Here is a 72,089-nt window from a genome sequence, read left to right as displayed (position 1 = left end):
CCGAGTTTAACACCCTGAGTTGCAGGGGCTTGTAGGGGGATCCCTGGGAACTCTCGGGTGTGTCCGCTGCTCGGAATGTTACACTTGCAGAGGTTTCGTGACTACAACGTCTGCACAGAGTTAGGGCTGGGTGGGCTCAGTGCCAACCCACAGCACAGTGCCACTTCTCACAGCACTGTAGGTGGGCACATGCTGTCAGAGAGAGGGAGAAGAGCCAGATAACCTGATCACTTGGGCAGTGGAATGGAAACCATCATCTGTTTCCAGCTGCTGCAGGGCTGTAGACCTGCAGGCACTCTTGGACTTTGTCTCCATGCACCCTTCGAGTCACTGTCTTGGCAGCAACCACAACATTGTTGCCTTATGAACTTTTAGGAGGAAAAGATGAGTCAAAATCCAACTTTGCCTCGATTTTACCGAGATCTGAATTTACTGCTTTGTGAATAGCTACATCAGATTAAATACAGAAATACAATCAGTTCCATCTATTTTAATTCAACTCAAATATAATAATACAGGTATAAATGGAAATGATTGCTTCACTTACCAAGATTCATTACACAGTCAGTGTTTCATCATTTGCTGATTTTTTTTGAGCTCTTAATCAAATATTTAGCTCTGAAAAATTCTATTGTAAATCATTAATATTTGTATTTAGCTGCCCTTTGTTACTGTTTTTTGAAAGCCTCCCACCTTAAGGTTAATTAATTTATTATCTAAAATTCTTTCTACTTTCAAAATAAGATATATATATATAAAAATTCAACTCATGATACTATAGTTGGCAATCTAAATCTGTTCCCAAGATGGAGGAGCTTTTTCTCCTTATAAATTCAGAAAGACAAGTAATTCAAAACCTTTTGTAACAAAAATCCCATCAGTTTTGAACTGATAGCACAGGTACAAACCTTCAGCCTGATTTGATTTGAAACTGCCTGATAGTAAATGTACAAAATTGGAGGCAAAATTGTTAACAGCTCACAGAGCATGGTTTGAGCTCTTGTCTAAGTAATGATGAAAAATAAAGATGTTTTTTCACCCTGTATTTTTGCATTTATCTGTAAAATATTGCTCTTGGAGTAACTGCAAAGTGAAGAAAATTATTCTGTAATGCCATGTATTTTCAAGATGAGCACAGGACTAGAATTCATAGCTGGTTCACTCAATTACTGCTTTCTACAATGTTCTTACCAGGATATTGCTTTTTGGGCACTTAAGAAAACTGAGTAAAATTGGATTTTATGCAAGACGAACCATAAAGGAAAAAAACACACCACCAGCACATGGTTATTGGCCTTCAAAAACATAAATTGTCAGCTTAACACTTGATGTCTCATGAATGTTCTGATATTTACAAATTTTTTTTTAGTATCAGGAAAAGAAGATGTCTGAAAAAGTAGCACAATCAGCATGAAATCTATTAAACACTGTTGTAATTACCTTTTACATGTTTCAAATACAGTTCTGGCTCTAATTTTAGGAAAAAATTAATAATATTTGTTCCAAGCACTACAGAATCCCTCTTGATGTACCACTGGCTAAAAAAATAAATTCTGGAACTACTGCTAGTAACATTAATTTCTGCTGGGGAGATTATGCATTCACTCAAATATTTCTTACTCTGTCTCTTTTTGCATATACCCAACTGGGAAGGGAAATGAAAATACAGCTATATCACCACTGCATCTTCTTATGGGACAAGATCCTGAGCCTGCAAAAGCTGATGGAATTTTTTGCTGCTGTCTTTAGTGAACTAGGCACCTTTTTCATGCCTAATAATTTTTCTTTTTTTATTAACTCATACACTTCAAAATACGTAAGAGTTGGCCACGTATTTAGTATATTCAACTAACAGAAAAATAGATTAGGGTTGAGAGTTGGAGCAGCTTCTCTATTTAGTGGGAATATTTTACATAGCTTAAATCTCCCTTTGCAGTTTAAGGTTGTTACTAATCCTGCTCACCCCTATTGGTGTGTGACTCAGTATTTTCCCCCATGTGGTAAAGAAACCTACCTCTTCTGAAAAGGTCAGGTTTTCTAGATTCTAGTATGTTGTGATGATCTCCCCTGGACTTCATCCAGTTGTTTCTCATCTTCCTTGAGTGGGATGCTGTAAATCAGCTGCAGCATTACAGCCCCTGTGAGTAAGTTCCAGAGCTACAAGATTTGGTTCATGCGTTTTTGTTAATTTGGCATGGACTGCTTTTCTGTTATCTTTCAAATGTGAATTGGATGAATATTGAGCTTTGTATGCTTAGATAATTACTTTTTTTGGGAAACTAGGATATTAATTTCAGTCTATGCCTTAATAAGCATATGTATGCACATTGAAAATGTACATTTGAGATGTTGTGAATTTGAAATGGAAGTCCATGAGATGTGACAGGTAAATTGACAGTAAGAATGAAGTTTATTCTCCTTTCTCAATAGGGGAATCAGAACATCAGATGTTCAGTTATTTATTTTATTAGAAAACTAACAGTGCAGTTTTCTTGCCACAGTCCACTCAGGGGAAGTATTTTCGTTGACTTGTGAGATATAACTTTAATAATTTCCATCTGCTCCAAAAAAACTTCTGTAAGAGATACTGAATTACAATAAACTGTAACTATTTCCACAGATGTGCTTCTATAGACAAAAGACAATGTGTGTAGTATATCCCAAAAGTTAGGAAGTGTACACATGGTCTACCCCCACAGCTATAAAATGTAACTATAATTTAAATTCCTGTAAAACAGGTAGACATTTTTTAATTTTGCCATGTGTTTATTTTTAATCTATGCTTAATAACGTGCTGTGTTTCACAGAGACTACTGACATCTTCACACTGCTTGATGAGGCATAGCTAAATCTTTCACCATCTATAAAAAATGCTTTTATCTTGCAGAACCAGAGATGTGCACAGAGACTGACAGACCTACTCTAGTGATTGTAAACCGTTGTTTAGCTGCAGGGAAGTAGGGAACAGAGTGTTTTAGTGGCTTTATTGATCTACTGAAATGTGTGTGAAGAGAGAATGACACAAAGCTGTGTGTTGTCTGCTGTCTTCATGGGACTGGAGGAGCGAGGGACGGTCTCTGGGAGGAGGTGTGGCACTGCACGTGGATGTGGATGTCTGTTCTTCATTAATTTATCTGATCTCTTTGGCCTTTTGTAGCTCTCAGCTTCTGTGTATGAATGGGAATTGAAGTGAAGGCAGTAGTTATTTTCTCCTTTTTCATCCTCTTGTCCCTTTCTTCTCTGCAATGACATGGGAATTCCAGGTTTAACTGTCCAGCATACACATGTAATACTTCTCGCAGTGTGTAAGGAAACCTGTCCTGGAGAGGCTCACCATGGCTTAGGGAAACACAACAGGACTTGAAGTAGACTGGAGGTCATGAAGAAAGAAAGAACAGAGGGTGACTTGCCTGATGTCTTCTTCTGTTTGTTCTATGAGGACATGATCACAAAGCACTCCTTGTTCCATAGCCAAGGGAGATACTGGTTCTCCTCTTTGTTATTCTTCAGAAGGGAGTTTTAAACTGCCTAAGTCTCTGTTGCACACTCTGTGTCAAAGCATGGAAATGCAGGAAAGACACTGTGCAGGTGCAGAAAACCACATTGGTTTTCTGGCAGTCTGGAGTGTAGGGAAATCTCATCAATTGGAAATGAATTTTGTTACAGGAAACATTGATTGAGTCTGGATTTATTCTGTTGGGCTTTTTTGTTTGTTTGTTTTTCATACAGAACACTAATTACTGGATAAATAAAAAGGAGTTAAAGTAAACACTGCTAAATATTTCCCCTTGCAAATTTCCACTTGGGCTTATTGTCTATTGCCAGATATTATGTAGCTAAATAACATTTATTTTTCAATCTTATTTAGTATTTCATGGACGGAAAAGTAAAGAATACAGCTTGTATCTCTATCTACTCATATAGATACTGTAAGTTTCCCTTTCGTTTTTCCAAAGATGAAAAAAAAATTGTGACACTTTGACTTTTCAAAACATTTTTCATGTCATCTTCTAAAGAAAGGCAGGTATTTTAACTGCATACAGCTACAAACTCTTCTAGTTCAAAGAGGGGAAATGAATGGGCACAGTACTTCGCAGTTTTTGCTGACTACTCTTAGTACATTGTTTTTTCTTCATGCTGTGACAGTTTAAATTTATGTATGGTTGTACTGTCAATGAAGTGTTTATCCATCATATATGCCCTATAAAGGTCAGACTAGAAAAATGTCCCAGCTTTAGGAGGGGAGGATTAAAAATATTTGTCTGAGCTTAAGTACTGGTGGAAAAAAACAAATCTAGATTTGCTGTACTCACAGTCAAAAATATTGTCAACTACAGTTTAACTATATATTCAAGTAATTTCAGTTAACCAGACCCCTTGTAGAGTAAATAAGTTATGTTAATGAAATGCATAAATTAATCACAGCCAATGATTTTACAATGCACTGAAGTGAATGAATGGACTTCAGTGTTAGTTAACCTTCTCTGTACTTCTCATTTTATGAATATAATTAACTTTACAGTGCACATTTAATTTATTTGTCTTATTTATCCTCATGGTCTGTGATGGTCAAGGTATGGGACTTCAGGTTCTCATGTTTTCATCTATACTGTGATGCTTTCACAACTATTAGACATATTTCTCTGCATCTCCAATATTTGAAAAAGGCTTCAATAAGTGCTATGACGTGTTTATCCTGCATACCCAATATTTATTTGATAGTTGTAAGATTCTGCATTACTTCCTGGCAGAAACTACAGTAGGTAGAAGGATAGGTACAATTGTTTTAATTCAGAAAAAGATGCTAGGCACTAAATATAGGTGGTTTTAAACTATAATACATCTCTGTGGGTGTTCTGTTCAGGTAGTGATTTCCCACCTCATTGAATCCCATGTTGTGTTACATCTTGCTGTTGGGTATGGCATGAAAATTACTTATCCACAGTCAACATGGGGAACAAATTCTATTCTTTGCTGCATCCTAGTCTTCATTGATTTGCTTTGAAACAGTCTGTAAACTATACAGTTTACTCTATTTTATCACCTAATCATCTTGTCAGCTGCTACACTTTTGTTTTTTAGTAGTATGAATTTGGAAACTGCTGAAGGAAATGGTCTTAAAGCCAGGTACTTCTAGAACATTATAAAGCAAACACAGGAAGGAAATGCTCTTGAAATCCCACCCATGCAGCAGAGGAAGACTTGTGCAGCCACCACCACTGTATTATTCAAAACAAAATGCCGTTGTAGTGTTGGTACTGAATTGAATATTTTCCAAGGATACTGGATACAAGGATACTTTTCTCCTTAGAGAAAAGAAAGAATAGCACCAACCCCCATTTTTTCTTTCCAGAACCCCTGAAGTCATTAGTGTGTGTAGCACACAGTTAGCAACACAAGTTCTGAAGCTCATATCAGACTGTAAAATTACTAAATTAGAAAAAAATTTCTCTAGGTAAGTTTTTTTAATGCATCTTTCTATATGTTTAATGACATCTTTAATTTTCAGAGTGCTCACAGTATTTTGGGGTAAATCTAATATAATCTCTCATTCTGTATTTGTGACTATTATGCAGGTTACAGTAAGAAAAGTGCACATCTCCAGGAGTTTTTCTCATGGTTTGATCTTTCTAAAGTTCTTAAAGGTACTTATGTGATTTAAAATAGTATTGTCAGTAACTTCTTGATTTAGGGAGATTAAAACTAATTTTTTTAGGAATCATCATTATTTTGTTGCTTAAGAACAAGCCAAGGATGATATCTGATTAGTTCTTTAACAAACATAATCCCTTATAGCATTCTTTCTCTCTACTTATGCACAGAGCTGCTGATGACTGAATGAAAATAGGATTTAGTGGGATTTAATAATATTCTCAGTAGAAAAGCTTAACTGACTATGCAAGTTCTAGTGGGAATTTTCCTTCCCAAAGATATTTTATAAGCATTTAGATACTTTAAAGTGTACAAAATAGAGATCCAGCTCTCAAGCACAGAAAGGAAGTCCCATCCAAGTATTATTGTATTTAAATGTAGACCTTTACAGAAGCTGCATACTAAACCCATGAAGAGAAAATATGGGCTTATTTCTTTTAAGGCTTTGAATTGTCTATTCTCTTTCTTGTTATAGACTACATTTGATACAGTCTTTAAATTTATGCTTGATGTAGTCCCAGTAAAATAGAATGAAATCATCCACAGCTGGTCAATGATAAAGAGTGATGAAGTAACCATCAGCCAGTGGGCCCTGATGGGGGGGGGTACAGTCTGAGCTCCTCCACAGGGTGTGCATTTGTTACCAGCACTGATCCTGGGAATGCCTTCCCCTTTCCATGGGTGACAGATTTGACCAGCTGCTGCTGCACCTTGGTGTGACAACACAGGTAGAAACTGAGCTGAAAAACTGGCTACTTATATAGGTTTTTCCTTCCGCAAGGTGACTGTGAAGCTGGTGCACCATTTGCACCCCAAAAGGCCTCAAGGGTTGTGAACAACGCAACTGATATGGTCTAGCAACTTCAGTAATGAATTATTAACCTCAGAAAAACTATTTAGTACCTCTGGAAATTATAGCTGAATGCTAGGATAGCATCTCACACAGTATTGTTGTGATACTGATGAATGGGTTCTGTAAAATTGAAATAATAGAAGAATTTTTAAAATATTAATGCAGTAAAAGCTGTCTGCCAGATGAGTTAGTGAAATAGCAAAAATTGTTTACTTAGTACAAGTTTGGAGATTCTTGAAGATGGTTTACTGAGCCAGAAAATTGTCTCATAAAGTGAATTTTTGTATAGGTGTTTTCTGTAAATTCATGGTTATCTGCTAAATTACATTCCATGTAATTTTATAAGATAGTTTGAAAGGTATTTATTTTGGCCTTTTCTGCTGAAGTTAGATGGATAGGCATTGATCATTTAATCAAGAAAATACTTCCTGAGGGAAGGGTAGCTATTTTAGAAAGAAGAGAAATCAGATACCTAGAAATAATCAGAAAGGTGTCTTCATATATTCTCTTAGAAATATTTCTGTCCATGGCGTTCTAATATAGTGACTTGGAAGCTGAGTAAACAAAGAAAATATTCTCATAGGACTACTATTGCATTTTCAAGGATGAAAAACGAAGAAAAAAAACCCCAATGAAAACAAGTGTTATCTAGGCACACACCCCAGTGACTAAACAGCCGGTCATAAATACGTAGGAGTAAAGGTCAGGTTATCTGGTGGCTAATACCTGTCAGGATTATCTGGCTTGTATTTTTCCAGACTGTTTGGGTTTCTTTAAGCCATACCAAGAGAAGGTGAATCTACTCATTATGCCAGAGATCTGTTTTTCTGTCAGATAAGCATTTGAGCAGGGCAGACCCACTTGGGAGAATCCCCAGCATGGGGGACAGGTGGAGTTGAGACAATCCCTCTAATGATTCTCTCCTCACCCGAAGAGGTTTACTCAGCCAAATCCATCAGTAGCTCACCATGATCTCACCTATGTAGCTATTTTAACATGCCTTTTTTTTTAATCAATGCAGTTTTTAAACTAAATAAAGGGAAAGTCAGTTTGCTGCCTCGTGCTGTCTGTGGTTCTTGCTTTAACATTTATATTCTATGTGCCGTGTTAACTTTCCTATAGTCAAGACAGAGGTCTGGAAGAGTCTGTATTTTGTTGAAATTCAATATTGTAATCCAATTTTCTAATTACATCCCAAAAGTACATGGATACTAAATCTTTCTTTTCTGTTCAACTTAATTTCTAATCCAAATCAATGAGTACTGCATGTTTCTACCTCATGAGACACTTATGGCTGTTTTTATCAGTTAATGTGGCAATATCTATCTTGTTGTCTATATTCCCTCCCTCCAGTTTTTTTTTCCCCTACTTAAGTTATTTCATTTATCAATCACACAGCATAACCCACAAACAGCTGTATCAGCTCAAACAGGCTGTGAATTGCAGCAGAAAGGTGGAAACAGACAGGAAGAGAAACATGGGAAGCTGTTTAACTGGATTTATTAATACCAAAAAGAAATGTAAAATTATACTCTTTGTAAGAACCTGATTGCAGTCTTGATTCCTGCCAGGTCTCTAACAGTCATTGAAAAAACCAGAAATCACTCCATGATTTTTCTGAGTAAATTACTTATCCAGTAAACTCACAAAGTTTGATTTTTTTATGTTAAGGACAAATTGTTAAAAATTGATTAAATGTTGGTATCTTATATATATTGCCAAAAGACAGCCCAAAGTAACCATTGCTTAATATTCTCTGCTTTTGTGAAGCACAAAGTCATGAAGGGTTACTCATAACAACTTTGATAAATATCTTTCTAGATCAGTAATTCTGTAAGTGCAGGAAAGTCCAAATCAATGGGACAACATTTAAATGTTGACCTTTTTATGTTTCTTGAACCATTGCTGTGTGTTTATTCAGTCTTTATAAGTCCGAATGGAAGAATGAACCCAAAATGCTGACAAATGGTTTAGATCTAAATATGTCAGAGATTCATACAATCAGAGTTTGAGGCTGTACTGAATAATGTGTTACCTGATCTGACCTCTCCTATTTCACAGACCACTGCGTTACTCCAAAATTGACTCCAGTATTGGCTCTTTGGTGAGTCCAATAGCTTGGGACTGACTGAATCACAACTGAGGTGAAACTTCTGACTGTTCACAACGGTAACTCAACATTGCTGGGTACAGAAATCTCCTCAGTCAGTTCCTTTACAGCTCCTATTGATATCAAAATGTTTTCTCTTCAGAAATTGTTCCTTCATGCCCCTTTTGAGATTAATGGACAGTATTGTTTATGTAAGAATGGAGACAGAGTATTTATTGAACTGATATCTAATTGTACCTAATTACTTGAAATGCTAAAGGCCCTTGTCTGTAACTTTGTGAAACACCTTGTAAAAGGGCTCAGAAATTTTACATGAGTGGGCTCAGTAATGTCAGTGAAAGATAATTCAGCTGAAAATATTGATAAGAGGACAGACAAGACCATATGACAGCGGGGCCAATTTCTATTTCAGTATATGTAAAGGTATGCTTATTAAGTGGGTTATTTGGCAGGCCAGAGGAATCCCTATTTAGTAGCAGATGAGTAAGGTATTCCAAAAGAATACAAATTAGAAAAAAAGTCGTAAAGAACCCTGATTAGCTTTTCTAGGCCTGCTGTAGCTATCTGCTCATTTGTCAAAACTTCTGTAATAAATCTCTATCTCTCTCCCCTAATTCCTGAGAGGCCAGGTGGCAAACGTGGGGAAAAATGCCCTGTTCATGAGTCTGTGCCACCAAGTGGACTAGCTAGACAGGGGCATAAAACTTTGGCAAACAACTTATTCTGTTGGACAGGAGCTGTTTACACTGGGATTGTTTTCTCACAAAGCTTGTCACATTGTGCAGTTTGCTTGACTTTATTACAAAGGTTCCTTTGATTATTCAGGTGAACATTATGAGATGCATTATGATTTCTCATGACCATCTGCTGAGAGCTTTCCAGTTTCCATAGGATGAAAGTACTGCTGTGTGCACTGCATGGTGGTAGCTGCCTGGACCCTGGGGGCCATGGCTGTCCCACGATCTCTGGCAGGCTGCAGCCTCTGCAAGGCATCACAGATTTTGTTTCAGGTAGAAGTAACTCCATTCTGGGGAGTCTGTCTAACAAGGAGGTAGTTGTCTTATGTTGCAGATTGGATTGTTTTCTGGATGTTATTGCTTCAGTCCATGTGTGAGCTCTTGCCCAGAGATGCTACATTCTCTCCAGATATGGTTGTAATTATCACATAGAACTCATGTACAGTCATGTATCTGTATTGACATCTGCATCTATGTCTAGATTATCTGTAAAATTGGTTCTGTGCTTTTTCTAAGTGCAATTTGGAAAGGAAAACACAAAACTGAAATTTATGTAGCTCTTTCATCCATCTGTATTTGATGCACTGTATATACTGATTTCTAAATTTTATCTTTAAGAGAAGTATCATCCTACACTGTGGCATAAAATATTTCTATTTCCATATGTTTTCCTACTCTTGCTTAATATGGCAAATAAGTAGTGTTCCATGCTCATTATAGGATTTTAAATTTTTTTTTGAGAATCAGCTGAGTGACATAAGTATCCATTTTCATATGGTACATAAACATCCAGCTCCATAACTACCTAGGCATGTACTGCATATTATTATTCAGTAAATAATAATAAAATCAACTGAGCTGGTATTTATTTAGTATATTCTATTGAAAAACTATAACTGAGTGCTATTAAGCTGGAGCATGCATTGCAAAACACTCAGTTGGGATAATTTTATTTTTTAAAATATATTATCTTTTACAATGTTATTGTCTTTCTGATTAGGAGTTCTGCTGTATATGGTGTCATTTTTCTGCTCTGTATCATGATATTGCATTACTATTAGAACAACAGCATATTAACATTTGCCATAAGAGTGTAGTTTAGTCTTTCAGAGTGTAATTCATTCCTGGGCATAGGGCCAGGATGAGGCCTGTGAATCTTCCAAGTCCTACTTCAGCTCTCAAATCAGTGTCAAAGCATATAAAAATTGTCATGTTTTCCTCCCTCATTTGGCCTGGTGAACACAACTGTTGTTGCATATACTTTGATGAGATTGTGCTCTGAAGTGAAGAGAGCTAGTCCAGAGATGTAAGAACCTAAAATATGTTTAGGCAGATACCCACTGTTCTCCCTGAACGCAGCTGATCTATGCTGCAGGTCTTGGCAGAGCTCTGCTAAGGGCTGTGTGGAGGTTATGCCCAATCCCTTACACTGCCCTGCCTTGGGAGCAGCTTGGCTTGGATAAAATGCTCTGCACTGTGGCTCATCCTCCTCGGGACCAAAGGAAGCTAGTGAAGTGCAGCACTATTGGAGTTACTCTAAGTCAGTCTGTAGACCTTTGCAAGTATGCAAAATAAGAGCAGCATAAAAGTAGTTCCATACAGCACCCTTTGGATTCCTTTTTCATGAAGGGAACAAAGAAACTCCTTATAAAGTGACATTTTTTCCACAGAAACCATTAGAGGCCGTTATCCATAACGGGCATTCCATAATTGTGGATTAATCAGCCATCTCTGCAGTATGTGCCCCCTAACCTGAAACTCTTGAGGTAGCACCTTGCCAATGGACACAGGCCTCCTTACTTAGACCGAAAAGAAAATAGGAAAAGCCATTAAAAAGCAGTGTAAGAGCGTGGGAACTGAACTTTTGGAACAGATACTTCTTTCTGCAGGAGAGTTAATGAGTGATACACTGACTTGAGAATTGAAAATCAAACGTCAACAGCTGGTGAGCCAAAGAAACTGTTAGGCTTCAGCTGAGCAGTTCTCTGTCCAAGATGCTCAGCCTCAACAAAGAGATTTGTAAAAATGTCCTTTCTTTCCTGACAGACTGGGAAATGGTCTAAATTAGTGTCTGTAAATTACCTTGCAGTCCTGAGGAGGTGGCTGCTACAGAAATGTCAGGTGGTGTGTGCTCTTCCTCTGGAATGAGCTACTGTTAGAGCTGCAGTAATGAGTTAAAGTGGGTCTCCTGCGTACTTTGCCTCCAAAAGGCACTTGTGCCTCCAAGTGCTGCACTGACAGAGATGGTCCTGAGTAACCATTAATTTGTGATGTCCTTCAAGGTGACAGCAAGCCCAGTTTTCCCAGATGAGGGAGGCCTAAATAAATGACCTGTCTGCATGGTGTGACACAGACTTGGAGCTTCACTGAAAAGGCATAAGCACCTTTGACAGCATGCACACTCAATTACGGTGAGGCCTGATTTCCTGGTGATGGAAGTGTTGCTGACCACCTTGAGGGTGTGATCCAGAAGGAAGAAATGGATGTCTAAACCTGCTGTGGACAAAGATCAATTTAATTTAACGTCTCACCATGGCAGATATGAAACAAAATATTTCCTTTAAAATAAATAAATAACAGGGACGAAATTTTATCTTGGATCTGTTTTAAATTATTTCTGTAGAGCAACCCATGATATACAATCAGTATTGCTTGTAGGCAGTTTTATGGGCACGCTAGAACTAAATTTTACATAACTGGAAAAATAAATTTACGCCTTCTCCAGATGAAGCTTAGTGTGCTATAAATTTTCTGTGCAGTTTGAGTTCTGTCTGAACAGTCCTTATTAAACACACTGCAAGATGAAAAGGGTTGGGGCAGGTTTAGGTGAAGATCAATAAGGTTAGAACCAAGAAAAGAAGAGAAAATGCAAACCAAAATAAGCTGGAGTAGTTTGTGCAAGAGGCTGATACTGTGTGAAGGAAAATGAGTATTTCTGACCCAGTGGATTCTTCCTGTTCAGGTTCACCACAAGAACTGTGTAAATAAGAACTCAAGCTTCCACATAAAGAGCACAGTAAAACAGATTGTGTTTTGAGATGCCAAATCTGACCTGTTAGCTGTCATTTTCATTTGTCTTCATATACTTTTCTGTGCTGCTATGGTATATCCCTGCACAATTTTTAGGCAAAATGGTACAGTGGACTCAAAGCTGGGTCAGAATGCAGCTGATCTAAATATTATATGCATTTATAGTGAACTGTGTTTAAACTCTGCCATTTTTGAAACAAAATCCTGAGGAAGCTTTGTTTCACGTGGACTGCTGAAATGTTTCTGCGACGTAATTATTTTAACTGAATGTTCTGAAGCAGTAGATACAGGAAAATTCCACAGTTCTTCTGCTGATGCTCAGCTGACAAGGGGCATGTGAGTCTAACAGAAATTTCTGATTCGAAAGAAAATGTGAATTTTTTCCCCTGTCTGGATTTCAAAGACAGAGACAAATATACTTGGTCTTTAAGAGGCTGAATACTTTCATGAAAAGCTGGTGCAACTCCTCTTGATATAAAATCAATAAACATGATTTGTATTTTAAGAGTGAGGATTTCCTCCAGTGGTAGTTTCGGAGAAAACGGAGTTTTCATACCTGGGGCCAATCTCTACATTTATGAATAATCCCTGCTGACTTGAATAAGAGCTGCAGAAAGGATGTGTCCCTTATGTTCATCACCCTTGTGGCCTGTCTGACACAATATGTGCTACACGTGTGAGGGGCTTCTGAAGAAAAAGAGAGATCTGGGAGCATAGAAGTTATCTTAAAATGCTTACTAAATGCACTGAATGACCGCAACTGAAAGTCTGAAGGAGTTCACAGATTATAAGATTGGTAATCAATCATAATACCAAAATAATCAGGTGGATGTTCTATTTGCAGTTTGGGGGAAACTCCTGCACATATGTTTTATGAATCTGTGGTCACAACTATTGCATCAGTGTAGTACATCTGTTTTCTAGAGCCCAGCAAAAGTCATACTATACAAAATAATCATTTTTGTATAGCTTCCACAACTTGGTGTTGAGTAATTGTCTTTCCTCTGTTTCCCATTAAGTGAATTAAGTAGACAACCCGGTAATAATGATCTTTGCATAACCTAAATGATCTCTTTTCTGTGGGAGAAATAACCTTATTATTCTATAAGTCTAGGATTAGTTTATTTGCTTGCATATTGATGTGCATGTATATGGTCACATGTGTAAGAATTATTGAGGAAACCTCAGCTTAGAAGATGGGCTTTTGCTTTTAGTTTTGGCAATAATATGGTCTCTATTCTTGGTGGGGAAGTGAGCTTCAGGACTTGGCTTTATGATCTGTGGAAGTTAGTTTGCGTGCTTGAGTCTGTTTGAGTGTGAGTTTCTGGTGGGATGCAGTGGCTACAGGATGTCGTGGAGCAGGAGTAGGTCTCCTTGGAATTAGTGCAGTGGGGGAGCTTGTCAGCACAGTGGGGCTGGATGCAGCTCTGTCCTAAAGCTCTGCAGCTGCAGCCCTCGTTTGTCTTTTGTGGAAAAGATGCCCAAGTGCTCAGCAAATGTCAAGGATGTAAGATTTACAGCAGGGAATGCTTGGATGGTTTGTAGGAAGAGATGCTCATCCAAATGATTTCCAAAAAAATATTTTGACTAGCATAAACATCAGTATGTATCAAGACTGTTTCTTGGCAATTCTTGAACTGAGAAAGGATACAATTTACTGTATGAGTAATTTGCTGTGAATGGTTTGTTCACTTCTACTCTAGCATTTTCTAAGCAATTGTTTATTATGACAAATTACTAGGTAACAGGTTTATTCAGGCTGTGGTTTGAAACAAACAGCTTTTGCTGCAGATCCAGCCTGCTGAGCTGAGTGACAGCTAGTGCCCCTGAGCTTGTCTGAAAAGGAATATTCTTATATAAACAATCTGTGATTAAAACCTTGCATCAACCTGTCTCACTCAACTAGGTTCTTTTAATTTTTCAAATTTAATGCCATCTTTTGCTAGCAGTGACTACAGTGCTGAGGAGGCTCCACAGAGTCACCCTGCCAGTGGTCTGCTTGGCACACTGTGACAGACAGGGCAGGCTGAACAGCCTGTGTGTGTAATAATAGACTTGAGAGTTACTCACGGGCAAGAATTGCCAGATGGGACTATAAAAGATTATTACTGTTCAGGAAGCTTTCTCTGGGGAGGTTTGTTCTGCCTGTTTTGTCCAGGGGAACAGTAAGTCCATTGCAGGGAGAATGCTATGGGCTTTGTGGTGTGCATCATCCACGTTCCCTAGGCTCCCTCAGGACAGGCGTGCCTGGTGGCTTGGCAGACTTGTGTTCCTGTGCTAGATTTGTGACTGTGTGCATCTCCCTCTGCTGCCAGCACAGCTTGGGGAAATTTAAGAATTCTGGTCTGGGTGCAAGAGTGATACAGTCCTTTTACATGTTTATCCCTTGAAGCAGGAGGTCACTAAGATATTCAAACAGGCTCTAAAATTAATTTCCTCATGTTTAAGGATAGTTTTTTTTCCCCCCTAGAGTACTGATACCTCCTCATAACAAACAGCCTATGCTTCAACTATAAGAATAAAAGTTCTGGGTTGCTGCTACATTAGGAAGATTTTCTGCTTGTGCTGCTCAATTATGAAGGCAAAGATTGTAACACAAATTTGCTTACAGTGAGGCATGGTGTTTTCAGCCTTTTGGAAATATGACTATGGAATTTCCAATTTGGAAAAGATAGGTGATCAACACTGAGTCACAGAAAAATGAATGCTCCTTAGCAGGAAGTTGTGTTAATTGATAATGCCTCGCTGTGTTTTGTTGTACGGGTGGTATGTAAGCTGTTATATCATGTTTAAAGTTACCGGAATCCAGCTCATTGTTACTAATTTAGAAGGGCGAGATTTATCCAGGTATGACAAAACACCTTTTGAAGGAGCCTTTCCCACCTCTCTTATCCATCCATCTCTAGCACCCTGTAATAGTGTCCGTTTCTTCCTTTCCTTTGACTAATAGGAGTGTGTTACCCTTTAAAAGGCTCACTAAATGACACTGAAATCAGGTGAGATTAATCTTCCTGTAAGAACTGTTATCAACCTGTACTAGTGTGTGCATGCTAGTTACACAGAATGACAGTCTTATAAAGAAATATGGTAGTAATAATTTTTTTCAGATTAAGTTATTCTCGCATCATGAGTATTAGTCTAGTTTATGATGATACAGTAGAAAGAAGTTCAATTTCTCAATCTAATTACTAATGTTTTTAAGAATGCTATCTCAGTGAAAAAGTTCTATTTTGTTGAAGTTACTCTGTAGAGAGAAAAGGTTAGGGTTTGCTTTATGGCTTTTGATAAAAATCTGAACATACTTCATTTTCATAAAACATCCCTGTATGACATAAAATATCTTTTTTAATGAGTAGTCATATACACTTTCACACATCACATAGAAGATTTCATTGTCAGTACAGGAAAGTTGGTTACAGGAGGGAAGTGATTTAATTTGTCTATTTAGCTGAACTGAGTCTTGAAATTCTGTGTAACTGATTGTAAGGGATAACAGCTATCATTTCAGCTAGGCAGGAGGGGGGAGATGGAAGCAGGAAAGTAACTTTTCTCTGGTCATGTTGTAATGTAATTTGCTGGTTTTTTTCCCCTTTATCAGTTCTTGAAACCTAATTAGCTTCCTTTTTTTTTTTTGCAGCCAGTATGAAAAATAAGGCAGTTTGTTCAGCTTCATATGGGGGTTATGTTATAAAGCAGATTTGTAAACATAAACAGACATATATATTTATAATAATGAAAACATTAATGAGGCTTAAGGTGGTCTCAGCTGACACGCTGGTAGAACCAGCAAATAAAATGTCTTCAAAATAGATCTGGCTTTTCAATTTCAAAGGATATAAAGAGGAGAATCCCAGATTTTGTGAGCTTCACAAAGCTTCAGCTTTCACTGAATTTTTTGTCTTTTTGCATTTTGTGAGAGCCCAGCTAATAAAAAATCTTATTACTAGTGCTTAATAATGTTACTTTCTTTCCATTTATGCCAAAAGATATGAATAGCACCTCATTCCTTTTTTCTCAATATAATGTGCACTCTCCCCATCCCCTAGTTTCTAATGAGATAGTATTGCAAGCCACACAGCTTTCATAAATATTTGTTTTTAAAGGCATCAGTTTTGACCATAAGTAACAATTCTACTGCTAGCAAAACCCAAACCTCTTTGCAAGAGGTTGGCCTCAGTGTTGTTGCCATTTCCAAGCAAGGGCTACCCAGTGCCACAGTGATCATCCAGCCTTTGTACCTTTTCCTTTGTATTTTCTCTTTAATTATGGTCATCCCAGAGAAGAGTTTTGTCAAAAGATAAATGTTCTTCTATTATGAGTAAGAAGATAGGCAGATTAAGGAAAGCAACTTGACTTCTAACACTGCTCCTCACTGCCCCAGAACAGCACTCACATGCTGTGGACTCACACGCTTGCTGCAGACATGGGCACCAGCCCGCTTTCTGCTTCTCTCTTGGAAAGCCCAGATCAGGGAGTGAGCATAAACAAGGGCAATAAAATGCTGGAAGGGAAGAAAGTGGGAGAAAGAGACTGAGGGAGAGAGAAGCCAGCAGTATGAGCTAAAAATTGGGCAGGGCAAACAGTTGTAAAGCTGAGACGGGTATGAGGCTTCGATAAGTGCCAGTGGTGAAGAAGAGATCTACCAAGCAAAGCTGAGAATGGGAATCATGCATCTGAGAAACTACTGGTCTTTCTCAGAAATAACAACCTTTTAGCAGATTTTTACCACTTTCAATTGACCCATAACCAGAACTGCATTATTTCAATATATTTTATAAAAAATAGTACTTAGTTTACTTTCACATAAGTGAAGAGATACAATTGCACAATGGTGGTTACAATGGTAGAAATACATACTGTCGATAAAATGTTCGCAAGAGATTTAAAAACATACTGTACAGCACCACATCTGAAATTGGGTGATGGCAAAATGAATCATACTCCATGTCTAAGTAAATTAAGTTCCTAAATCTTTCTGAATAAATAAAAAAATACAATGTGCAATATGTGTCTGACACTACCAAAATGCTTCCTGAAGTTAAGCAATAGATTAAAACAAAAAAATGAGGTAAAAAAAGACATTCATGCATTTAAGCTAACATTAGTCTCTGACTCTAAAATAAGGCAGATCATAATCTTTTAAAAACTGTCTTTAGCCACTTAAATTCTCTTTAGTGCTTTTCAAGACAAGGTCTTGACAGACCTTGTAGAATCATGAGTTAAGATGCTTTTATTTCCGACAGGTCATTTTAGACAGGCTCAGCCATATTTGAAATGCATTACATAGTAGAAAATGTTGCTTTTCCTTAATGAAGAAAGAAATGTAAATTAAAAGGAACTGAAAGAGATGGATGCTTTTAGAGTTAATCACAAATGAGACTGCTTTGACGGAGGGAGGTAAGGGAAAGAAAATTATGTGTCATCTTCAGTTTTAATGACGTGGAAGAGGGTGACGTTAAACAGGACTTGGTGTCCATTATTCCAGGCATAGAGAGCTCTATCTCTTGCATTGTAGTCAAGCATGGATATATGGAAATACTGATTATGGAAAGGAATGTCTGTATACTCGTAAGTGGAAGTTTTTGTGGAATAAGAATAGTAGACCTTGGCTCCTGTTAAGTGAGAGTTAGTAACATACAAGGTGCCACAGATCATGAAGGATTCTCCAGCGCTTCTCTTTGGGTAGCCTGTGCTCCAGCTCTTCAGCACCTCCAGAGTATCCTGGTTTAGCTGGCTGATGACAATGTTGCCTGCATTCTGGTTGGTGGCATACACAGCCCACAGCCCAATTTCATCTGCCATCAGATCAATATCAGAGAAGCCCCCCCAGGTGTAAGGGTAGACATTGTGAAAACCAGCGTACTCCAGGCTGCGCTGCGCGAGCACCCGCCCCGTGTCAAAGCTGTATTTGATGATGATGTTGCTCTGGTACTTGTTGAAATAGAGGGAACCATTGTAGACAACGTGGTTGGTGCCTGCCCATTTGAATGGAAGGTTGTATGTCCTTGATTCAGCTCCACTGACAAAGTCTGCAATTGATTTATATTCACGGACAATTTTATTGTTAGTGTAACTATCCATGTACCAGACCTGGAAAGAAAACAAAGATTGGGAGTAAACATCTGGAACACAGTCTGTGGTACATGAGCGTGATATGGCATGATGGATAAATTGCAGGAAAAGAGGGAAAACGGGTTTTAGATATGCAGCAGGCTATCATAGTACAATATTGCCGATATTGCTGTTACAAAAGCATGAGGAACTCTTGAATTTCTGAATCAAAACTTACCTATACAGGTGAACTTTAAATATAACTCTTACTAACTACAGTGTCTGCATTTTCAGAGAAATTTAATTTTGGATTATTCAGTGTTTGGATCTCTGCTATATGGAGCTTGCTTAAAGATATTCCCAGAGACTAATAATCTAAGAGAGAGATGGAAAATGGTATGCGAGCTAAACTTGAATTTATACTTAGGAATAAACGTGGTTGAATTTTTTTCAGCTGAATTTCTAATCAATGAAAAATAGTCTATTCTTAGTAAGGAAAACAGAAACAATAGCAATGAAACCAGTAAAGTTTAGAAACCATTTTTTCTCCTTAAAACAGAATCAATAATTCTTTTTAATGTGCTATGTGCAACTTCCATTCCCCCATTTTTTCCTTCATGCATTTTACCTTTTCTCCTTTTAGTTTGTCAGAGGACAAATAAAATCCCAGCTAAAAAAAAAGAAGAATGATTTCTGGAGGGTTTTTTATGCCAATTTCAACACTGACATGAACAAAATATTTGTATAATCACCAGTTCAGCTTCTGGCTGCCCATTACTTGGTGCAAGGAGGGTTTTGCATGGTTTGCGTGCACAAGTAATTTGTGTGTTACTTGAAGGTGGTGGCTGTCAGGGGAGGGGGTGGCAGGGTGTGCTGGGAGGGGACTGAACAGGGAGCAGGTGCTGATGGAGACAAGGGCTCATGGGCATGGTTCTGGAGCAGCCACTGGCACTCTGAGGTATCAGAAGAAACATTTTCAGGATAAGATGGGGCTGAGTAGAGTTTGCTGCTCTCCTAAAGTTAATTGAGATTTCTGGGGTCAGTAGTAAACCTGCACAGACACAGCAGGCAGGGGAGAGCTGCACACAAATCTTTAGTTATTGCTATTTGTATGTAGCCTTTGGTGTTTTTTTTTTTCTGTAGTCAAAAAGCTAATGTTGTGGGTTTCATACAAATGAAACCGTGTTTTGACTTCCAAACCCCTTTGGACAGAGCACCTCCTTAAAGCTGTGTCCTGTTTTAGATCCAAACAATAACGTAACTTGGATATGATGCAGAAAATGGCCTGAATACAGATTATATGGGGCCTAATCCTGTAAATTTTAACTGTGCTGAATTACAAGTGCTCTCGAGTAAAAGTGTGGATGTTTGTTTTATAGTACTTGAGTTCTTAAAGACTCAAGCTCCATTAAACATGTTAGGAAATAAAAAGGAAGTGTAGTCAGTTCAGAGAGATGTTTGTCATCCCTGAAAAAGCTGAAGGCATAAAGGTGCTTAGCTAACTTCTGTCTTTGGATATTTTTGCACAAACACTGTTGCTTTTTCTCTGACGATGTTAAGTGTAAAAATGACTGAAATAGAAGAAACATGCTTGGGAGTGTAACTTCCTAGGGGGAAAATACATTTTTAAGGATTAAAATAAAGCAAGTAAAAAAAAAGGGGGCACAAAGATAGTCAGTGCCTTTACATACTCGGTTATTTTTCTCCGATGCCAATGGATCCGTCATCCAGGCTCCAAATCGGGTTCCGGATATCTTCACTGTAATGGGGCCTGTAATTTTCATCAATTTGCCGCATGCTGAAATTAGAAAAACAAATGCATTAATGCAAATAATTGCACAACTCTCCTTGACATCTGTCAGAGCACAGGACCAATTGCTCTAAACTAAATTGTGGCTCCAGGGGATTCAGACTTATGTTGAAGATGAATTGTCATCTTCACTGAAGGAACTTTTCTGTATCTTCTGAGCTGAAGTGAAGAACACTTAATGATAAATGAAATGAAGACATAATCCTCTGTCACTTTTGCCTTCAGGAAGTTCAGTGCACAGCTAGGACTGATGGATGTTTCAGTTTTCCATTGACCAGGGTAGCAGGGTGGTTAAGGGCACACAGGAAAAAATGAGCTTGTACACAAAGCAAGCTCTACACAAAGCTTGTGCCTGATTGCCCTGTGGTTGCACACATGTAGCTGTTCCAGGACTGGAGGCTGTGTGAAGAAAGTATGAGAATTACTCAGCAAGCTTGGCTGTATCACTTGGCTTCTATTTCATTAGACTGCCTCATATTAGACTGTCTGGGAGGAAATAATGAAAGTCGATATGATCTTGGATGCTGACCTTCCTAGCAATCCAAAAATCTATATTTTAGGGGACATTAATAACATTCTTATTAGCAACAAGCTCCTGGTGGAATTCATTGTATTTACCAAGGATTAATATCACATAGTGGTGTGCAGGTGATTAGGTGAAATAGTATGATTTTACAAAAAAGATGTTCCATAAGAATGTGAAAAGAAGTGAAATCTTTCACTAATTTTTTTAATCTAAATGTAAGTACTTCTCTGTGCTACATGGTTGTGCTGTACTGTATAACCCTACCTATCTAGGAAATGTGGAAAATAAAGTATATGGTGTTGTGAATGAATTTATTCAGTTCAAAAGAGGGTCACATTAAGCCTAAATTTTCTACTCTCTGTAACTGGCAAGGAGTGTAATGTGCCAGACTGTCTCCCTCACTCAGAATGGGGTTAATGCTGTGGTGGCAACTCAGAGGCTGCTCGTGGAGTTTTTGTTCAGAGCCAGGGAAGTGGGGTGTATTGGCAATGAAGATAACTGAATACGGGCTGAGACCTCAATGAGCAGGGTAGGCTGTGTCTATTTTCCAGGTCAATTAAAAGGCACTATTATTTACAGATCTCAATCTATGGACATTGTAATATTTTAAAGATATTTTTGGAATTACCTATTTTAAAGAATCTTACAGGTTTTTACAGTTGATTATCATTGTACAGATATTTTTTATTCTGGATTTCTCTGTAGATAGGCTACTATTATTGTGCACTGAGTGCTCTTATTCTACAGCTATGAACTGCTATTAGCTTGAAGGGTAGAGGATTATATCCCATGAGGGTGAAGGCTTTTATTTTTAGATGGTATGTTAGTAAATAGTCTCAGAAAAGGGCATGAGATAAACTCAAACCTTCAGAAAGGTTAACTTTGGAATTTGGAATATTTAATTTGGAATAAAATTATCAGAAAACTAGTAATAAGTAGAAAGAAATTGGAAAAAATAATTACTGCTGAATTTGTAGTTTTTAAAATAATTAAAATACAGTGAATGTATGAGTTATAAGGTATACTAATTCCTGCCTTTAAAACACAGTACTTAAATTAGTAGGAAAACATAGTCAAAGAATTTGGAATCTGAAACAACATTTCTTCTATCAAAAAAAAGAAATCCAGGAACTTAAATGTGGAATCATATATGAGTTGTGAAATTTTGCTTCTGAATGGAGAAAACTTGTGGAAGGGGCCCATGGCAGAGATGTGAGGGTGCTCTCAGAGCCCAGGTTTGTGTCTGGGCTGGGTAATGCCGTGTTGGGGTAGGCAGGGCAGCGTGACAGTGTGCCTTGAATTTGCAAACTGTGGCTGGGTAAGCAGTGCCAGGGCCAGGCAGAGCCAGCGCTCAGTGAGGGCAGGCAGAGCATGGGGGGCAGTGGGTCAGGTCCCTCAGCCGGGGCAGGTGTGTGAGAGCTCACAGGTTTGCTCCCCAGCGTGGGTGTGTTTGTGGATTGTGGGGAGCAGCACAGGCACACACTGAGCTTGAGGCCCCACATCTCCAGCAGAGGTGTAAAAGCAGGTGATGTGTTTGTAGAACATGCTAGCTGCTGGGGGGGGGGGCTGTGCACACAACTCCGTGGGTGTTTGTGCACGTGGTGATCCATATGTGAGTGGAGTCTTTGAGTCTAGCCAGAGAAGGGTGTTCCGAAATTTGTATGTTTAAGTGTCTAGTACTGTGGTTCCTCTGCTGCATTACTCCTATTTATCCTGGATGTACAGTTCACTGGTTGCCAGTTGAAATGAACCAAGCTGCCTTCCCCTGTGACAAGAGTCAGATGCTTTCAGGGAATAGTCTTTCAAAATGTATTGAGATGCTGTTCAGTGTGGAAAAAAAAATGACATTGCACTTCAGCCACTAAATGATCATCAGTTTGAATCAGGGTATATTTATGTGATCAATTTTTTATTCTCAGATAACATGTAGTGATCAAGAAAGGAAGACTGTTAGGACAGCTACTTATAGCTGAGGGGTGGCTGCTGACTGAAAAAGTGACAGTTTTCAGCACAACAAAACAGAGCATATTGTAAGAAGCATGAGGATTTTTTTTCCTCCTGCCCTATAGTATGACCCATCTTTTCTTTTCCTTGTTCAGTTAACAGAAACCCATGGATCTGCCTATTTGTGTTATAATTTGATGGAACTGGTACTTAAGACTAAGGAGTAATACTACAAGTATATTTTCTGTATATGGTAAGTGATTCCTATTGTAGTGATAATTCATATCCCATTAGCAGGTTTCTTCTGTAAACCTCAGCAGTATACTTGAGGTCTGCTGACCTACTTGCTCACAGCATGTACAGTAAAAAGGAAGCAGCAGAGCTGTCAGTGCCCACCTCTGTCTTGTCACCCCAGTCTCCTTACAGTTGAAAGATCCTTCAGCACAGGAGCTTAACATATAAAGTCTCTGCCAAAAGTCTAGTCATTTAAGTCTAGTTGCAGACAGCCTTTAATAAAATTATTGACATGATTTTTAAAAACGGGAAAATATTATTTACAGTTGTTTACCCTCACCCTTACTCCAGCTGCAGATTGTTTCAAAATCTCAGTCTTCTGTTAATTTGCAAAATGTTCAGGGCCAAGTACATGCATGTCACCTCTTTTGAGTAGTGAGAACTCAAACCAAGCAGTAAGTCCTTTCAGTTCAGAAAGTACTGCTTGAAAGAACAGGACAAGGCCCCAAAGCAAGTCTTGGTTGAATGGTCAACCTTGATAAATCAGCTCACGCTGTTTTAAACTGTTTAAGGCTGCAAAGGTAAATTCTGTAGAAGTAAATTGTCCCAAGTATTCCACAAATCAACATACTTGCTTAAATACTGGTCTTGTGAATACAGCGAACCTATTGCTGACAGATGATGCAGAGAAACGTGACACGTTTCTCTCAAAAAAGTGACTGAGGCCAAATTTTCCTCCTCTTCTCAATGAAATTCCTCTGCCCTTCAGTTCACGTTTTACTCTGTCAAACTGTCAGACAGTCCCCTAATGCAGTGTTGCTTCCAGTATTGGATCAGAAGTTAAGAGAATCGAGTGAACACAATTATGAAAACCGTAAATCTAATTTCTCATTCTTCAAGAGAAAGGCGGTGTTGTTTTCTTCAGTTCTGTCTTTTGGAGCCCTGCCTTCAAATGTGTTCACCCATTTGTTACAGCAGACCTATAAAAATTGGCAGAATTGGAACAATTTATGTTTTGTTCATTATAAAGTAGCAGGTGTGCTGTCTGTGCTGAAGTGTTATTGACTTACTAACATAGTGAAGTAATTTATTCCAGGTGAGTATCACAGCATTTTGATGATACGTTACTACAGTATGCAGTTTATGAATCTGTTTAACATTGAAATAATTGGTTATAGTGACTTTATAAGGATAATTCTCTTCCAGCTTGCCCAAGCCTGATCTTGCATTTGATACAGGAATTAAATGAATGACAACTCTCTCAAGAGTAAAGCTCAATATAATGTCTAACAGTTCACTGACAAAACAAGGCAAGTTTCCTCTGTGGTTTTAAGCACTTCCAACTTTGTGTTCAGTCTAAGAAATTTCCCTTACTCCTCCACTGAAGTTGGTAACAGCTTCTTCTTCTCTACTTAAGTGTAAAACATGTTGATCTAAACCCAGTCTGTATTCTCAGATGCAGAATGAACCTGTTAATTGTTTGTGTGGCTATACTAAAACTGATCCTGCATGCTGAGGTTTTTTGCTAGGGAATGGTAATACTAATATACTCAAGGGAGGTTAATTTATTTAACATTTTTCTGGCATGGCAAGTCTTGGAGTCTGAAATGAATGAAAATTCCAATTAGTTTTCAGTTGTGGCATTTCTTTAGCTCATTTTGTATGTAGAGAACTGGAACATAGACAAATGTAACTGAAATGGGAATCACTTCTGGACTATGAATTTTCCATAACTATGGGGTGGTGGAGAGTTAAAACTAGCCGATGCTTTTTTTTTTTTTTTTTTCCCCCCAACGTGGCTAAAGCCTCCTTGCCAACCCTTTTCTTCTGTTTTGGTTTATAGCAATATAGCAATTTAATTCCCTGACAGGAGAAGGACCAGATGCTAGTAAGAAGGTAGGTCAAATGTATCTTCATACTAGCAAATGTTAAGAAGTTCAGGTACACTAAGAAAAATGATAGCCTCACTTTTTTTTTTCCTCATTTCATAAACACATTATGACAAGAATAGGAGGGTTCCAAGCACACTGTGCAACCTGCACTCCCTTCTAAATGTACATGTCTTACAGGACTGCCAGCAAAGGACCCATATGCACATAAGTGTATGTGAATTTGGGATGTGTGCAATCACATGCACTTTATTCCTACGTGTTTAGTTGCATGCACCCTTTTAAAGCTTTGTGAACAAATTTCTTATCAACTTCTTCCTGGATTTTCTCTTTCTTTCAAAGAAGCAAATTCCAGTCATCACAACTGTTGTGGTAATCACTAAACCTCACTGAAAGTAAGACAACTGCTTACTATATGTTAATGATGTTGACAGTGTTGCCAGTGCAGATGGAAGATCCCTTATAAGTGGCCAGGACAACATAAATAATGCATTATATGGCTGAAAAACACCTGCTAGGGAGAAGAATGGAAAATAGCTATTGCGCATGCTGATTAGATAATTATATTGTGAAATGCAACAAAATCTGTGAAAATTCCAGCCAGATCCTGTGGCAGCCTGCTGCTGCCGTAGGCTTCTGGCCATCAGACTGGCAGGGACACTCACAGCTGGAGCATCTCCAGCGTGGTGAATGTGGCTGGGAAGAAGGTGTAGGTTCGAAAGCTGTTTTCCCCTTATGCTTCCTGATCTGAACTTTCAGGAGTTACAGCAGGCCTAACTGAAGCTGTTTTTACTTTAAAAGGTGCACAGGGATAGGCGAAAAAACCAGCCACTCCATTAGCTTGTGAGCATAAAAGTCATTTAAGCATCTAAGACTAGGGAGTAATGCCAATAAGGATGAATGAATCTGTGTTAGAGCTTGAAAAAGTCCACTCCTTTTTGATAATGGATACGCTTAATAATTTATTTTATACAAAAATTTTCTCTCTACTGTTAATATACGTAATTTTAATAGGAGTTTTTTCCATTAGGTACATCAAGAGAAATACAATATGTTGCAGGAATTCAGGATAGATAGGATGAGAACATACCTAGTAATTCTGGTATATATCTCACACTGTAGTCACTTCACTAATCAATATTACAAGATGGCGTAAAAGCAAAGAAAAATAAGATATTCATTAAAGATAAACTGATGATTTTTGGTGTTTAATAACCTACTCTAACCCTCACTATCAGAAAATACTGTCTATTCATAGGAATTGCTTTGCTTGCTGTGGTATTGCAACACAGATATTTTCTCCTGACTGTCTCCTGTCAATGCAGTAATGTGCTATTATGTGTGTGTACTGAGGGGAAAATAGGATCATAAGAAATTTGTGTTTGAAGAGGTCTTTCATGTATTTTAGTGTATCATCACTGTGCTATTTCCAGTGTAAAATAAAGAAACTGAAAATAAATAATTTAAGATGCTAACTTAACCTAGTTTTTTCTCATTCCATTGCATCACAAAAATAAGGAGGCTCTGCTTATCTGTCAACAAGATATTTAAGGTAATGTGTAGCACTTAAAAGTAAACATCCCACACTTGATAACTGAGACACCGATCACAGGACTGAAGCTTGGAATTTCTAGTTTATTGATGTTCAGTGTTAACATACAAAGTGTTTGTTTTTCATAGCGGGGCTGGATTGTTGCAATAGTGATCCATTCAGGAGTCTCAGAATGGATGGATAGACTAGGGAAAGGAGAGACTGCATTGTGTTTGTAAGGCAGGTAGGTTCTACTGATTCCTCCAGGGGTAATGGAAGTTAAGGCTGACACTTGAAAATGATACTTCAGGCTCTTAGTTTTGGTGGCTGATATTGAGCTAGCACTGGTTTTCAGAGATGCTCAATGTTTGACTTTTTCTAACTAAAGCCAGCATGTGAGCAGCTGAGATGGAGGCTGCCTGATGCAAACCTAGTGCAGTGCTCACTGGGTTTGTTGCTGTGCTTCCTACAGAAATCATCCTTTGTTCCCTTAAATTAGGCGTAATGCTTAATTACATTGATATGCAAATTGGGGAATGGCACATCTCTCAGTGCTAATATTACAGGTCTAAACACAGTACAGCCAGAGTGGCCTCCCAAGTTTCATAGCAAAATGACAGAGTTATGATGTGGACATCTCAAAACTGATTCTACTCTACTTCCCACTAAATTTTTTTTACACTGACATCCCAAGGGTGACTGTAGTAGCAATGCCTGTCTGAGCTTTTTTGATAGAATATTTGTAGCTCTCCAACTGGTTTGCAAAACTCTTAGATTTTGAAATTGCTGTCTGTTATAATTCTCCATCTTAATTCCTTCTGTATACAGTAGGGCAGGTCATTATCTAAGATACACTGGCACAAAGTAACTGACCTTAGCTTCAGTTACTCTTGACTTTTATTAGGGTAGCACAGAGCAGAATATAATGTGTAGTCTTTCATCAAACAAAAATAATCTCAAAACTTAATCTTTCTTAAGAGAGACAACTAAAAATACACAGCCAAGGAACCAAATTTGCCATGAACTTGTTAACTTACTGAGCTTTTTCATGCAGTCTCGAAGCCTGGTTTCTAAGCTGAGGACACGCTGGTGTAGTTCGTCATAGTCATAAGCACCAATTTCTTCCTGAATCCCAGTGAGCACAGTAGACAGATTCCTAATTTCCTCCTTGAACTGGGTGATTAATTTGGCATCAGTTTTGTATTGTTCCAGAACTGGGATCAGTGGCAGGAGCTCATCCATCTTTTCTTTCAATTCCTGTTAGAAGCAATCATATGTCCATTAGAGCAGTTTAAAGGAGTTCAATCCCATAATTTCCTTTAATGTAATATTTATACTTGATTACTGAAATGACTTGAAAATGATTATTTATTTTAGTTACAGATCTACAATTAGTCTCTTTTGAAAGTGTTAGAAACCTCAGACTTAATCACAGTAAGCAGCAGATAAAATGCATGAGAGAACTGTTTTTCTACTTTAAGGAAAGGATCACCTTTAAGTGGATCTCAACCAAACCTGTTGAAGGTCTGACTTTCCATCTATAGGATATAAACCCCCACTAAGTGTGTCTTTCTTCAGAAGATGGTTAGGCCTAAATGCACAGTAGTGTTCAAGGAGGTCATACCTGGTTTACAGTGCTGTCATACATAGGATGAGCTGTTAATTTCTATTTAATTCTTTAGAAATACTAAATTAATCTTTTTCTCAATGCGTGTTGAGCACTGTTCAGTTCTGTTCCTGCCACAGTGATATATGCCTCTTCCTTTTTAAGTAAAAAATCCATGGTTCTTAACTGTGATTTGTATTAGTCATCCTGCTACATCACTAGGTGGCTTCAAACTTCCTCAGTCCTCTCTTTTCTGAACTACCATAAATATTTTTTTTGCCATATGCAGTTGTTGTTGCATTGACAATCTTATTCTTAAACATTGATTAAATAAAATAAGGCTCCACTTTGGAGTCTCAGATTGCCACTTCCTCAGATTTTTTGCCGTGTCTCATACTTTGAGAATTTGTCTTAGTTTGTAACCTATACTGGCTGCCCATTTTTCATTTCTTAATTATTCTCTTAAATGCGCTAATAATACAGGCTTTATTAAATTTAACCTAATTGTTTGAGGTGGCTTTTTGTTATGTTATTATTCCATAGAAAACCTCAAAGAACCTGCAGTCAAAAGGTCTTCCTTTATTGAAAAGTAGACAGGTTTGTCCCTGATATATCATCTGTATGAAGAAATTTGGAAATCTTTTTATAATATGTGGGAACAGCAGGACTTGCATAAGCAAATGCCAGAGAGACATGAGGAGATGCCAAGGTGGACAAAACAAGGCAAAGATGGAAATAAAGCTTTGTTAGATATTAGCATTAGGTGGTAATAGAGATTGGGAACAGTTTAGGACACAGATTGAAAGGGTTAAAAAATCAGTAGCTGGAGTATTCAGCAGGTTAAAGGGGAAAGCAGAAGAGAACTAAATGGAAGGCCAGGCACCAGAAAGAGGCTGAGTAGCAAGTGTGTCAGAGGTTGCTGTGGTCACTGAGGTGTGCAGAAACACACATATTTGTTACACCATTTGTCTCAGAAGATGCAATAAACAGGGTAGGACATTTCCAAAATAAATTACATGATGATACCGAATGCATTTTCACTAAGGAGATATGAAAGAAGCTGGTAGGCAGGGTCAGCATTTGGGCTGCTTGAAGATCTATCTCTGAATTTTTGCCTCTCAAACGTGTTCAAAGACAGCTTGAGAGTTCTGCAGTATCTCATCACCCAGCTAATATGTGCATATTGTCTTAACAATTTTTTTATATTGGAATTACTATTACCTCAAAATAAAAACTTTCATGTGTGCATCTTGCACACAGGTCATCTCAATAGCTGAAAAATTGCATTTTAAATTATCAGTAGGTATGTCATTATACAGGGATTTGAGAGTATTAGTTCTATTGGTTCTGTTCTCAAGGTTATGGTAGCAGAATTACTGAAATGGAAAGGAAGAAGTGAGAAGTCTTTTTGTTTACAGTTCAATTTTTTTTTATTTGTCTGTTTTTATTAAAAGCTTTATGCCTGTTAAAATGAATAGCTTTTTTTCCTCAATGACAAGAGGAGTAAGCTTTGTGAGAGAGAAAACAGAGCTCCAGAAACCAAAGTTCTTGTTACTTCATTTTGAAATCATGAATTTAGGCTTTGCTTCTGTGGGGCAGTGAATGGCCAAAGATCACGGGTAAACCATAACGAAAAAAAAAAAGCAAAGCTTGTGAAAACTCATGAATATAAAATGTCTTTAAGAGAATTAGTGAAGGTAATGAGTTCCTGGTAGGATTTATGCCAGATGAGGAATCATTTGAGGAAACTTGCTGTAACTTTGTGGAGAACAGGTACCTCCTGCCTGGCGGAAATGCAGAGTTGACTGAAGTATGACCATATGCTCAAGTGTGATCTGGATCAAATTTGTACTCTTTGGTTCTGATAAATATGAAAACACAGCTTTAGAAGATCTCATTTCAGTAAATGATATAATGTTGGTTTTGGCATTGTCATGATAAAATAAAAAATTATTGTTTTCTCGTGACACTCCTAGCTTGTTGCTACGATGAGTGGTACAAGGACTAATTTGTGTTGCAAAACCAATAGGTGGTAAATGTATTCTGGCACTTCGAGCCTGCTGATATGAGAGGTTATGCTACATCCAGAATGAATTTCTTTGTCTTGGGAAAGATAAAGCACTGGAATTTTAGTAGATCAAATTTCAGAAAGCCAGCAGCATACTGTATTATGTTGACCTTTTAAATTATTCTATAACTTGATTGGCTGGAACTCTTTTATACTCCAGGCAAACTGTCAAACTGAAGTTAAATGACTGGCCAATACAAATATCGAATATTTAAAAGGTTAGAGTGCTGGAGTAATCTGCTGCCTTTGACATTGTGTATCAGACATTCAAATTTTGATATTTTGTTCCCAAGGAAAACTATAATGAGAATACAGAATAGATAATGGTATTATACAAATGTGTTGTTATTGTGGCAAGGAAGGGTGAAAGGCAAAAAAGGTGGAGATGTTTCTTCCTACTTGAAAATAAATGGAAGCATATGCTCAAACTCTAAACTAAGAACAATGACATAATCAATAAAGTTTGGTAGTCAGATCATTAGTGTACTTAATTCCTGACATTTTTAAGACCCACTGGATATTCAGTGTCTCTGAAAAATAAATTAGAACCCTTGGCTATGTAATTATATAGGTATATGACTCTAGCACCAATTAGAAAATTAAGTTCATTTTATATGAACTTCTATAAACACTTCAAAAATATGTATTTAACATAATATAATTTTCATAATGTATTTTCTAGAACCTATTTTGCTGTCTTGCAGTCTCGAAATGTCAATTTATCAGACTTGCTATTTAAAGACCTTAAATATGCTCTTGTAATGTTTTTTCCTTTAAGAGTACTTCAGGTAGCTTTTTCAGAATACACAATGCTATTCTGTAATCTCTGCAACCCTTCTTTCTCACAAAAGGATTAGCTTGTGGTTTTTGTTGTCAGTAAAATTCTCTGGAAGTCTTTTTTTAATCACACAAATGTGACTGGGAATGACTGCCCTCCTCCCCATCCCAAATTCAAAACAGCAAACCTTTAGAGATGAAATTAGATCTTAATTATACTGGATAAAAATTACAATAACCTGATTTATTATAGGCTTTCTTCCCTTCAACTGCAGTAAATGTCAAGCAACACTAAAAGCGCAGAACTCTTGTTGTTTGCTGTTAATTCCATTGGATCTCCCCATTTATCACTGGAGCTTGAATGAACATAAATGTCTCAGTATGACATGCACATTGATACACAAAAAACCAGGAATCTGTTTAAAGTGACATTTCTGTAATGACTTAATAATTAATAGTTCCTCCCTATTACAATTAAATTGATCAGAGCAAAAGATTGTCATCATAAAGGAAGATTTATTATGCTTTTCCTTTTAATGATGCTCTTGTATGAGCATTTCAAGCTGAGACTTTAGCAGTCCATGCATTGCAACTTAGTACATTGCTTCCAGCAGGCTTCAAAGTTATTGTTAAAATCAAACCTACTTGAAAATGCTTTGTCATTAATGTCTTCCGATCATCTTCAATTTGCCGAAACTTGGCCTTCAGCCCTTTCATTTGTGTTTCCATTTTTAAAACATACTGGAAATCCCTCTGAGTCCGTAGATTTAAAACTTCAATAGATTGGGACATATTCTGAACCTGTTAAAGAAGAACACTCTCTAAATGCACTTTTTGTTGCTTTATTTTTTTCCCTGGTTAAATGTCAGGCAATAAAACGTGCTCATGTCAGTGCTTTAGTTGTGAGTCATTCATACCACAGTACAGTTCCAAATTCCATAACTGCATGACAGTACAAATATTGGGGAACAGGGCGAGACCTTGAAGCCATAAATTATTTGGACTAGTTCTGTGAGGTAAAGAGAGAGAGACCCTTTAAGCACCATCATCAATGGGCTCAAAAAAAGCTGTCAGGCAATAGAGTCTACTTTGACACCTGTCCAGGTCCCTGTTTTTCAGAAAGTGCTATACAGCATTTGTTTCCTCCCAAGCACTTTGGGAGGACAGGACTGAAATTTGGAGATTTTGGTTAGTACGAAGAGCATGCTTTTCATTGCTAGGCAATTATATAATAATTCAATATAAGGAATTCATAAGATTATCCAGAGATAAGCTGGGGTGTGTCAATCATCAAATAGGTGTTTGCTCATAATTCTGTAAGTAAATGTAAAATTAGAAATTTTATCCAATTGTTTCAGCTGTAGGAACCCACAATTTTTTCAGATGAAAAGTACAGAATGTTCAGGTAACTTTTGTAGAGCAAGTGACTTTGTAGATATTGTGAGCACTTTTACCACAGTGAGACAACAGTAACTGTCTAGAGTAAATTATACATACTTCTAAAAGTTTCTGTTATGAAAGCAATGCTTTTGCCAGCCATAAAAATGATACATTTTCCAAGTGCAGTTACTGTATTTCAATAACTGTTTTCCCAAAACATGAAAAAACTAGACTGCTGTAAATGTAAGGCACCATGTTGAAGATCTGGCTCAAAAAAAACAAACAAAAAAATTTACCTTCCTAATAACCCAGCAGTTGTTTGCAAGAATATGTGATGTTTGAATGGATATTCATGTTTGAAACTAACACATGATCTAGAGAATGTGTGGATTCAGAAAATGCTCTTAAAAATAGTATACTTTAGTTATTGCACAGTCACTGTTAGCAGTTCTTAGGATTTTTAATGAAAAAAGCAATGTTTCTTGTTTCTTTGCATTTTAATTGTTCAAAGCAGGCAAACAAAGTCCTTTGGGTACTGGAAGAGCTTTGAGCATTTCCATTTGGTAGAAGAAGCATTCGCATAGAACCTCTAATTAAAAGACTGCATGGACTTAGTGAAGTAATAATATGCCGTTACACATCCATGTCTGCCACAGTTCCAATCACAGGAAAACAGCTTTTAGAGACTAATGATTTAGGTTCTTTTCTGTGGCAGCTCAAAAACTATGTTGTGATCTTAATGCATCTTTTCAGCCCCCACCTCAAAATAATTTTATTTAACGTTAATATTTTAGTATTTGGGAAATATGCTGGAGCAAAGACTGAAGTCTTCCTTTCTTAAGTAAACAGACAGCATGACAGGAGGTAACTCCTCTTGTGCTGGTTCATCGATGTTCTCTCCATGCAACTCACACTATGGACTCTGTCACAACTTGAAACTAAGTGCCTTCTGAAGTTCATGGGAGGGTAGGGAGCAAAAATCTGTGGGCATCTGGCAATATATTAGCACTGGAATAATTTTTCTATAGCTAGAAAATAACTGAAAATTGTATCCTAAAAATATATGTTTAAATCTACATTTTATGTTGCTTTCTGTTGCTGTTCAAACACTCTCTCAAGCCTCAGGTTCTGTACTGCTGTGATACAATAACTATCACCTTGGTTACGTACAGGGAACGCAGAAGACTCATTTGTCTTTTCATGGTTGCACAATTTTTTCTGTGAATGCAAAACACTTCATTGATTTTACTATACATGCAATAGCAGATAATACTGGAAATGATAATACTGGAATTGAGAATTGGGTTGTTGGGGGAAATTTACACCACCAGAGAATGAATAAATACTAATATCTGAGGAAAAAGCAAATAAAAAATTAGAACTGTCTCATCTGCATAGTCTACTTTCAAGATGCTGTCATGTCTATATCTCATTACTTGTTGGTAAGAGACAAGAAATGACCTTCAGCAGTCTCATATGATTGAAGCTGAAGCTGTAGTTTAAATCTCACAGCAGCGAGCTAGTTTGAGGTGGGATTTGTAACTGCTTTTACACAGAAAAATCTGCCCTGGTGTGTAAGGAACAATCTGGGAGGAGTAAACAAGAGAGAAGATGCAACTTGGGTTGGGAAAGGTGTGACATAAGGAAAACAGACAAGTAAATGATCGGGGTGAGAACGCTGGTAGGGAATATACTTTGAAGAAATATTTCTATTAAATAACTCTTCAGTAGTTTGTTACATATTAAATTGAGAGGGAAAGGGGTAGATTTATGTGGGAAGTTTAATAATCAAGAGGAGGAATTTTTTTTTTGAAGACTTACCTTCTCTAGCAGTTGTCTGAGTTGCCTGCTTTTGGCATCTCTTGAACATAGGTTTTGTTCAGGTGCAACAACAGTGCAAATGCAACGACCATCAGGATCCTGGGCTGAACTATAAACCTGCCACCCTTCCTTGGGGCTAATCTGAGTCTGTAACAACAAAATAATAACAATAAAAGGAACTGAGCACATTTTTTTATTTGAAAAAACACTATCTCAGAATATTTTTGTTTATTTTTGCAGTACATGTTTGCAATGAGGTTCCTCCCAGTAAGCAATTATTGCTCTTCACTAATTAGTTCGGTAGTTCCGCAGTTTTGCCGTATCTCACACCTTTGCAGTAGCTGTCTAGAAGTGTCCAGGACGCACTGTTTCCAGGGTGGATGAGAACAGTATTTTGCTTGTGATTCAGCACAAACTAGTTGATTCAATTCTTTGCAAAAGGACATTACAGTTTTCATCAGCAGAGAACAAACATATCCTTTCAGCCTGAATGACTTTTACTTTAGACTAATGGAAACAACAAAGACAGAGAAGTACAAACATAAAAGCCCAGCGAGAGAGTGCAGTGTGTGACTCAGGCATGGGGAACTGGCTCTGCACAGCTCAGATGTGGGTTATGGGTTTGCCCTTAAAGCTGTGCCACGTGGGAACTGTGCTCCATCGCTGCACACACACCAGAGGGAAGAGAGGCTTGCTCAGGGTGGCACTGAAAAGTGCCCGCTTAGTTCAGGTGAACGGGGCTCACGGCAAGCATGGCACAGGGCAGTTAAGACATTGCACATCTTTTACTGGGACAGGAGAATTCTGGAAATTCCCGAACTGTTCTTTTATACAGCAACCATGATTGAGAAAGAAAGGCAAAAAAAAATCACGTTTGCTTGCAAAGCAACCTAACACTGCACTGCATTTAAAGTTTGTGTGGGAGTAGGTATCTGTTTAATGGGATGTATAGAAATGCCATAAGAATGAGAGGAAGTGATATAATTAGAGGATTGAAAAGATTCAAGTGATGGAATTAAAACCGATAGATACAAGAAGTAATTTTTTAACTCTTTTTAAATTATAATTTAATGTTGTGCATTATTCTTTCTGAATAATATAGTATTGACTGCTGAATTTCATAGTACAGATGCTAATGGATGCCATTGAAGTAATTTTGGACACAGTTGGAATCAATTACTATTTACACTATAAAATTGTACTCAGTGTCACCAGAGAAGGTGATTATTCAAACTGACAAGCTTTGATATCGATGCTTTACTGGCAGCTTAGTGCAGAACGAGTTGCAGAGTTCCTCACCTCAGAAGAGGTGCAATATCTCTGTGGACTGAGGTAAGAAAAGAGCACAGACTTCACAAGTGACTCTTCAGAAGTGACTCTTCTGAAGAAGTCATTAAAGCTGACAGTGACCTTCTACTGCAGAGTTAACAGAAAAATCAAAATTGTGTTGTTCCTAAGTTTTGCAAGGAAAAACAGTGTGTCACACTGTAGATGACTTGATGAGCTGAGGGAGCTGAGCCTTTTCAGCCTTGAGAAGGGATGGCTGATAGAGGACCCTATCAGTGTCTCTAAGTATGTGAAGGGAGGATGTCAAGATGGAGCCAGACTCTTTTCCATGGTGCCAAGCAATAGAACGAGGCAACAGGCAGGAACTGATGCACACAAAGACAACCTGAATATGAAGAACTTTCCTGTGCAGTGACCATGCACTAGAACAGATGACCCAGAGAGGTTGTGGTCTCCCTCACTGGAGATATTCCACAACCCTCTGGATGTAATCCTGTGCAATGTCTTCTAGGAGAAATTTGAGCAGGGAGGTTGGACCAGATGACCCACTGTGGTCCCTTCCAACCTCTCTCTCTCTGACTGTAAAAAGAGAAACTTGCCCTAAGGTTTGCTAGAAAGCTATATCCAGAGTTCAATGCTAAATTATACTGGTGCTCTCTTCATCTTAATTTTTGTGGCAAAGGGAATCTATTTTAAGACATGGAGAACAATAAAATGAAACAAAATTACACCTGCAGAGGCAATTTAAATTGTTTTTGAGCAGCTACTGAAATTGTGAGCTTGAACAAGCAGACTTTCAAGGCTGTAAAACCCTTGTAAAGTGTAAGCTCTATTTACTCCAGTAATTTCCATGATTTTTTGTAGAGCTTATGCCCGAACAGTGTCATCATGCAAAAGCATGGAAACAAAATTTTTGTTGAAGTTCTGGAACATAGTCAGGACCTAAGAGTTTCTGATTCCTTTAGAAATTACTTAATATAAGTTTATGAAAAATTCTGATATTTGAGCCTTATACCTGCTATGTTTAGATTGGGAACAACTGATTTTACTGCACTCAAGTAAATTCTCTACAGTGGAGAACGTGTGAGAAAGCAGGATCCTGCACAGTCTGTAGTAAAGCCATTATAATCCAGGCTGTGTTATCAAAGGTACTTATATATGCCAGTGACATAATGAGTGTCCCTTTTGGCTTTATCTAAGGGAAAAAAACCCCAAAACCCAAAACCACTTCATTGATTAACTTAGCAGATATTTTCTTATAGTGTCTAACAAACACTTGATCAAAAAAGGTAGCTGCTATTTGGGAAAATATTTCTCTTAGTGAGAGACTGTCAGACCTGACAGGAGTGCATGGTTATTGACTGCCCGTGCATAAATAAGCACTTGCACAGTACCAAGCAATTCAGGCTACAGTTCTTTGCAGTATTCTGTGGTTCCCTGTACTTGGGGCTTTAGGGTTCCTTCATTAATTAAGATGGGTTAATATGAGTGATTGCAGAGAAAAACAAGCACATGTGTGGTGGTGTACTTTCCTTATTTTTCTGTTATTTTTTTAGTTTGACATTTAATCCCTCAAGCAGAAACTGCTGCGCCATGCAGAGAAAGAGCCAGAAGGCATCAAAACCTTAAAGGAGGTACTGCATCTACTCTTCAAATGCAGGCTTACTGCTGACAGGCCTTAGTAAACAAACAAGAAAAGAAATAACAAGTGGAGAACAGCAACAATAATAAACTATGCTAGTTCTTGAAAATCTGGGGAAAACAGAGGAGTCCCTCTAAAGCCCAGTATTAACCACTGCCTTGGCAGGCTGCTCTGCTATAGGATTACTTCACTTACCTCTAAATGATTTATTTTTTCTCTTGCCCTCATATATTCTGCTTAAACTGTTATAGCTACCTCTGATGTTACTATAGTGATAGGGCAAATGGCAGTACTGTACTTAATACGTTTGCTTAAATAGAAACAGTATTTTCCAGTTTGTCTTGCGATTTCAATCCTGGGACTAAAACAGAGCTCAAAAGAGGATGCCCTTTACCTGACCCATCATCCCTCCAACTGAAGGGAGGAAACTGGGAGGTTTTGTTCTTTTTTACCTTGTACAATATACACAGTTTATGAGCTATGTATGTGCTAGAAGAGAAATTCTGGAGAAGTGTGTGTGCTGCAGTGTTCAGTGGAGAAGCTGCCAGTGGGTAACTCCTGATGGCAGTTAAAAACACATCAGTGATGACCCCAGTATTATTGAGCACTTGGAGCACAAAATCTCTCAACCAGCATCTAAAGTTTAGAGAAAGGCAGCAGATTTACAGGGCTTTTATATGCAAAAATAACCCCATGATTGAAATTCATATTTTCTTTACTTGGCAGATGTTGCCAAGATCATATAATCAAGTTTTTATGATGCTTTCCCCAGCTCTCCTGACACTCCTGCTACCCTTCTTGAAACAAAAAATATTCTTATAACTCCAACTCAAGGAGTGCAAAGAGCATTCCTGAATTAATACTTAGGAGGCATTTATATCAGCAGTGCCTTGTTGTAGCCAAGGGAAGCATGACAGTTTTACACTACTTGAAATCTGGACATGTCAGTGTAAACACATATAAACCTGTGGGTGTGTATAAATATATATATATATAGTTATAATAGGTTGTGTACCTCTCATAGTTGCAACTTTAAAGTTGGATATAAATGCGATTGTGAACTTTTACTTGTAATATCATACTGTCACAAGATCTAGCAAAATATACTGTAGCTCAGTGAGAACAAGTCACATTTAAGGAAAATAAAATAGAGCTTTTTCTTGTATTCTCATCTTGCTGCTCTAAAAGACAAAAGAATTTTTTCTTACAACATAATTAATTTTGAAGTAGTAATATTTAAAGTCTAAATACAGTGATTTTCTGCAGTAGTGTTTTTCCTGCATGCATATATTCAATTAATGAAACGCTGATTAGTAAATGCATCATTTTTAGTTACAAAAACAAAACTAAGTTCTGAGGATTAAGAACTACTATACAAATAGTTACATTTATATTTTACATAACATACTATTATGTAAACATCTGATTGCAGTTGCACAAAAAGATACACTGACAAGAGTGTTTTACTAAGCATTTAGAAAAATGATGTTGGAGTTTAATTTATGAATACCAGTATAGTGTTCCCTCTTGTCCAATTAAAGTGTTACTTGAATATTTAGGCTTCTTATGAGTAGTTAATCATAGCTTTTCTGTAAGTTTTCAGTAACAGAGGCTGCTGTATATGAGCATCAATGATACAAAGTGATATTTGTAATTTGTATTATTCCTATTATCAATCTTTCTAAATTCTGGTATCCAACCTCCTGGTACCAATTTTACTTATTATTCAGCTATTTATTTGCTTAACTGTACTCCAATGAAGAAAAATAGGAAAGAATCAGACCCTTTGGATATTGTAGTGAATAGTTAATATGTAATACTATACAGTTTTCAAAAAGAAACCTACTGCCAAATAGAAATTTTCTTTATAATGCAATGCATTTTTCTGGGGCAGTAAGCATAGGAAGAGAAGTGTAGACAAATGAAATGACATTGCTGTAGTCTTTTTAGAATTCCATGCTCAAGATGAAGGCATTTGATCTTAAATATTTAAGGATGCTATTTTAAAATCTTTCCTTGCATAGAAAGACCGCAACATGCTCACCAGTGTGCACTTTTATGATGCCCATAGAGAAACATGCATTAAGAGATGATAGGAAGATTAGTAGCTTAAAAAGAGATTTACAAAGAGGCAACAAACTGAAGCTTTTGCTGGCACTTAAATACTAATTCAGCATTAAGATGGCTTGCAACATATCACAGCTACTTACTAGAGTATCTGAAGTGGTTATTCTGGTGGTATTTAGTCCTACCAGAGATGGGAGAGTTTGGGACATCCAGTTAGAGATCATTGCCATGGTACTGAGAACAGCACCAAGCTTCAGCAGTGGAGGACTCATTGCTGTGGAGCTAATGAGGTTTCATAGTGAGTGATTATCATCCCAGAGCAGGCTGGCAGTGAGAGGCGTGACTGCAGCACACAACATCCACAGCGTGAAAGGAGATCAAGCTCCCCAGATTTAATCATCCATTAAAAACACTCATATCCTCATTTGCCCTCTGTCTTTCTGCTCTAACAAATACTTATGACTATCTTATGCTGACCACTAAATAAACAATCTTTTCTACGCCAATAATCACTGCAGTTTCTAGTGGGAGATGGCATGGGTGAATTATCTCTTTATACATGCTAGCCCTTAATTAATTCAGTCCTTGCAGAGTGGTCTGTATTCCTGTCTGAAATGCAAAAGCCCAAGCACAAATAACCCTCCACTCCTCATCATTTCTTTGGTAGAAAAATGCTCCAGTTTGTTTCTAAACGGCACTGTACTTGTCCAGGGATAATGGGAGAACTCTCAACCTGCCCATCAAAGCACCAGAAACCTGATTTGTTGATCTCTCATAAATTACAAACAGCACTGACTTTATTATTTGTAGAGCTTGTTATTAAGATATTTGTTGTTCATAAAAGAACAACAAAGCAGTAAAGATTCACATTTCTCAGTGTTCTTGTTAGTTTACAAGTTTTTATATCAAGAGTTACTGCATTACTTCCATGGTTGGCAGACTCAGTATGTCTTCATTGCTGCTTTGATGGGATCAGAAGATAAACTGAGGGTTGCACATGTAGCATTTTTGAGGTTTCCTTTGTCTCCACTGTTAAATCTGCTGTTCTCTAGTGCTGTAGAATGATCTCCAGGTTCAGTAGCAATTTATCTTATTCATATATTTAGCAAGTGTAGGGGGGAAAAATAAAAAAAGTGTAGAAATCATTGTGTCATTGGGGCAACTTTTTAAGAATTATTTCTAAAAGAAGAAGTGCTGAACAAGGACTTCTAATAGCAATTATTGAAGAGAAAAACTTGCTTAAAAGTTTGCAGAAAGACAGGCTACTGCATATCCTCCAGAGGTAGTCAGGAACTTTGTTTCTGAATTTGCTTCCAAAAAACTCTGTTTTTTCTTAAAGAATATTGGCAGTTTGTACAAGGGAAACCTGCATGTAGTGAAACTGAGGGGTTGTATTTTTATAGGTGTATGGCATTGTGAATGTATTTATTAAAGCTACTAAACTCCTGCAGAAGGTTTTTCAGATTCTGAGAGCTCATACACCAATCAAGGCTAGGCATTTCTCTTCCAGCATTCATTCCAAATTATTTCCATAAATGTCTGCAGTTTAAAGACACATGGAAAATTAATTTTTTAAAAAGAAACTGGAAAACCCCATTAAGAGCTATTATATAATCTCATAAGAAGTCTTTCAGTGATAGAAAACAGAAAGAAAATCTGTGTATCCAAGTATGAAATGTTTTCTGGTAGTTACAGAGCAAGCTGAGCTGTGAAATGCTTCAAATACTCAAAAAAGCCTAATTCACTGGAGAAATGAATTTGAAAACAGTGAAAGAATATGAATTTGTTTACGTAAAGTTTCCAGTGATTTTCTGCCATTTTAATTTTCAATAGCATTTACATTAGATACTCAATGAAACCTCATAAGCTTTTCCCTCAAATGTGTGATATGATGATGGATCTAATGGAAGAAAAAGAACTTCTTTTCTAAAATATAAACAGGTATCTGTTTAGTAGAAAATTACTGGATTGTGGAGAGACTCCTATTTTCTTCAAGAGAGGCTGGAAATCTGAATGCTTTTAGAGGATACTGGGATCCCTTGTCTTGCTGTGAACATCCACAAGACGGAAATTAAGACAGTAGAAAAGTGGAATTCCATGTAAAAGGGGAATTTGTGTTTTGGAAAAGTCTTAATGGGCTATGTCTGTGCTTATGTATACAACAGGGTTGGGGCATGGGGTTGGACATTGGCCTGTAGCAAACCCTATTGTTGATACCACACCCCCTGATTACCTTTTCCTTTTCTGCCAGGCCATGATTTAGGGTTACATGGTTTGGGCATGGATGCAGCATTTCGAGAGGGAAAGAGAGTAGTTTTGCTGTGTGGAAAGGAGCTGTACCTCAAGGTCCAGAAAGCATCTCATCTCCATTTTATTTAGTAGCATGGCTGTATTTGCATTTGGCCAAGTGCTGTCTTTGAAACTGAGAGCAAAGGAACCATCTAATGTTTGATTTCTGCTGCATTCTGACAAACTGGTCTTCGTCTGTTATGTAAATTAACAGCTTTACATTACAGAAATATTTGGCTTTATCCTCCTGTATTTCCTGATGCAGATAATTGTCAAGACTGACTCATGAAAAAGTGAAGTGGGGAAGGTTATCCTGCTGACTTGCCCTTCATCCCATGATGTTTCCTACAGTCTTTGGCAAGTCTCTTAAACTGTCACATCATACTGATTCCCTCTGCTAACACATTGCTGTCATTTCCTCTATAAGGATGAAAGAGAGAAAAATTCTTCAGAAGTCTAACCTAGTGCTCACTCCCAGTGGTCTGACACCTCACAGGCTATGGTATATATAGATACTAATCAAAAGTTTATAGGTTTAACCAGCATGGCACTTAAAGGCATTTAAAGGCTGGAACATCCTACCGTTAGGATTTTCTAACAATGGTGGCATTAACAACATTTCCCTCCTGACACATGAAGATCTCTTTCTGGAAGCAGAAAGACTGAGAAGGAAAATTATGTGTCTGTTCAGAAAGCACCACATATTTCCTGCAAAATCTTCAAAAATAAGATTTTGTGAACACGTCTCATTTCAAGCAAATCCATTTTTGACGTATACTGCTTCTTGACACCATCCTGGAAGGACTAGTTTACTTGTAAACAGGGATGAAAGCATACAAGGAGTATAAGTGAATATTGAGAAAATTTCTTGGGCAATCTTTCCTGCAAGACAGAGGTGTTAATCAGAATGCCATGGTCAAATTCCAGAAGTTAATTATGTTGTCTAGCAAAATGCTTCCTGCAGTTTCAGTTGGATACTATAGTCTGTTCTAAAGGCTGTAGTGCTTTGAATACAATGAAACAGGTGCTGTGTTTTGCCTCAGAGATGGCTGCATTTTAGCAGTGGGTAAAACAGTCTATGTACATGCTGCAAAGCACGATCTGAGATCAAAGATGCCATAAAATACTTTAATGTTTAAATAAGGGTATAGAAAGCAAACACTTGCTATTTTGTAAGGCTGTAACAGTCCTGGAAGTTTCTGATCTGAATAATGCTGAGAAGAACTGAAGATATTTATTTGGAAATGAATCAAAATTGTATTACTTGCAGAAAAATAACAGAGTATCCCATAAACCTTATTGACATGACATACTATTCTTCTAGCTGCCTTTATTTCCTACTTGTATTTTTCAGAACAGAAGTTTTAAAACAGATTTCACTTTAAAGGATTCAATTGCTCATTTTTATGATTTTTCTTAGTGGTATTATTTAAACTGGTGTGTGACACTGGGAAGCTGAGCTGGGTCCGTCCTTGTGAGGAATGGGTGCTGCCCTCCACAGGACTGCTGAGGGCTGGAATGCTTATGGCAACTGTAGTTTTTCATGGATGAGGAATTTGGGTGTCAAATTTGAAGGTCCAACCTTCTGTTCCCAACCCCTCATGAGCAAAAAGAGAAATTTTTTAAATTGATGCTGTTGTCTGAAGATAGTACTGTGAGAAAGGCACATCTGTAATGTGCAGCAACAAACAAATGTAAATGTAAATATAAAAAATTCCACTAAAGTGTCCCAGATCTTGTGAAGATCAGTACTCTTGGCTCTCAGGCAGTAACAGCGGCTTTTACAATAAAAAGTAAATAAAATAAATAATATATGGTTTAATCTTGGCTACTATTTTCCTGAAATGACAAAATGCCAATTTTGTAAGTTTTGATGTGGATGATTCAGAGTTCCGCATATGGGTGAGAAGCAAGACTGTAAAAGGTAGTTTGAACATGAAAAGTTTACAATAAGTTTATAAAACTATTAGGAGAAAGGAAAAGAAAGCTGCAGGAAGGAAGAGATGGGGAAAAAAAATCACTCTGAAAATCTAGAGGCATATTTAGTGGTGAGGTATATTTGGGATTGCTGCCTCTTTTCTCCTAACTTGTTACTTGAATACAACAAAAGAAAGATGCCTAGAAGACATACAATCCAAAGCACCTTTTTTTATAAATGTGGTGTTTGTGCATGGCCTAGTGGCCATGCAGTTGTGTGCCATCCTCAGCATGGTCATCCTGTCACCTTGGGTGAGGTGTGCTTCCTGTGTGAAGGCTATTATCCCTCCTTGAGAATTAACAAAATCCTGAACTGAATAATATTCTTAGTATTGGAAGCTGCCTCTTTTTTGGGACAAAAAAAGGCTACTGTAGTTCATACAGCTTATGATTTTCCAGGAACTCAGGCTCAGAAATGTGTTGGACAACCACAGATATCTGCATTGTTTTGAAAGAATTAATTTGTGTTCTGACTTCCCTTCCTTCATTTCTACCAGCAGTTTAATTCAGGTGTGACGGACAAACCACTCTGCAGACTTTTAATATCATCATAATCCTCAAAAAACCCATACAGGCAGGAGTCAGCAACTATTAGGAGAGGCCATGTTGTTTTGATTAGAAGAGAGTGGTGTACATTGGAAGTTCTCATGAAAAATTCTCTGTGATTCAGTGTAAACCCTGAGATAAATGTAAATATTTTTTCAAACTTGTGGAAAATAAAAACCAATGAGAGAGTCTAAACAACCATGTTCATAATATAACTACGTAGTTTTCATGCTGGTCCTTGAAGCTTAATAATTTCAACGCTTGTTATTCTTCACCCTGTCACATGTTACTCTTTACTCCCTTCTTCATATGTCTCCAAAACAGGCTTTGTACTGTGTTCTCTGAGTTAGAAATTTGTGGCCTTGGACTAATAATGGGTGATTTTTCAGTTATCACAGAATGTGATTGCAGCAGATGAGGAGATGGTGGGAAATGGCTGGGCTTTGTGTTCCTTTGCAGTCACACAGAGGCTGATCCCACAGGCTGTGGCAGTGAAAGGGAGCAAAGCTTTTACAGCACAGTAAGCAGTTCTGACATCAAACTGATCAATGACAACCCCCACAAAAATTCATATTTCAGCTTCCAAACACAAAGCATTCTGAAAAAAATATCAGTACACATCATGTCAGATTACACTCATTCTTTAACAGTTGCATTTTATGACCAAAGGAAACAAGATCATTCCCAATTTAGGAGATGACTGCAAATTTTGCAGTTTTGCAGGGTTTAGTGAGCTGACAACAGAGGAGTATAAATGACGAAGACTCAGGCAATACCACATCAAAAGCCTTCTGTTTACTGACACTCTCCATAACCTATATTTTTAAATGGTTTTTCAGCAGTTTAAGGCTATTTTTTTTATCATCTCCATAACTTAATCCCTATATGCAGTCATAATCCTCTGTTTACAATATCAAAATCAGAAACTACAGACATCACTATTATCTCACAGGAGAAAATTCTGATGTGTGAGCAGTGGGCATCCATGAATAGCTTAGAAGCACAAATTTCATTTAAGAGAGAAAGGTTTCTGTCCACAACAAGTTCAATGCAGGCATTTTCCTTTCTAGCCTGAATTAGGAGAAATTCACTAATTAAGAATCATAAAGTCAGTGAGTCTTTAGAGGACTGCTTAGCAATGTGATTGCGAAGAATAAAATTAACTGGCAAAGCTGGTGAAGTTTTACATAAACTTTTAGATCTAATTAATAAAAAAGGACCAAGATTTTGATTAATGAAGGCATTTACATAACCTTCAAGATTTGATATTAATTTTACAGGGAGATTTAACTAACTTATTAGCAAAGTGACAGAGAAATTTAATAAAATATTTCTACGAAATCTTGTAATTAGTTTCTGCAGCTTGGCTAACAGTGCTACAGAAAGTGAAAGAACTACTTGCACAAGGGCAAAAAAACCTGAGGACACAATTGGTGCTGGAGCTCCTGAAAAGTGTTTTCAATCCAAAAATCTAATTTTAAAAACATGCAAAAACTCACATCAAGGACCAAAAAACAAGAAAAGGAAATTTCAATCGAAACTACTGCACAGTTCAGACTATACAGTTCTTTTCTGTATTTTACAGCCCCCTGTCCTGACCAAGCAAAAATTCTGTTCTGATTTTTTGTCTTACATTAGTGTGCTTCTAGCCAAGGTTCATATCTTCTGCTTTTAAAAAGCATCAAGACATTAAACAGTAACAGTAAAAACTATTAACATGAAACTGGAAAATAGATGGATATATTTTATCCAATTTGTCAAAGTGCTGGTCATGTTAAGGCAATTAAATAGCAATAAGAAAGCACTAAGGACCATCACTGTTAGCCTTGGAAATCCATTTTAAATTTATAACTAGAATAAAATTATTTAAAATCTATACAAAAAGAGATGGTTTGACAGAAATAGGAAGATGCTGAATGAAAATTTTGCGGAACTCAAAAGTGGGAAACTGAAGAAGCTGCACTTCACCCACACTTCTTTATTGACTTTTTGCTTTTGATAGACTAACAAATTATTGCTTATTTGTTTTCTTATAAATACAACACAGTCAATCTGTCAAAAATAAGGAGAAAAGTGATTCCAGGTGGAACCCACCTCAGCCAGTGCTTAGGGAAAATATTTGTCTTTTTTGGAGCCAGCTGGAATGCCACAGGGCTATTTGCAAGAATTAAGTCTTTTTTTTTTTTAATATGTAATGCAGGAGAAAAAAAAGTGAAAATACATTCTCTAGCATAAAATAAGGCTGCTGCAGGGAAATGTCTGCTGTCTGTGTTCTTATTTCTCATAAGCTCTCTTGTGGTCAAAAGGGAAGGAAAGCAGGTACATTAATGTATGGTTTTAGCAGTGCACCATCAGTAGTAACAAGAAAACTTGCCTAATGGACAGATAGTAACAGACAATTTTAAAGATGTTGGCTTTGTCAATAGAAATAAACCCCAATAAACCACACATTAGCTTGTTGCAGCTTCTCATCTACTTCAGACTGTTTAGGAAACAGACTTCTGTAGATCTTATATCTGATGCAAGGGATGACTACTTGATCCTGAAGACTGTTAATAATACTTTTCGAAATTATCTCTGTTGGGAGCTCTTTTTGTTTTACTACCACACACACGTTTTACAGATAATACAAGACATATCCTGAAGGGTGCTTCAACTTGAATTTATAACACATTTTCTTGGAAGGATTTAAGGGTAGTTTTAAAATAAAGTGCTAAATTTTAGCTCTGGAGTAACTTAATTAAATGACAGTCACTTTGCAAATGGTTTTTGCTCATTATAGTCAAATAATCAAAATCACTTTAAAGGCAAAGTGTGACTTGCAAGATTTACACAAGAGGTACATAACAGTTCTTTTGGTTTGGATAGATTACCTTTGCTTATGTTGTTAAGTTCTGCACTGGAGTGTGAGATTTTTGATTCACTGTTTAGCATACTAAGGATACAGATGCGTTATTTTATGAGTTAAAAGGAAATTCAGTAGATAAAGTTAGTGACGTGCACATTTTCCATCAGTAGTATGATGAATTCAAAATATTCTGATGAATTTAAAATATTAAATTTATCATTGGAGATTTTGTTTAATGTCTTTGATTCAAAGAGAAACACTTTGGAAAGCTTCCTTTTAATCAGTTGGTAATAGGTGAAAGAGACAAGTCAAAATGACTTTTTGATCCTCAGATCAAATTAATTTGCTTTACATAAATGCAATAGTTTATTAGTAACCTGAATAAATTCTTTTTTCAAAGAATTTAGAATAAATACCAGCTTATATTTTAATTCTTTTGAAAAATTGATAAGAGACTTGAAATATGCTTATTTTGTTTGACAGGTTACTGGATATAGCCATACTCTAAAAGCAACACAGCCTATGGTAATGCTCCAGTGCCTGGGAAAGCAGGCTACAAAAACACACTTAACTTGGGACATTCAAACAATCTTGTTTTATCCTGAGATCTAACCTAGTGTTTTGCTGCCTTTCATGTTTGTTTATTGTTAAGTTACACGTCTGAGCTGTACAGAAGCTGTTTGAAGTTCTTGTGGTTTTGATTTTTCAGAACTCCTGGTTTCTTAAGCCATATAAATTGTTGAATTTTTCTCTTAGCAAACCATTTTCTCTGTCTGTTGGTTCAGTAAGTGACATAACATCTTCCTAAAAATTTTACATAGCTTATATACATACATGGACGTAGAACACTCCCTTAACGTGTATTAGTCTTCTGTGCTACAGTTTGCTTTCTGGATTCAAAACAATTGAGTTCAGAATGAGACTCACAGATATGGATCTTTTTTCAGAAGAACTCTGTAATCTGGCTCCAGATTTTCCATCTTTCCTTGCAAGGTCAAAGACTTTCCTAGGAGTTGTAACTTGAGGGTACCGGTAGTGAGAAACTGAGGTATCAGACTGTAGACTTAGCTTTGCTAAGGTCTAAGCCTTCCTAGTATGGACTTTCCTAGTTGTTCCTTGAGGGTATGATGAATTGCCTATAAATGAATTTTGGACTGTGCATTATCTATAAGAACAGATGGAAAACCACAAACTAGTATCTTGATCAGTGTTTCTTGATGACTTTCATTCTTGTTATGAATTCCCAGAAATACAGGAAATGTTATGGCTAAAAATCTCTTGAGCTGATCATCAGTCTCAGAGACAGAATATATTGGATTTGTAAATAATTCCTTTCAAAATGTAACAAGATCAGATAACACATCAAAGCAAGGAGGCAGAGTGGAGGAGATAGGAAAAAAATGGTTTACATGGAAGATGAGACACTTCAGCTTTTACCTCAGTAGCCTCGTGCTCTAGAGACAACACTGGAAAGCCAAGGCTGAATGTATAAATATTCAATGTATAAGTACCATCTAGATATAAATGCCATTTATGCTTTTTACTCCTTCTGTTTGCACTCTGAGTCTTGGAGGAATCAGTGTTTAATTCAGAAGATATTGTTCCTGCATTGCTGCAAGTTTATGTTGTCCTGGACTTGGCAAGGATGCTAGAATCTAATTAATCCATGATGGGAATGCAGGTTGGGAATCAGTAGATGCAAGAGATTCACAAAAAGACTGGCAAAATCTCTTGCTTTGACTCAAAAGTGAGGTATTAGAAGTCAGATGTATTAAGCAGGGAGCAAGTGGAGTCTCTAGTGCAGCTTGCTTGGCAGTCGAAAGAATGTGATTGTAATAGCTTTTTAGTGGGGTGGAAATATCCAATTTCCCCAAGGATCAATCTGGCTTAGCAGTGCAGACTTTTTGACTTCATATTCTAATGCTTACTTCATAAGATGCCTCATTTCTCCTTATGTAATGAATTGGAAACAACACTGTTTCAAAGCACAAAGTGCAAGTGCTGCTCCATTAGATAAAAGAATTCTCAAGAACTTTCCAAATAATAAAAGAGAGAAAACTGGCCCTAGAGTCTGCATGTGAAAAATTTCAAGTTTTAAATATTAGATGCCTGTAAAGAAGATAATCAAACATATTATTTATCTGTGAGACCATGTGAGGAAAATAAGTGTGGCTGATATGACTATACAGACCCTTTAAAAATGAAACAGAAACTGAAAGGGCTGACAGTTGGGAATACGAATATCTTGGAAAAGCACCCTTGAAGAAGAATGTGGTCTATTACTTAAAGGTGTTAACTTATGCCTAAGGTGTATGAGCTGCAATGGAGCTGTAACATAGTACACTGTCCTGTGCATTATGAATGTAACCATTAGGATAAAAGCCTTCCAGCATTCATACAGACATTACTTTGCTGCACAAAGTCAGTCTTTAGTAATTATGAGGAATCTAAGGCAATCTATAGTCTATACTCATAATGTAATTTAAGCCTTCTGGGTTGGCAAACAGTTGTCTGCAATCTATTGTAAAAGAGGGGAAAAAACCCAACTTCATAGCCTAATACAAGATTAAAGAAGAAAAAAGAGAAGAATACAAATAAAAACAACAGATTAAACCAGAAGGAAATGTATGCACTAACAGAATAACATGAGATTTAATGGATAATTCTGTCTTAGATTATGGACAGCCAAGAAATCAGAGAGGCAATGGGTGTTTAGGCTTACAACAATCAATCTGGAACATTATTATTGAAAGCTGAACGAGGTAATACTCTTTATTCCTTATTCTATAGTGACACTTAAGATTTTTCCTCAGCCTAGTATGGTGTTCCTACTGGGTAACATGCTAACCATCTGCCAAAGAAAACTGCTGTAGCTCAACACTGAGCTGTTTCACAGACAGAATGAAATACAAGTGTAAGAATGAAGGCTGACATAAATCAAGAAACAGGAGCTTTCTGGGTTTTGTTAGGATGCCTTGGGACTCTCTAGCTGTCCTGCACTGGCTGAGAAAGGATGTCTGAGCATGGAGTGCTCTCTGGATTATATGACTCTCTTGCTCCCTGTCTTCTCAGACCTCTGAGACACTTATTGGCATCGCAGGACAAGGAATCAACTTGTGTCAGTTGGCAAATAATTCTACTGCACTTTCATCTTTTCAGGTTCAGTCAGTAAAGAGCAGACTAATTTTCCAGTGAGGGTTTCCTGACAGGCATGCTCTGGAAACTCCATGGGGGTGGAAGCTGTCACAGCAGTGCAGTTAATCAACCATCTCCTAAGTGCCATAGGAGTTTCTCAGAGGGACTCCACAAAACTGCTTCATATGGGTTAACAGTAGGTTATCCAAGCTCAAGTTCTTTGTTCAACCAAATTTTAATTCACAGAAAGGCACTAAGTATTTAAGTCTGGATCAAGTCTGACTAAATTATTTTCCATTTCATTGTCTTTCAAATTGCTCCTTAATTTCTCTTTGGTAATAATAACGATTTTAATTTAGACAGACACTTTAACCTAAGGCTGTCATAGTATTTTAGTGTGGTCAGTCCAGCCCAGAACAAAGAGGAGTTCTAAAAGCTTGTTACTTTCCATATGATATGAACAATGTGTGTTCCTGTCATGGTTATGAATCTACAGTTAAACTCCTAAAACCCTGGAGTGACAGCAATGGAGGTAGAACTGAATGTGACATCTACTGATTGTAGCTGAATACACCCATGATAAAATCTAGCCTGTAAGCTGTAGATTTGGAATAATACAAATATAACTTGTGTATGACTCAGTAGCATGTCTATATGCACTTCACAATGTATGGAGAATATAAGTGCATGTGTAAGACAACCTCAGATAAATGCACTTTGTTTCTAGATTATGTACAATAAATACTAAACACTAGGTGACAACATATTATCTAACCACTAAACGTGGTACAGGTAATCATATATTAATAATGTGAGGCCATTGTTATGCAGAACTAAATCCCTAAATTCTTATTCAGTTAGACAGGATAAGGATTAAGGATTTTGCTCCATATTGTCTCTTCACCAAACATAATTACTTGGTTGCGAGTGTGCACGGTAAAAGAAATCATGTTGTCTGCCACTGTGTACAGAAAGAACAGAACCATTCTCTTTTTCACACTCTGATATTGCACTGTTCTCAAAACAGTCTCTGAAAATTGAGCTGAAAAAAGCAGCATGAATTCAAACTACTATATCTGTGTTTTGCAGATTTCCAGTCCTGGTGTTGGCAAATAATGAAACAGTGTCTGCATGATAACTAATAGAAAAATGATGAGCAAAATCCTTACCAAATATAAATGATGTTTAGTTCTATAAGCCTTTCTGTGTATGAAATGCAATTCTGAGCGTACTTTAAGGTGGTTGTTAGTGGTGACTCTAAGCTTTAAACGTCAGTATATTATTCAATTACCTGTCTTCTCAAAAAGTAGAGAGTCCCGTTGTGTCTTCTGGTATCTTCTGGTATCTAACTAACCCTGAAGTGACTGCCTTCAGTGTGGTACCTTGTTTACACCACTGTAAAGGATGTCAGGATTTTGTTCTCTGGACATTCCTTTTGCTCGTTGGTTCACTGGACATATAGAATGAAGACACTCAGGGTGATTTTTTTTTTTCTTTTGAAACATAATTAATAAATATTGTTTAGGGGGAAAAAAAAATCTTTATACATGCCTGATCAACTCCAAGTAACCTGTAATAATGGACATGTTTGCTGGAGTATATGGGTTTATTTGAATATTAAAGTCTTACCAGAACTAAATATTGATGGAGAAGTTTTATTTAGCTAATGATGAACAGGGAATAAATAGAATAACTTTCTTTGTTAAAAATCTTTCAAACAGAGGAGAAAAGGCAATTGAGAATTCCAGCACACATAAACCAGCTAAACTTTGCTTCAGCACTAGAATGGGTCCTGAGTCAGCCTGACTGTCACCTCTGGTGACAGCAGTGATGTGAAAAATGCCTTGTTATTTCAGCTTAGAATTCCTCTAGTGAGGAGGAGGGAAGGAATAAAATGGGGACAAGGATGTTAAATAAGGGTGGCCAGATTCTGTCTCATCTAACTTTTTAGTGCTGTGCAGGTGTCAGTCCCAGGCACAGCCAGTAATTACTGGCTTGGGGATGGCAGAATCAGTCTAGACTCAGTAACACCACAAAATTATAACAAAAAATTTAGTTAGAGTCAGATCCTCAACTGGTATAATTGCCTGTTTGACTTTTGACAGAGCTCAGGGGCTACAGCATCTCTCAATTAGAAACAGAGACCAGAGATAAAGTAATTTTATGTTATCCTCCTGCACCATATACAAACTGAATGGCCAAAGCAAAAGGGGTACAAGTTCTGGCTTCCTAAGTATAATTCTTTTTTGTTCCTTTGAAACATCCTGAATCCACAGAATCATCCAAGCAATATGGTGCCTGAAAAGATCCACTGTCGATGGTTCCTCCCTTTAAAATACGATGACTTTGTCTGGTATTAATGAAGAAATTAACTCCCATTTATGTTTTCCTGATGTCATATATGGGAGCTCACAAGCTTCTTTTTTTTCCTTTAATGGAAATGACAGAGCAAAAATATCTAAGAAATCCAAACTATTCTCCCCCCCAAGGAGTAATAGAAAAAGAGTACTGAAATAGGAAAATAAAATAATTTTTTTCCCCAAGAACTTGATTTGGAGTGCAGTGTGATTGTGTTTTTCTGAGAAAATGTCTTATAACTCTGCAGCAAGAATAAATAAAAACTGTAAACCAGTTCTGTAGGACACAGCTTCTAGGATCAGATGCTTCTCTGATGTTCTTTGGCTCTAAGTCACTCCATAGTCTTTGTCACTGTTTCCCTGCTGCAGTGCAGACTGTTTGCAACTCCATTGATCCTTGTGCAGAAACACTGGCCTAGGTGTCCTAATGTATTTTCATTGTACCTCAGACTAACTTAACTACAGCACATTCCTTTTCTAGCTATAGAATAAGGAAATTTATGGTCTTGATATTGTACTATACAAATCCCTTGCGAATCCCATAGTAAAAGTCATGTTATTTACTCTTTCTCATAGGAAGATATATTGATTCTTCTGCAGTAGTGTATGATATCCTCAAAAGACAAAAATCTGGACACAAACAGAAGAGGATGGCTTTGCAGTTCCCAGAAAGGCAGTGAAAGATAGTGCAATTCAAAGTAAATTCATACTGAATCTGTTCATAATTGTACATTCACAGTAGGCCTACAGAACATAAGCAGTGGAATTTGTTAGGCTCTATCATACTCTCCTGAGAAGTGCTGAGAATGCCATTATAGTTAAAAATAGACTGCACTGTATACTCAATAATAAGGCTAAGCAGATAATTTGATCTAAACAATTTAACAAAATTATCTTCCTCTTTTACTAGAATCAGTCGGCAGACAGAGTACTATTTTCAGCAACATTTCTATAAATAATTCCTGGTGTGTAGCTATTTTATGAATAATTCACAAGTCTGAAAGCTAAAATTTGAGCTACTTTGGACTGATAAGCCTTAAGTATATTGGTATTTCTTAAGTGAGTATGCAAAATTTGTTACCCTACATAAATGATAAATGCAAGTAAAAATATAAACTTGTATTAAAAAATATATTACAATATTCACTAATGTGCTACTCCATCATTTATTTTACTTGCTAAAAAAGTAGTATAAACAATTTTTAACCTAGGTTTGTTTAAAAATTGGAATAACTATTTGTGGAAGATTTTATTTCTGTTTTCTTTCCTATCTGCTGAGGGCATTGTGTTAGGAAAGAAAAATATTGAATCATTTGATATTTTTCATCCTCATTTCCTTCATAGGCATCTTGTGCTCATGTGCTTGTCTGGGCAGAGATAATCTTTGATGGGCATAAGCTTGCTGACCTTGCCAAAGGTGTGGTAACATTCTAACTCACAGCTGGCTGACAGGCAGAGAGAGGTACAACCACAGGGCTTTCTTTAGACACTCAGCAGTATATTTTTTAATGAAATATATCCCAGTCCCAATCTATTTTCATACCGTTAGTCTTATTTTTATTAATAGATCAGTGCCTTTATGAAAGACAAAACAGCCCTCAAGATATCATCCAACTTTTTCCATTTTCAGTGTTTCCAGGCTGTTCCCAGTAGAATTCTTTCTTTTATCCTCACACTGTTATCATTTGGGTTTCTTATCTTCCCTTTCTAAGCCTATTCTTCCCACTTTTCAGAATATCTAGTACATTTTTCACAATGTGTCCACTATTTAGCACATTCTGCTAAGTCCTTATTACTTTCATCCTTCTTTTCATCACAAGCTCTCACTGTATCACAGCCTTTTCAACTGAGATTGATTCTACACTTTATAAGGCTGATATCTCACGCATTCAGCATTTATAATGTAGGCACTGTTTCAAACGACACAATTCAGAATTAACAATTTTGGTGCCATTTGACAACTGAAGTTTCAAGGTAAACAGTGCAGGTGGTCTAGCATATAGCTTTGAATTGGATTTAGAGCTCACTTTTAAGAGTCAGCAGTGGCATAGCCTGTATACACAGTTAGGCACTTAAGGGTTTGTTCCAAAGTTCCCATTACCTCCAGTGTTATATCTGGTCTTTCAGCCAGCTACTCTTCAAGGAAGTTGATCTCCAAGCAGTCTTGTAATTAACAGACACCATGGCACTCATGCTGTGGAATAAGCCTTGTCATTTTGTCAGGCAAGAATTCCCCCAACATCAGTGACTGTAGGTCTGGGCACACCTCATGAAAACAGAAGTGCAAAGCCTCACTGACTGGAAATGGGGAGGATGTGCTCTGTTTGGCATGAGGATGTCTCTGACTGGATGCTGACAATTTTAAAATGTTCTGAACTCAGAGTTCAGCAGAAAATGCAGGGACTCTGAAATAACATGCCTGATCTGCAAATGTGAATTTTCTGACTGGATATAATTTTTAAAAAGAATTAAAATGAGCAAGTAGATTATTTAAAATATTTCTTCAGATTATGTTTAAGTTGATGGTGGTAGGTATGCTGACCATTAGTTCCTCATGCTACAGTCCATACTTTGTTCAAGCAGACTTATATTAAAAAATGGCCTCCCAAAACAATGAATATATAAAAAAAGGCACCTTTAGGCAGTGGTGGGTTCTTCAGCCTCTCTTCACTCCCTGCCATAAAGCATTTTAGTTAAACTGATACTAATTGGAGTAACTGCTCCAGAATTTGGATATATGCCCTTAGAAGTCTAGCTGAAAGTCTTTGCAGTCCAGTGAACAAGTTACTAGGTCTGTCTGTTACGGACTTTCAAGTAAATTCAACATATATGATGCATGAACCACAATTGTGAATTCTTGTAATGCTGGGATACTTTCCTTAGGTAAACGGTGCATTTGGCTTGACATGCTCTTATTTGTAGCTCAGAGGAATTTATTTCAATTACTTTAAAGATAATAATAAAAATAATAAAATTCAGCATATGAAATTATATAGAGGGGACTGGAAGAATCTGTCAAAACTTAGCAAAACTCTTTAAGAATCTCTCAAACCCAAAAGATATCAGGTTCCTGGAAAAAGCAGCCATCCTCTAAAGGCAACTAAATACGGCAAATACAAATGCCTTAGCTGTTAGGGGCACCTGTAAGGAACGTGGCTAGTCAGAAAGCATTCCAAGATTGCAAACAAGGAGTGTGTGGGTACAGAATAACAATGAGCATTTTGGAGAGAGAAGAAAGGAGAAGCCTAAGGACTTTGGTAGTAAATTAGCTAATGACAGCAGATTTTTTTGCAGAGGAAGCAAAAATATTAGAAAAGAAAAATATCACATTTATTAGTTTCATAAAATCTGCCTAAGTTTGGGAAGCTAATGATGGCACGATACAGTAAGTCTTTAGAACTGTAATTGAAATTTATGGCAATGGATAAAAAAGAGTGATAATTTAACACGAAAATAGTTACTGGAGGTAGGGGTCCAGACTAATTAGAGAAAATATAACATCAGTCATTCTTAGGCATCAGAGGCTATTAAAAACAGAAAATCACAAAATACAAATAGCTTATGTCCAAGAATGCTAATGAGAAGGGGGATGTAAGTGTTAGACAATATATACTTGCATATAGTTTGGGAAAATTCCGAAGAAGAAAAGATGCAACCTTGTTTCTATTTAACAGAAGAGCTAGGCAATTAGGGCTTATCAGGCACATTTTTCAATAACTACATCACTATTATCATCCACTTAGAAAGTGATATGGGAAACCATATAAGAAAACACAAAATGGTCATGTCCCTTGTAAGGAGATGGACTCAATGGCCTAACCAGTCTTAACATTATTTAATTTCTATGGTATTTCTAAATGGGAAAGAGCTATCAGCAAGAGCAATTAATTTTATTCCTGAAAGACACTGGTGAATGTAGTATGAGTGCCAGGAGCAGCTGGGTAAATTTTTCTCCTGTATGCACAATAGGGGTAATGGCCATTACTGCAGCTTTCTCACGTGACAAATCTAGAACTGGGCAAATTTGAATAATACAGATTACTACCAGTATTATATCAAAATCCCTTTTGTTTCATTTTCTCAAAAATTTAAAAAATGCTTTTGGTATTGCCTGGTGGCTTCCTATACAGTGGCCTTATCAGAGATATCAGGGAAGCCATGTCATTCTGTCTTCTGGTTTTGAAATCTGCAAAGGAAGCATGTCTCTTCACTTCTCATTCAGGCTGGAAGAAACACAAATTAAGCCAACACATCATATCCATCAGGGATAATTTCACTGTCTAGTCCGACAAGTAGAGGAACAGATCTGCCTGTACATCCCTCCACACACGGATGATGTTGAAGGAATTGGAAGAGCAGATGTGTAGCATTTGCTTCTTCCTCATGCTGCTCTCTGGAGCTCACAGCGGGAGGAGGAAGAGGGGGAAAGCTAGCACTGACTGAAGTATAAATAAAGGTATTTTTGGGAGGAGAAACCGTACTTCTCTGGCTGCTCTAAAATTCCTCAATCTAGTCCCTGGTGGCACTCGTAAAAGCAAGTTATTGCTTCATGAAATACTTTTAATGACCATTGTGTTCTAGCCAATGCAGTTTTTCATTCTGATTGCTTGAGGTGAGAAAGACCACCTTAGAGAAGGAGCACTTCATATCTGAAAAAGATAAACACCATGGTCTAAATAAATGGAGCATTCTGAGAACACTGATTAAGACAATCTTTCCATTCAAAATTTTCTTCAAATGCACGGTCTGTTTCATTGAGAAACAGAAGGGGAACAAGTATCTGTATATATCTCTCCACAGGCTGAGGTTGTATTTTGCTGTTTTAAAGAAAGGACATAACATTGCAGCTATTGTGAGTTCTCACAGAATTGCATCAGCAACATCTACTCCAGATAAGGACAACAGCAACCATCTAAAACCAGAAGGGTCCCATATGTAAACATAAGGTCGGTACCTGGAACTTTGGATATGCTTATTTTACTCTATCACTGCAGTGAAGATACTCACATTCATTGACCTGAACAGCATATGCATGTGGCTTTACGAGAAAAAGCAAGTCCAGAGGGCAAAGAAAGATCAGCAAAAGACAGCAACTACAGCACAGAAATCTGAACTCCTTGAATTGTGCTGCATAGATTGCTGATCACAGCAAGTAGTATGGAAGGGAAACAAGGTAGAAATGTATTTCTATACCATCTGCTAATATGGAAGTGCTTATTTTAGCAGTGTCTGCAGAACTAGTATAGCAGAAGGTCATTAAAAATTATTTTTGTAAACTTCTTATTAAAGAGGATTAGAATGCAAATCAGCTACTTAACCTTGTAAGAGCCACAACTAACAGACTTGTTGATGTCATAAGTGAACCTGTCATATCACAGACCGTAGGAATATGTGGTGCATATATAACTTCAGTAGTTTTATATGCAAATTCAGTAGTGGAGTAAAGACATAGCCAATTCTATTACTTACATGCCCTTCTACCTTAGAGGAACTTCTGTTCTTTGCTTCTGGTTTCAGTATATTCTTCTGGGCCAGGACACTTCCATAAAACTGGAAACTAATTTTTGTGTGACACAGTATGGAATATAGCTTCCATCTTTCAGCTACTTTTTTTGCATACCTAGTTTAATTGCATATGTTCCTAACATACATACTGCTGAGCTTGTTGAACAGTAATGTCCATATCATTTTCATATCAACACATTAATCACAAAGAAAAGCAAGAGCACTTGCAAAATTTGTGCTGGGGATTGAGGAGGTATCTGAAGTCAGCAGATTCCTGCCTGTTATGGGGCAGGCAAAGGTGGAAGCAGGATTAGCCTTTGGGTTAAAGAGTCAGAAGGGAACTGAGGCTTTAAAAAGTCAGAAGTATAGGAGACCATAATCTTTGCTTGTGGCTAAAGCTGATCCTCATGGGAGATTGTTAACACTCAAGTTTTTAGTGTTTTGGTAAGTATGCAGGTATTCAGAGACAGGAGGGAAAACAGGTCAGTGGCAATCTTTGTATTTAGGCTACTCTGCCTGACATACATCTCTATATTCTTTATGCAAGTGCCCAGAAATACCTGTGATGACAGCAAGCAATACTGATCTGAGACCTCATAAGAAATTCAAACCTGTAACACACCTGCTTTGAACTGAGTGCAGGTATCTACAGCTGTATCTACATTTTTTGTATCATCATCTATTCTATGTACTATCTGTTACTGTTTGTAACAATAGTTCAATGTTACAACTACACTTTTTTCTGTGTATTTTCTTGGAAAAAACATCCTGATACCATATATTGAAAATGCAGTCTTACTATAAGAAGGTAGAATAGTTAGGATAATATTTAAGAGATTATACAAAAGGAATAGGAAAAAAATAATTGCAGTAGGGAGGCTGAGACTGAAAAACCTCATTTAATATGAGTAAGGAAGCATATGATAGGTTTGTGTTTATAATCAGATCAATATTATTTGCTGTCACCACAGGTATTAATGTATTCTAAATGTGCTGAAGTTCATATTTGTGTAAATCTATTTTTAAGACTGAAGTCCAAACTCAAATAACATTTACAATATCATATATGGAAAATTATTTAAGTGCTTAGTTGTCTCATTGAAAGGAGACGCACTGAAACGCATTTTGAAGTGTTTTCCTGTAGCATTGGTTCTAAACTAGGAGGTTCAAGAAATTCTCTACAAAACTCTTTTTTAATAACATGTCCCAATAATTTAAGAATAATATTCACCATGTTGTGATTGGCCCTTGATAAGAGAGTTCACTCAGTTCTCACTCTGAACAGAGTTAGTATTTTCCAGTTGTTCTGGCTCCCCCCTTACAGGTTACTTTACAGCTTGCAGAGAAAGCAAACACAATTTCCAACACCAGAGCAAGTGAAAAGCTACTTGCTTTCAGAATTTGCTTAAGCTGCTGTTATGAGGACTGTTATGCTGACTGGTATGCTTTTTGGTGAAATAAGTAAACAGAAACATTAAATCACAGTTCCAAGGATTTGTTCAGTTAGAAGGCAGTGCAGCAGACAGATGACTGTTCTTCAGGGGAATGCAGGATGAAACATGTTACATTTGTGTTATCTGGGGCTGCTTTAGCTTAGTTATTTAAGTGCTTTAAAAGTCTGAGAAAGGCTCAGAAGAGGTCAGAACAGTAAAGTTTCTCTAATTCCTCCCGAGGAAAAAGTTTTAAATAAATAGGAGTGCATATTTTATGAGTAATTACATAAAATGTTTTTCTTTCTTGTGAAGAGACATAGCTATAGAAGCAGCTGGGTGAGAATTTACAAAATTCCATATCCACAGGTCTGGTATTAAATAGGCCTTTGACTATAACTTAAGTTCCAATTTATGATTGTTTACTGACTTATGAAAAATATGCCTGGTTGTTCCTTTTGCCTTTCTGAGAAGTAAACCTCTGTCTGGAAGCTGAAGGCAGCAGATGACAGCATGACAAAAAAGCATATGCTATGTGTGATACCACCATGAAACTCTGAGTAAGCAAATTAATTGTGTGTGCTCCTCTATCCATTAGTACAGTTATCTTCTCGATGTTAACTGCCTGTATCACCAATATTGTGTGCTCTGTGTTTCCTTCCCATACATGGACATTGCCTGGTGTATTCAATTAATTAATATGAATCAGTCATGTTGTTGGAAAAGGTAGTTCTTAGGAAACTATTTCTGGAAGCTGGCCAGTGAAGAGGAACCCTAGAGATCATCTAGTTTTAGACAACACATATGTCACTAGACAACTGGTACTAACTTCCTTTATCTTTAGCCCTATTCCAAACAGGATGGAATGGGGATAAGCTAATCCATACAGAGGGCCTTGTTATGTTGCATTCTGGTGTCATGGTGTTTCTTTAAGACAGAAATATGAATTCTCCAATTCCAAACAAAACCAAATCTAGACTTAGAAGCTCCTTAATGTCAGGAATTAAAACAATGACAATAAAAATGTTTTTGAAATAGTTTTAAGTGTTCTAGTAAATTGTGCTGCTGATGGAAAGTCAGTTGCTTTTGAGTCACTAATGAAAAAATTGGAAGCTGCAGTTCATGCTTACAGTGAAGTATCACTGATTTTTGGAAGTAATGCTGTGACATAGAAGGTTGTCTCCAAGATACATTTCAAAGTACTTTTAAGAGTAATATGTATTGCTACTGTATCTCTGTGTTTTACTGACCTAGAGGACTAAGAATTCTGCTGGCTAAGTTCTTAGGTGGACTTGTTAACGTGGATAGAACCATGTGCTTGGGTCACACATCTTGGTTTAAAAACATGTTTAAAAACATGGGAATAATAGATCTGGTCTGGAAATCTGAGGTAAATCCACAGATTTCTGAAATTCTGAAAGTAAGATTAGTTTTCCACTGTTTCTGAATTCTTACTATGAAAAGAATTCTGTATTCAAACCCAGGCACACAAACCTTTCTCTAGGTTTCATCTTAAACAAGAAATCTACTGCCTTGTGGAGTGAAGCAGTACCAATGGACTGCTGCTCTTGTGAAAGACGGTCCTTGAGAGGACTTCTCCCAGACTACTGCTGCAAAGATTTACAGAAGGCTTTTGAATTTTAACTGGTTTTCTGTGAAGATTCAGTAAGACTGCTTAAGTGATGCCCTGAAGCATTTCTGTCGTACTACAGTATTGAAAAAGGGGGCTTCAGTGCCCAAAATAGACTGGACTCTCTCTGATGACTCCCTGTTCATTTCTTCATAGGTTCCTTATGAACATCATGTATTTTAATTTGAAATTTACAACTGTGGTAAATCATTAGCCAAGCAGAAACACCATTTTTAGAGCTGCTGTTTTAATGTTGTTTTAATAGCTGCAATACTGCATTTCCTGGTCCTGACAGTCCCCTTTCCTGCTTCTTTTTCTTCCTTGCACTGGCTTATGGCTTGGCCAAATACAGAAGAAAGTTGGAAGCCTGGTTACCTGAAGGCAATATGCATCTAATGGAAACATGATTGTTTCCTGTAAGAATATGTCTGTGTATATACATATATATATATGTACATATACAATTTTTTTTGAGATTTAGTATAACATATAGAATTGGTTTTTGAGTGTATTTAAAGGAGTAGCAGTCATAATAGTAAGCAGAAGAGGAATCTGTTTTTAAACAGAGAAAAAAAAAACCTCTTTCCATAGCATCAACAGTTTTAAAAAGCCTTTAAAGACCATGTGATGTCTGATAGCACCAGGAGAGTTAGCACGTGTGCAGATGTCATTCATGTGCGTGTTTTTGCATATTCTCTTCCAATATCTTAATATATGTTACTTAAAATGATGTAGTGAATACCTTTCTGTGATTTTATATAACATAATGGTGGATGTATGACATTGAGTGTAGATGAACAGAAAATATATGAAGCATCCTTTTTTTCCCAGGACTGAAAGGTCGGAAGGCACTGGATTGATCACTGCAGGAAGAACCAGTAGTGTTAACAGTCTGGTGTTTACACATTGACTGAAGTTACTAGAGAGAGTAACGTAACTGGAATGACATCTGGGAGAAAGCCAGATATATTCATAGTAATAGGATGTTCTTCAATGGCTTTTGAATCACGTTGCACAGAAATGGGAGAACAGGCACCAAGTGAGAGTTGACCACATTCAGCAATTAATGATTTAGAGCATTCTTAAATCTTGCAGGCTAAATAATTATGTATGATTTCCATATTGACTAACTACTAATACTGTAGGAAACAGGGTCAATTAATTTCCAAGTAGGTAATGGGATTTCCATTAAATTTTGCGGTGTATTGTAGTCCCGTGAGTCATATTTCCAATAATAATAGTATATTGTGGTAACCCTTTTTTGTACATAGTATTCTTATAAAATGTTGCAATAGAGATGAATTAATTTGCATTGCTAAGCAGCACTAAAGCAGGGCACTCTTCCTGCTGAAAAGTTCTTGAAATGCAGGGAAAAGAAAGATTTTAGTGGCTATTTGTATAGTGTGACTGTGTGGGAAAATCATAATTTTTAAAATCTAGAAACACAGCCATTCCAAAGATCAAAATGCAAAGTTTAATTAAGCATGCAAAAATAGATGACTGCTTTCAAATTTGCTTTTATTTTTTAGTGTTAACATTCCCCAAACATCCTGTTATCCTGAGCAAGGAACATAAATCACAGTTGCTTTCTGTAACTGTCCCTAATGATACTAAGCTTCCATTTGGGATTGTACTTGGCACTTGTCTTCTGACACATTTTTTGCAAAATTCAAATAAAGGAAATGAAACAGATGTAGGATATATAGCCATTATAAAATTTAAAGGCCTGAAGTTCATTAACTGCATTGAAACATGAACAGATTTTTCAGATCTATTTAAATTTTCAAAATTAAACTTAAAAAATGCCGTCTAGACTTGGAAACACACTGAGCTTGATTTCTATGTGGAGCAGCTTTACCTGACTGTAAAATGCTTGCTTTGTTATACTACTGTGATTATCAAATGATGGCCAGCAAAGCAACCCTTACAAAAGAAGTCCACATTACATACTGTGAAGGCCATTACAGAAAACTCCAGGTATAGAAAAGCAGCACAGATATGCCATCTAGCAGTAACTCTTAGAAATGTCCTAATCTTGAACAGTTTCTTCTTTCAAGATAATTCTTTCAAGAGTAAGACAAAAGAAAGGCTTTATATTGAAGTTCTTTCCCTTTAGCTGGCTTCCTGCTGAATGTCTAATCACTCTGCTGGAAATAGACCTTTAATGAAATATCATCAATATTTTTTTATTTTTCTATGTAAATACAGAGAAAAAATAGAATAAAGTTAACAAATACAACATTTAATAAGTACCTTAAATTGATACTCAGTAATTAGCATTAAGTGTGTTAAAATTTATTGTTAGTGAGCTGTCTTCAATTTGTTAAAGAAACATTTCCTCACTGGGTCAATATTCGATATCAAGGTTATTAGCAAAAAAAAAAAAAAGAATTCAAAAGCATGGGCAATAAATTACTGTGGTTGAAATAAAATGTTCATGTTCCAGAGACTGAAGAATTATATATCAATTTTTGTTACATATTTTACCATAAGATGGCGATACTTAAACACTTCACTATTAGTAAATAACCAAGTAAGTTTAGCATAACATCTCTGTCGTAATAGGAGTGCCTGTGGACAGCAGTCTTGAGTCAGTGATGGCCTGGTATTAAATTAGAGCTTTTTTATTCCCCCAGGCATTATTTTAAAATAATTGATCAGTAAAATAAATAATTACCTGAAAATTATGTGGGACACCAATAGGAAGGTATTGCGTATACTTGAAATGTCTGATGAGATTTATCTCCATAAGCTGAATAGTTTGTGAGTGTCAAGGGCATGTAAAAAGTTGTCTAATCATGAGCATACTGCACAAAGAAGGAATTTAACATCCCCTTGTTTTCTACAATTAGCTTCATATCATATATTTGCTTCCTAACCTGCAGAGCAGAAAATTATTCTATTTCAATTTAGCGTAAAGCAAGATAAATAATTGAGTACTAGTTCCATTTCTAAAGTGAGAGTTCAGTCATAACTTGTACTTTTTTGCTAAAAATAGCCTGTAAACATTTTTACAGATATAATTTTTCATAGAAATATGAAATATATTGTTCATAGTCAACAACATTAATTATGTGCCATGTGGTATCTTTTTTATGCTTAATGTGGTGTAGCATGAATTTGACTTCACTTTTTTTTGCTTATGAAAACCCAGTTTAACTCTGATAGACGCCAGATTTTGACTAAGAATTCTAATTTTAATCTAATTTTAAGGACTTTTTAGCTTTTTTTATTCCTGACCCTTGACAAAGTCAAAATAGTCAGTAAAGAACATTTTAATATCCCTGAAAATGTCACACAGAGTGATGAATAGAAGGCCATTTTCATGCCTTCTGCACAGTATGCCAAAGCAAAAAAGGGCTGGAAGCAAAGTTTCAAAAGTTAATTTATGCCACTTCATTCCAGTGCCTCGTCCTGGTTTTCAGTGCTGGATGGTGACAGACACATAAGATGGAACATTTCTTCCCACTGTTATTTCAGAGCCTGAACTAAAAGAATAATTCGATCAGCTGTTTGTTTCGGTAGTGATTCTACTCTTCTGGGGACAGAGTGACACAAATTTTGGTTTTCCAGCTTTCATGCAGTGTCTCTAAGTATTTAACTTTATAGATCTCACTAAGGGTAAGAGAAGACAGAAAAATAAAGAAAATGCGTGTGTGGAAACCTGTAATTATAATGTGACCATGTGCTGCTATTTGCACAGATGTGAAACTCCTGTGTGTGCATTGCCTGATGACTCTCTACAGACACAGCAATAGCTGATGCTTTCAAATAGCTCCTATTAAATAGAATTGATATAACTGATTTCTTAGATAATGTTATTAATTCTCTACCACCTCCTGCTTTTTTAAGTTGTCACTGTATCTTACTGATTGAAAAGCAGTCAGAATACTGCATGCGTAAATCAGCTTTCTACTGGCTTCCTTTTTAGGTTCTGTTTTTATGTTTTTAAAGAGGAGCATCTTTTCCATATTGTTAGAAATTCAGTGCATACTTGTATATGATTAATATCTTTATTTTAAAGGAAAAACCTCCCAGAAGAGCTGAACATTGCCTCACGTGGTTGTCTGGTACCTAAATGGTATCGTTAAATTGAGATTCAGCAACATACAATATAAATTGTGGCAACACGGTACAGACTGCTGCTGGTAATAGACTGCAATAGTATAAGAATGTTTTCTCAATGTTCACAGTTACAAGACTGCACACCACAAAAAGGCAAATGAGACAAGTTCTACATCTATAAAATACAGCTCTACAGACAGCTGCAGACCTAGGGGCTTTGAGTCATTATTGCTCTTAAGTGGTATAGTGCATTTCCGATTTTTTAAATGACTTAATCTAAAATCTCCGTCATAAACCAGGTTGCATGGCTAAAACATATTGTTTGCTTTTATCAGTACTTCAGTATCAGATGTGATCTTTTGGTGACCTGAACACAGCTGAAAATAACGGCACTCTGCAGCAGCCCCGAGCGTGGCTATAGTACCAAATTCAGTGTCTTCACGTGATGCCTCCGGTTCCACTCTAAACAAATTTATTTCCTTTCGGAGGCTGTCGATCTCTGCTCCCAGCGCCTCGCTGCCTCCCCGGCACTGGTGCAGTCACCCAGCACTATAAACGCCTCCGTGCCTTGGGTGGGACAGATCGCCGCTCGTTCCGGCTGTGCAGCTGCCGGCCTTGGACAGCTGCCGGCCTCGGGCAGGGGGGAGCCCGCCCAGCCCGCTCTGCGGCGGGTGCAGCTCCTGCGTGTGGCGGTGCGGGGGTCGCGGGCAGGTGCGGGGGGTGCCCGCTCTGCGCTCCGGGGCCGTGGGCGCCGCCGCATCGCGCCCGCAGCCCCCTGACCGCGGGCGGCTGTCCCGCCTCGGGCCGGGAATCCCGGGGCCGGGGACAGCCATTCCCGCCACGAGCTCTCCCGCCTGGCCCCTCGGACGGCCAAGGACACGCACCCGCCTCTCCCCGGGGCCGCCCAGCGCATCGCCCGCTACCGCATACACCGTGTGCGGGTCGGCTCCGCCGCTGCGGGAGAACTTGCCGCCCGGCCGGCTCCTACCTTGGAGGGATCGAGGCCGGCCAGCAAGGACAGCAGCAGGAGGTTGAGGATGCTGGCGGCCGCCCGCATCCTGATCCCGTGGCTGCCTCTCCGCGCCGTTCCTCTCGGTCATTCACTCCGCTCCCGCTGCAGCGACCGCGCCGGCAGCTGCGCTCCCTGCCCGCCCGCCCGAGCCCGACTGGAGGCGGCAGCGGCAGCAGCAGCCGCCCGGGGAACGCTCATTCCGCGGGCAGCCTCGGCGCGGGGAGGGCGGGCGAGGCCGGCGCTGCCCGAGCTGCCAGAGCGGCTCCGCGGCCCCGTCCCACCCCCGCCCCTCCCCTCCGCCCCCGGCCAGCCCACCGCCAAACTTTGGGCCCGGGAGACGGCGGAGCCAGCGCGGCTGGACGGACACGGGCGGCGGATGTGACATCAGCGCCGCCGGGAGGGACCGGGCGGGGGGCGCCGGGGATGCGGCGGTGGCCGGGCCGGGCTGGGGGCTCAGGGCAGCGGCAGCCGCGGGCTGGGCAGAAGCGCGGTCGGGCTGCAGGAGTGCGGGGTGCCCCGTGCAAGGGGCGGCTCGCCGGATCCCCTCACCCGGGTTTTCCCCCCTGCAGTGGCCGGCGGGGCTCGTCCCTCTGTGGAGGGCACAGCGTGCGGCCCACACCGCTCTGCGCTGGCTGCGGGCGGGCAGGGGCGGCTCTCGGAAAGGAGCACCTGGCACCGTGGCAGCGGGAAGGGGCGAGGGTGGGCTGAAGGGGGGAGCTGCGGGGAGAGGGCTTTCCTCAGGGGGATCCCGCCGGCTCGCTCCCCCACCTAGAAAGTTAAGTCAGGGCTTGACTGAGCCCTGGTGAGGGGAGAGCCAGCTCTCTGCTCCCTAGCTGGACCGTGGGCCAGCAAGGGATCAGCATGTCTCCTTGGTTTGGCTGAGGTGGGAAAGCCTGTGTAGATGCAGGCTGGTGGAGGTCATTGGTTGAGGAGTCCCTTGAAAGCCCTCCCAAGGACATGTAACATGCAATCAAGTTTCCTTTTCTCTAGATCAGCCAGCACCTTTGCAGTCAGACAACGCTGCTTTGCCAGCCGAGGCTCGGGGTGAGCTCCTCTCTGCCTGTGCAGGTCAGTTCCCCAGTACAGGCAGGAGTGTGACTTGGCTGCCTCAGGGACGAACATTCAGCACAGCTGAGTATGGCCCAAGTGAAAATAACAGAACTATTGTGTTAACATGGGCAAACTATGTTAATGTTTCAGTTATTTTTCCCTTAGAAGACTCAAGCTCAAGATCTATGGGCAGGGTAATCTTGCTTATGGCATAGCCAAGATTAATATAAAAGTGATTTTCAGCTTTTCAGTTAGCGATTTTTTGGTCTTAACTAGATTCTCTGGGGTCTAGGTTATATGCTTTTTCAGCAGCTAGCACAGAAAGGCCAACACACTTGTGCTTTTTTTTAGGTGCTATGTAATGTTAACAAAGAGAAAAATGAGCTAAAAGTATCCTTAAAAAGCAAAACATAAGTGTGAGGAAACAACCCTCAAACAAAACCAAACCAAACCCCAATCTTGAGAGGGTGTTTTCATTGAGTGTCATTGAGTGTGGACAGGGCATGGTTTTCTCACTGTCTCTGGGTCCAGAAGATTGGTTTCTTTTGACTTAAAGAGCTAAGACCACTGCTGAAAGACAAATGGAGCAGAAACTGTTCTGCTTTCAGGCTATCTGAAAACATTGCATGTCCTTAGCATAGTGTTCCCAGATCAAAATTGCTGATTTTTCTTACAGTGTTTTATTATATATTTGAATTTCTTCTTAGATTAAAATAACTAGATTTGCTTTTGTGAGTGGATTAAAATTTATATTTTATGCTAAGATACCTTAGACATCCCCTTTTGGTCATCAGTATCTTTTACAAAGATACAGTCTTTCATTTCCGTGGAAGGTAGATCTACAAAGTATGGTTCTTTATGACACGGAAAGGAAATTATAGAATTTATCAATAAGCTTGCATTGACATTTCAGGATCAACAATTGAAAGAGAATCCCCTCTGATACAGACTCTATTGAATTGGCTTCTACAAAGAAAATATAAAAGATACAGAAAGGAGATTAGTTAGTATTTTTTTTCTGTAGAAAACATGTAAAAATTCAATTTTCTATGAAATAACACTAAAAAAAAAGCTGCATATATTCATATGGATTCAATATTAAATAAAGTAAGGATACCAAAGCACTGAAAGCTTCAAGTTCCCCAAAGTGAATGGTGTTTTCACAAGAAACAATTTCCTGTGAAAAAAGAACATAGATTCTAATGGCAAAAAGGCAAGATTGATGGCATTTAGATCTTTTCTAGAGCCCCTCAGTGTCTAGTTCGCTAACTTTCCTTACCTTTATTTTCTCCACACTTTTTTCCCTTCTTTTTTCCTGTCTGTCATAGATACGTGTGTATGAAACATTAAATTAATCATAGAATGCAAACTTTTTGAGGAGCTTCAGTGATGCAGTATGTTTTTCCACTTCCTGATGCTGCTTGGAATATTTGTCTTTGAAATCAGTGAAATATGAAGAGTACAGTTAAAAATAAAACCAGTGATTCCCCAGGCCCCTAAAAACATGAGCCTTCAGATCTCCTGAACTCATCAGATACTTTTATGTGTTACAAATTAATAATTTGTTTGATATATGAAAAGGTACCAAAATATATTTCAAAAGGATAGCATAAGATGACCTAATTATTTTCTACTTTATTTTAACAATCTATCAAGAAGAAAACAAAAATATGTTATAGATTTATTCCTTCTCCCTCTAACAACCTGACAAGTAATATTTTCTTTGCCAGAAAAGACTATCTGAAGACTGCTGAGAATCACTAGCAATTAGTATCTGAAATAATTGTGTTTGTTAAAGTGTATCTGAAAAAATAAAAAAGAAATCAAGTCCTCATGAGAAGTTTTTATTTCTGCTGTATGCCCTGAAGTTACAAGGAAATACCTGATTGTGAAGATCTCTCTCTAACAAAGCTTTTAATCATCCTTAAAACCTATGAAATTCTATGTGAGTTGCATTTCTCATTGAATTCTTTGTATGGAGATGGCTGCAGTCAGGGTAAATACTTGGTTGTGATAGAAAAGAGAAGGGATATCAAAATCTTTCCTGCAGGCATCAGTGACAGAGTATTAGCAAAATGGTGGCACACACTGAACACAGCTTGTCTAGATAGTGAAGGGTGTTCTCAGTGTGTGGCTGAAGTTACAACTATATTTTTTCACACCGTATTGCAAGATGTATTGCTGGCACTTGGAATAAGGCAGATACTTGTTCACTTGGGTACACAGAAGTTGATAAATTGAATGTAGGTACCACATTATATATAAATAAGTTCAAAGTTTTGCAATCTGAGTTTGAGAGCTCGAAAATACTGATGGGAGTTATGAAAAAGGACAACATACATATGGATCTGTAGAAAGATAATCTTTATTTATAGCAGGTGACGTGAAAACTTTTTAATTGCGGTGCTATCAAGTATTTTTTCTAGACAAGAAAACTTTTCATGAGATCAGTCTTATACTTACACTTAATATTTCATAGGTGCTGAATTTTCTACTAAGTTAGGAGAGTGGTCCAGATTTGGAATTCTAGGCATTCTCCTGATTATCAGAACGAAAAGTTTAGGGAATTGGAAAGAGAGAAAGACCCTTGCTGACATTTACAGAGCTGAAATGTCCTTGAAGGAGATAAATGCGTCTTTCATTACAGAAAAGATTTTGATGTGTCATTGAGACTAAAGAGAGAGGAAAAGATAGAACCAAAATTCAACTGTCAGTGATACAGAAGCTAACTTTTATGATATGTGTTGTATTTGATTACATTTGTAAAGAACATGAGAGAAACAAAACACTTCTAGTGTTGTTAAACCAGATGAATAGAAAAATCAGTAAAATACTAATTAATTTAATTTAACCATTTGAAGGGTGTGTAGATGTTTAATGAAATACAGGAATATTGCTCACGTGGGACAAAGTTCAGGACTACTTTTGGCCTTTTAGGTGCTAACGTAATTTTTAGCGCATAATATAGCTATAGTATTTTCAGATTTACATTCAGTTATATTTATATTTAAATCACTGTCTAAATAGAAATGGGAAAACGTAATTAAAGATTACATCAGCGTGAAATGTAGGAATGTCACTTTGTAAAAGTGACAGCATCTATAAATAATGCTTATCTACCAAGGATGCTTTTCATAGAAGATTATGGAACTCTGCTCACAAGCTTTCTGTATTTTCCGCTGCCAATCTGGACAGTACATTACAACACAAACCCAGCAGGGTAGCCTTTAAGTGTATTTTTGGTTATGTGAGACTTTTATAATTTTAAATATCATAAAACTTAAGGATTAAGATTCTCTTCTGCAAGGTTGAAAAGAAAGTAGGTTTATTCTTGATGAACTTCATGGTGTTCTTAAAATTGCACGATCACATAGAATAAGTGAAACTTGGAGAATTAAGGTTGAAATATGCTTTATTTCAGATTTCTAATGCAGATAATAAAATCTAGTCAATTGTTTGATAGAAATTGGGGTTGTCTGACAGATTTTTAAAATCAAGAAGGTATGATTTCTCAGTATGAATAATATGATTTTTAAACAGTAAAATACTCGGTTGGCAATATGTAAAATAGACTGTTACCTCTTAAAATACATAATTTGCAACCTGTCAAGTCACAATTGAAGTTGGGCTAAGTAGCGGATTACGTCCTCAGGTAAATCTTAGGAATCTGTAGAGTGTTTAATATTAAATATTTCTTCTAATTTATGTATTTTTAATGTACTTTGCAAATACATACTGCAGAAGCGACAAAGAGCAGTATGCTGTATGATGACAAATGTACAAATTTACTTTGATAGTAATTTTCTAAACATTTATATACAGGCAAAACTAGTTTGTATCTGATAGCATATACATGAATATTGATCAAAATGTCATAGTAAGGAGGCTGCTTGCAATATTCCAGTGTAACAATATGATGCTTATGGGAATTGAAAGGACCAGGGTATCCTCAGCTACTGATCATTGGTGAGTTCTCGGGGCTCAGCGTCTTGCAGGACTGGGTCTCAAAATAATAAAATAGTAAGGCATCATTACTAAAAGTTCAATTGCAATACCAGTCTTTGTCATAATCAGTTAAGGTCACAGATATTAGAAGAAATATTAGGTCGTGATTGTAAATGATGATGCTAACATTCTGATGGATTTTATGTTCTGTTCCATTTTAAGGTTTTGAATGTTACCATCACACCTGATATTTTTCCCCAAATGAAGAATCACTGTTTCTCTGTCTTCCGTGCAGAAATTTCTGCTGGAATGAAGAAAGAAAAGTTTTCATAAGAGCTTGTCACAAAGACAAATGAGTTTAAGAGGTGGGTGTTTTCTGTAATACAGTAGTTAATTGCTTTGATTTTTAATAAGTTTCAGTTTTTAAAAGAACCTGGCAGTGTGGTGCTATTTGTGGTACTATTGCAATATTCATGGTTCTGTCTCATATAGCCAAGGGCTTGTTACAGCTCATGACATAAATGCAGGCACCGTTAGGAGATTTTTTTATAAATTGACACATATTTGATATTTGAATTCCAGCTGGATGTTATCTGAAAAAGTAATTGTTTAGGATGATGCTTACTGGAATTCTCCAGGTGCTTCTTTAGGATTACATTTTAAATACTGATGTAGGTTCATAGCTGTGAAAGAAGTTTGTTGGAATGCTCTCTGAGAACAGGTCAAGCAGGGAGGAAGCTTTTAAAAGGTAAATGTTAGGAAGAGAAATGTTTTAAGAAGGTGTTTTGATTTACTGCATACAGTATTTATTATGTTCTAAAGTGTTTCTAAAAAGTAAATTGATAAGTCTCTTGGCAATTATCAGGTGTGGTATCTGCTCTTCTTAATCTCTGAGAAGATTATTCAGGTTATGCACTGATTATCATGAGTGACAAGACCTCCAAAATAGCTCCACCCAGGTCTCAAAGCAGTACAAGTGTGCTGACTAAGAGTTACGCTGGCTGCACTTAACAGCTCAGCTACTTCTGCATTCCACCTTGTACAGTGTCATTTGTTTTCTGTTTTCTCATTACAATATCAAATTTGGGAGTCTCTAACTTGCGTGTCCAACATATTATCCATTTTTTATCCTATTCCATTTGCCCAGTGTTACCCCAAATGCTTGAGAGTGGGCTCTAGTATTGTTTTGATTTTACTCCTATCCTGTTGCAAAACAGCAACAAAGGGACAGATGAAATAATTCCACTCATTCATAGCTTTGGCTGTGATACTTGGTCAAAATAAA

The 72,089-nt window shown here is 37.6% G+C and overlaps 1 protein-coding gene across 2 annotated transcripts; it reads right to left on the bottom strand.

Annotated features, from left to right (window-relative positions):
• Nucleotides 1-17,135: 17,135 nt before the first annotated feature.
• Nucleotides 17,136-66,097, bottom strand: OLFM3 (olfactomedin 3). 2 transcript variants are annotated; one of them, XM_027740816.2, is made up of 6 exons: nt 65,786-66,093; nt 34,020-34,166; nt 31,464-31,619; nt 27,405-27,624; nt 20,125-20,231; nt 17,136-18,472 (listed from the first exon to the last, which is right to left on the bottom strand). In XM_027740816.2, exons 1-6 carry the CDS (start codon nt 65,852-65,854, stop codon nt 17,795-17,797), a joined length of 1,377 nt encoding a protein of 458 aa, XP_027596617.1. In that variant the 5' UTR covers nt 65,855-66,093; the 3' UTR covers nt 17,136-17,794. The 2 variants fall into 2 exon arrangements, with proteins under 2 accessions (XP_027596617.1, XP_027596618.1); XM_027740817.2 differs by lacking the exon at nt 31,464-31,619 and having other exon boundaries at nt 17,151-18,472; nt 65,786-66,097.
• Between the last annotated feature and the right edge of the window lie 5,992 nt (nt 66,098-72,089).

Source organism: Pipra filicauda, unplaced genomic scaffold (assembly GCF_003945595.2).
Source record: "Pipra filicauda isolate LSUMZ 115617 unplaced genomic scaffold, ASM394559v2 scaffold135_size2527700_pilon, whole genome shotgun sequence".
NCBI classification, from domain to species: domain Eukaryota; kingdom Metazoa; phylum Chordata; class Aves; order Passeriformes; family Pipridae; genus Pipra; species Pipra filicauda.
Note: the sequence above shows the minus strand (reverse complement) of the source record. Positions and strands in the feature narration are given on the sequence as shown.

What these genes read in the sequence shown, in the direction of transcription:
- OLFM3 (XM_027740816.2), bottom strand. Translation starts at nt 65,854, where the DNA reads ATGCGGGCGGCCGCCAGCATCCTCAACCTCCTGCTGCTGTCCTTGCTG. An exon ending in TCAGACAACTGCTAGAGAAG is followed by an intron (nt 31,620 to 34,019) that starts GTAAGTCTTCAA and finishes CTTCTTTAACAG; the next exon opens with GTTCAGAATATGTCCCAATC. An exon ending in CATCGGAGAAAAATAACCGA is followed by an intron (nt 18,473 to 20,124) that starts GTATGTAAAGGC and finishes TTTTCTTTCCAG; the next exon opens with GTCTGGTACATGGATAGTTA.